The sequence below is a fragment of the Periplaneta americana genome, chromosome 6 (assembly GCF_040183065.1).
Source record: "Periplaneta americana isolate PAMFEO1 chromosome 6, P.americana_PAMFEO1_priV1, whole genome shotgun sequence".
Lineage (NCBI taxonomy): Eukaryota > Metazoa > Arthropoda > Insecta > Blattodea > Blattidae > Periplaneta > Periplaneta americana.
The window spans coordinates 52045659-52117747 of NC_091122.1; the positions used below are offsets into that span (position 1 = coordinate 52045659).

At 35.8% G+C, this 72089-nt stretch overlaps 2 protein-coding genes across 2 annotated transcripts; one reads left to right on the forward strand and one right to left on the reverse strand.

Annotated features, from left to right (window-relative positions):
• Positions 1-18362: 18362 nt before the first annotated feature.
• Positions 18363-40691, forward strand: LOC138701334 (serine/threonine-protein kinase mos-like). Its single transcript, XM_069828110.1, has 6 exons — positions 18363-18548; positions 20919-21220; positions 30000-30234; positions 34078-34255; positions 35933-36082; positions 40518-40691. The coding sequence occupies exons 1-6, from the start codon at positions 18394-18396 to the stop codon at positions 40689-40691; spliced, it is 1194 nt and encodes a 397-aa protein (XP_069684211.1). The 5' UTR covers positions 18363-18393.
• A 106-nt stretch (positions 40692-40797) lies between these two features.
• On the reverse strand, positions 40798-47834 carry LOC138701335 (U6 snRNA-associated Sm-like protein LSm5). Its single transcript, XM_069828111.1, has 3 exons — positions 47746-47834; positions 46667-46863; positions 40798-40928 (listed from the first exon to the last, which is right to left on the reverse strand). The coding sequence occupies exons 1-3, from the start codon at positions 47789-47791 to the stop codon at positions 40896-40898; spliced, it is 276 nt and encodes a 91-aa protein (XP_069684212.1). The 5' UTR covers positions 47792-47834; the 3' UTR covers positions 40798-40895.
• Between the last annotated feature and the right edge of the window lie 24255 nt (positions 47835-72089).

Here is a 72089-nt window from a genome sequence, read left to right on the forward strand (position 1 = left end):
CACGGAGAACAAAAATTACATACTACACGTTTTAAATGTCATGTTAAACCTTTGAGTTGGCAATGGATCCCGGCCCACTGCGGACTGAACGGTAACGAGAAAGCAGATATGTTAGCAAAGAAAGGAACTTATATCAAGTTAAAAACAAATTTCAAGTTCCATATGAATCGATAAAGTGAGACATAAAAAGAATAAGTTACAGCGAACAGGCAAAACATCAAAATTCAAAATGGAAAGAATCATTCAAAGATCCAAAACTAATTCCTGATCTACCTCGAAAATCTGCCGTGGCCATGTTTAGATTGATTACTGGTCATGATTGCCTCAGTAAACACCTCCATCGTATTGGAGTACTGAATTCACCTAAATGCTTACTGTGCACCAGAGAAGAGGACATGGAGATGGAGCACCTGGCTAATTGTGAAACTCTTAGGACATTTGTGGACCTTCCATCAAAATATTGGGAAGCAAGAAGGATGATGACTTCATTGTTAAATCCAGAGCATTAGATACACACACACACACACACCTTTGAGTTGGTTACCGTGTCTTTATGACTTTATGTACCAAAACTAAGTATTGCAATCTGGCCTTATATTCAAAAGCTGTTTATCTACAAAACATGAAGCTTCTGTCCGTATACACAGCGAGTTTCCAAAACCAATTCGAATGTGCGTTGGAATGTCATCTATTATCTATTGAGAAGCATGTGTGCTATGTACGAGCTGCTTGGGGAAGAGGGAGGGTACTGTACCGTTCTTTTGAACGACTCCTCAAAAGGAGCGAGAGTCAAAGAGATAGCTCGCATAAATGAATGATTCCGACTCATCTCTACTTGTAACTGTTATTTCGGAACTGTTGTTTGGAACATACTATTTTTCTGGAACCAGAACAATCGAAACTGGCCCATCACTAATTGTTAGTATAACTTATGAGAATTGAAAGAAAATTCATTGTATGACCTATACCAAACAATGACAAACATCAGTTTCTTTTAAGTGCTGAAACATAACGGAAACAGAATCACCAGAATGAACGATATTTCCAGGTATCTAGCAATATTACTCCAAGAATGGATTTGAAGAGTACAGGAGAAGAACAATCAAAGTCACAATTCTCTTAAGGGTGATGCCATCTTCTAATTCAGTATACATTACTGCAAAATTTATTGCTGTTCCTAATGAAAAAGTAGGAAAGTATGACTGTATCCATGGTGATAATTCTCCATTACCTGTTTTGATAAGAAGAAAAACACTAAAGTTTGCAATAATATACTGAAATAAATGATAACATCACCCATATGAGAATTGTGACTTCATTTGTTTTTCTCGTGTACTCTTCATTTATATTCTGCCTTTTTTTTACGACTAAAAATTCCTGTCAGATTTTCAATACAGGGCTCCCACTCTATCTCAAGACAGAACATGATATAAAAAGTATAAAAATTAATTATTCATTGTTTTAACAATTTGACATCAAGATTTTACTCCTGAAAAACGTGCATACAAGTTAAGAAAGAATTAAATGCAGGCCTATCTCAATGAGAGAAGGAATAAAGGTTATTAAAATATAAACAGATATTTAAAAATAATAAACATACAGTATGTTAAGTGATATCCGACGTAATGGTTTCAGAATTGTCTTGACTCTTGTACTTATCATCATCACCAGCAGCGCCACCACACTGCTATCATTATCTTTGTTTTCTAGTGATATGACAACTCGATCAAAGATATTAATAATTAATTTACTAATTATTAACTTAAATTTAAATCTATCATCGCAATTCAATGTTAAATACCTTATGATATTAAATGCTAAACAAACGAGATGGAGATAGTATTATTTATAATGAACATGTAATAAAGACTGCTAAACCATTAAATTCTTGGCAGACACTTTCCCTGTAAGTATGATATAGAAAAACAATGGAAAAATTAAATCTTAATGCATGGTTGTAAAACTTAACTTCTTCATCACAGTTCAGCCATAAGGAAAACCTGAAATGTCATACAATACGGATGTTGTTTGTGAAATAAATAATATGCGATTATTCAGGTTATGGTTTCCATATACCAGTACTGTCAATTCATAAATCAGTAGATGAAAGACTATAGTCCTGGCACAAAACTTAAAGAATATAGGTAATAGTACTTCTGCGTCTTCACCCTATAGACCCTTCTTTAACTTACGACTGTGAATACATTTCTATTAATAATAACATTAATCAAATTCCATTTCCTCCAGTTGCAAATATGAGACCAATTGAATGAACTATTTAAAATAAAAACTGGAGGAATCGAAAACAAAAGACGTTGTGGACACTTAAAATATTCATGAACCAATAAAAGAGAAAACATAAGTTGTCTTTCCATTTACCATCTAGAGCAAAGAGAGTGGTTAGTCGAAGAGTGGTAAGATGAAGGGAATTGATCTCATTCTACTGTGAGATCAGATCGAAGCAGATGTAAACAAATTGGTCTCTGACGTCAGTTACAATAACGTGAAATATAAAAGATTGGGGAACTATGAATGGTGACATACGGTACCAGATTAAACATGTACTTATTCAAGCAATTACCATAACTAGTATATAAAATTGGTTTACTATTTACATTCCAAATACATGTTAAACATGTTCTTAGGAACTCAATTGCTATAGTTTACATATAAGGTGAGGGAATATATAAACAGTGCAAATACAGCCTTAAACACGTCAGTACTTAGCAAATTAATTAGGTACCGGTACCCTAATTTAAATATTATTTATAAAGAGAATGAATATTGTAAGACAAGTTTATACATTCTTTTAACAGCGCAGTAATAATAATAATAATAATAATAATAATAATAATACATGACTTCACAAAAAATACCGCATCTTTGTAAACTTGATAAAACTCAAGTCACAATGACCAGTTCATCATAATATCAGTAACAGACATACTATTAAATTAAAGATGCTGCACACATATCCCCAAAGATAGAATAAGAACAAGAGGTTATTTACAAAGATACAAATTAGCAATACTTAATATGTATAACAGTGTATGAAAATTTCTTAATGTAGTGGAATGCCATATCAAGTGCCACAACTTGATTTGTTATCCGCCATAGACAGTACATCCGCAGAAAATTTGACACAATCAAGACATAATACTATAATTAAGATCATGCTTTTGTTTTATACCGTATGTCGGATGCCAGGCTAACAAAATTTGTTCACTATCAATATTGGAATTTTTTAATTTACTTTACAAATATATTTTAACATCCTATATCCTGGTTATACCACAGTCTAGTACATTCACGAAGCTTGAGTTGTTGAGGGTACTAGGAACAATAGACTGTGCCGGTACTATTTTGCATTGTCTGTGATGAGGTGATAGTAGCGATCCTAGTGGTTAGCAACTATCTATAGATGCATATTTCCTACGTATTGAGCTTCGTAACTGTATATACTAGACTCTGGTTATACTGTCACATTTACGTTTCTCAAAGGAAAGACTGTGAACAGATTATACATTTTCCAGGTCATTCATAAAACGAAAGAATACAGAGACCAAATAGAAATTTGTTTACGTTTGCTTTGATTTATTTTGCACAAAGTGTAAATGTTGTGTATGTTTGGAAGTTCTAGCCATTGTACATAAGATGAACATAAATATAATTTTTTTATCAAAACATTACAAAATGAACAGAAAATACTACCTGTTTTCCTCAGTATATAATGTCCCTGTTAAAGGTACTGGCAGTTATTTATCCCTATCTTCTAAGCTGTGATTGAGTATACATATTTATTGTGGAACAATAAGTAATATTTGTCAGAGACAAGAATTTATTAAATATAATGTTGGATTTTCAAAGTTGTTGACAGTTTTGAGTTACGTGGAAGAAATGCAGTTGAGGAGGAATTACTCCTGCACTCTGTTAATGATGTATTGTTGCTTTTGAACTGCAATTGATAAACTGTATCTAGAATAATTTGATATTTTGCTAATTAGATACTTTATGTAGTACTACTTACGTTGAGCCCAGAAATCTTCCTAATTATCTTCCTATAATCGTATTAAAATAATTGCCTGTTATTGTGAAAGCTGCTTGAAAAAAATGGAATTCTTTTTATGAATATCTTTTACCATAGCTAATAGATGAGTCACTCCTTTGTGATATCTTGTAGATACACTTTCCAATGTCACAGCTGAAAATATTAATTCTCCGGCTTTCTATCCATCTAGGGATATTGTGTCTAACTATTTATAAAAGTGTGAAGAGAGATGTTTAATATGAATAATAGTGGTTCTATTGTAGCTGTAAGTACGGTAGAGTATAACAGAAAAATCATAGCACAACTTCTGCATCCATTAAAGTTTCCTTATTTCCTTTCTTGTTAAAAATGTGGTTGAATTAAAGGGGAAAACGTGGATCTTCTTTCACTGTTCTTCGTGAGATAAACCCTGTTGGATTGATGCATTTGTTGAGCATTAACATTTACTGTGATGTTCCATATGACATAACACAGAGGCCATTCCATGTTTTTCATCTTATATTATTGTATATAAATAGTGATTCTATACTATTCGTCTCAACGGTCCTATAAATGTACTCAAAGAATTTACCATAGACAGTATGTTAGTTAAGATAAACTAGAGCTTGTCAAGATGTGTTTTTTGTTTCATGTGTGGGCCTACATGACCGAAATTTATAATTATAATTTATCTTGTCGGAAATTAATGAACAAACTATTGCAATTCAGTATTTTATTTATTACAAAACTGAAAAATCTCTGCTGGTAAAGTATAATTCAGAATTTAATTAAAAGAGGTTAAGTGATTACATTTATTGGAAGTGAAATTACTTAACTGAAAGTATGAACTATTTTACACGGATGTTGTTCTCTTGTTACTGTTCGCAGATGCAAGAAATATATTACTGACGTGATCAGTGATGTAATGTTTCCCCCCAGAAATAAATGCAATGAAATGAATCAGAAAAGTTTCAGTATGACTTCAGAAAAGAAACGGTATATACAATGACATTAAGAAGTTGACACAAACATATTCAACTTAAGAATATCTTTCAAACCAGTTTGTTATAGTTAGTCTACTCAGGAATACGTTAAAAAAATTGAATATAGGCCCATGTGCAACTGCCTATACTTGGTAAGAGGTTTTGTCCTCAACCTATGATTTCCTAATGTTGAATATAATAGAGAACATAATTTTAAATTTGTTTTCCGTAGGTACTGGTGAGAGAGATTATTGTTAATTTTATAAAATATAATTGAACTTGAGAAAGTCCAATATCTCAGACATAAAATCACAGATAAAAATTTAACAAAAATCGAAATTTTTCATCGCATTTCAAAAGCAAACAAATGCTTTTTTTCTTTGGAATCATTAATGATTTCCAAAATTTTTACCACAGCTACAAAAATAAGATGCTACAAAACAATAATTTTCCCCATTTTAATATACGGAGCAGATTTAACAAAGGAAATAGAGGGGGCACTAATAATTTTTGAAAACAAAATATTGACAAAGATTTTTGGCCCATTCAAGAAAATGAACAGTGGTGAATCAGGAAGAATAGGGAATTAAGAAGCTTGTACCTGGAACCAGATGTTGTAGCTGTAGTTAAAAGCAGAAGACTGGGCTGGTTAGGACGTGTAATAAGAAGAGAAGAACAATCCCTGATAAAAGTTACTTGGGAAGAACTACCAGATGGAAGGAGACCTTTGGGAAGATCCAGATTCTGCTGGTTGACCGGGTGCAAAGGGATTTGGAACGAATAGGAAGAAATAGGACCAAGGCGGAAGATAGAGAAGCTTGGAGGAAAATGTTATTGAGGCCAAAAACCTTCTGAGGTTTGATGCGCCACATGACTGATTGATAGTTGAACTATAGCAAGTTGGTTATTGTCCCAGAATCGCCTTTATCTACCACAACTCAGCAGGATTCTCTGAGATGAAAAGTCGAAACTTAACTGTTTAGTTAAAAGTAAGCCTACAAAAAACTACCTAGTCTGTAGAACATTTCCATGTGACTCATTTCTTACATAATTTATAGTAGGTACTATATTATTTTGACTTAACTTTTGAGGCCTTTCATGCTATAAATTATTACATTAAAAACTAATTTTCTAAACCCATGTTCATAGCATATATTTTTATTATTAATTATTATCAACAACGATTTTAATTGTATTATTTGTTGTCCTTAGATGTTCAAATAGTTATTGCTAACGCAGAAACTGAGTTGCAGATCACTACACATAAATTATAATCGTAGCATCAAAGCCAGTAAAACTATGGCTGCAGCATTCCATGAAACCTTTCAGAAATTAATGAAAATAGTTACTGAATATATATACAATAATTCTACAGGTCAGCACTTGTACATAATTGGGTTGTAGCATTTACTATTCAGACATCCAATAATGGAATAAAAAAAAATAGTACCGTAAACTGGAGTAACTTTGAACAGAGAGGAAACTTTCAACATTTTCTCAGAAAATCATATTTAGGTTTCTACATGTTGCACTTGTTATAGATGAAGGTAAATTATCATAAATATCATTCTCATACCAAATTTACCTCCATCTATAACAAGTGCAGCAAGTAGAAACCTAAATATGATTTTCTGAAAAAATGTTCAAAGTTTCCTCTGTGTTCAAAGTAACCCCAGTTTACGTTACTGTAGTATATGCATGGAACAATAAAATGATGTTTGAAAATCAGACTAATAAAAGAACCTAAATACAGTGTTATTTATATTATTAACAACTTCTCTACGTATGTTAATGTACAATGCAGAAACTGTAAACTGATACAAGTCAGCAAAATTGTAATTAAATTTATTGGCGTTTATGTCTTTAAGTCTGTAGTTACAATTATCTCATTCCCAAGTACTGATGATATAGTGATGATGATATGAATAAGAGTTCTGAGGTTTTTGAACGGAAAATTATGTTAAACCATATGAAAAGTAATTGTGAAATTGGTGGTGATGGTGCTGATGATGATGATGGTGACGACGATGATGATGATGATGATGATTGCGACTATCTATGAAATTAAACTTCATTACACTTATTTCTGGGATGTGCTATGTGAACATCCACCCCAAATTCCTAGTGTGACTGTTTTAAAAACATCTTGCACTCAGAATACAATAATTTCAGTGGTATTCTGAGACTTTTAATTTAACTATATAATACTGTCACTTAAGAAAATGTTAACTTAATTTGTACTTTGAATGATACCGTCCATTTAGATGTAAGATATTGCTAGACTGTGTTTAAATTTGTAGCTAATGATTATTATTTTAGGATAGGAACATCTTTTAAACTGTACAGTATTTTCCCAAACGCTTAATACCCATGCCATATTTACTGTTTTTGTTGCATGATTTTTAAGTGACAGTATGTAAAGAATAATTTTGCACGCTCATAATTGTAATAATGCCTCATTATTATAGATAAGTTAGAAAAATGTCACTGCCAGAGAGAATTATAAATACGTAAGGAACTGAGATATATTGTGTGTTTCCAGTATGATAATCTCATGTGCTTTCATTAACCTATTTGTCTCTTCATATATGTTGAATTTCACTTCTTATCTTGGGTAGGGTAACCATACATTGTACTTAGTAGCAATCCCATGCTGTGTAAGTTTAAGTGGGTTGCGATTCATTCATTCTATTTTGATTTACTTTTAGTTGAATTTAATATTAATTTTGATTAATACAAAATTGAATCTCCTTCTTTTTTTTTGCAGTGGCAGGGCTCTTAACTTGCCGTTCTATAATGTAATATACGTAATAGAGTCAATAATTATGTGGACTAAAGACCAGATGACAACTTAACATTGTATTTGAGAAAGCATTGTACTACAAGTAGGCCTACTACCATCTACATACTGATTACATATATACATAAGCGTTCTGCCCATGGGCAGGTCTTTCATTGCAAACCCAGCATTCTCCAATCTTTCCTATTTTCTGCCTTCTTCTTAGTCCGCATATGATCCACATATCTCAATGTCGTCTGTCATCTGATATCTTCTTGTGCTCCAAACTCTTCTCCCGTTCACCATTCCTTCCAGTGCATTCTTCAGTAGGCAGTTTCTTCTCAGCCAGTGACCAGCCAATTCCTTTTTCTCTTTCTGATCAGTTTCAGCATCATTCTTTCTTCACCCAATCTTTTTTTCCAACACAACTTCATGGTTGCATGAACTAATGTGAAATATATTACAATGGTAGTGACGAAGTACATCATTTTGAAATTTGGAGTATGGAAATAACTATAAAATACTGTTAAAAGTTAGGCAAAATGATAACCAAAATTCTGAGAATACTCTATTAAGTGCATAGTTAATAATTCGTGGATCGCAGGGTCATGCACAGAATTTTTAAGGGGGGAAAACATTTTTTTTTTTTTCTTTTCCATAAAGTAGTTTATAATGAACGTTTAAACTGTTTATATACTGGCAATTACAATATCACGATTTCGATGTGTATACCTCCGATATTGTATGTCTAGAGTTGCTAGGTATCCCATATTGTATATAATGTCCCATATTTACGGACATTGGTACCGTAAACACAGTGGAAATCAGGCTATAGTCAGTTCCAAAAAATGTTTTTTTGAGGACTTGTCAACAATAGTACTAACACTGAGACACAGAGAAGTTCATCATAACTGTGGGAGATTACTTTCAAGTCCACGTTATTATCGACTCTAACACATATTTGAGACACAAGTTGTATACGTACCGGTATAAGTTAAGGAAAATCTGTCATCATTTTCACCTCTTTAGGTTATGGTCACCCTAATCTTGACATTTATGCCTATAATATACTCTTTGCCATTGTTATTATTTTATATGTGATAGAATTTCAAATTTGGTGAAGTCCTTAGCGCCAGTATCAACTTGTAAGTATTATTGACGTGTACTTTGATGTTTACAAGTCTGTCTCTTACATTTAACTAGACTTTATAACCTTCGAAAACTTTTATATAAAGTAAGTTATTTTACTGTCATCTTTGTAAGTTACTAATTTTAAGATGCAAGACTCAGATACTTATCCCTCTTCAGCGTCATTCTGTTGGCTGTATGTTAGTATCACTATAATTTTATTACATCTTAATCATTTCTATGTATGTATTTCCCTAGATGGACTAGATATTGATATTTCTGGCTCTGTAGTTGGAAAGTGTTGATTTTTATACCCATTTACACCCTGAAGGATTTACTATGTTCAACTTGTGCTATAGAATAGAAGTTAATAGGTAATGTAAACGCGTTTTTGCAGAGGAGTTTGCTAATTTTATAATTAAAATTAGTTAATACTTGGACATACTTGCAAATTGACTTAAATATTTCTTTCAGTTAATAATTGAATTGCTGATAACATTAACTTTATTTTATTATATTTAATTAGAGTTTCAATTCGATAGGTTTCTGCTATGTCAGTTGCATAGTTAAATGCTGAATCAATATTGTTAGTTACATGATGAGTTTCAAGTAAGATTTCAGATCATTTCACAGGGTGCGAATGGGTTTATGTGGACGATAGTGTGAAATATAAGGAATTACCGGTATGTAAGACTTGAATTTATGCTTCCTCAAAGTGTAATGAGGTTAGGTTATGTTTGTGGTATTACCATGGGTACCTATCTGTACCTATTGAGAGGAATAGGGACCTTTGTTATAGCTAGGGTCATGGAGTTACTACTTCTAAAACTTTTAACCCTGTTACTATGAAAACTATTTCCATATTTTTTATACAGCATAAATATTGTACTCATGTATATAAGAATAATAGACTACATTTCTTCTACCATTTCAAAACTGGTAAGTTAGATTTAAGTAGGTATATTGTAAAAAGGCAGTTTTTAAGGCCCCTCAAATATGTTTAATGAGAGGTACATTTTTGAGGAGGGACTTTACTGCTGTTACTGAGATTTTGTCTTGGAATGTATAAGAGATACTAACAATAATAATGTTTCTGAAAAAACGTAAATAAAAATTAATATTAATGATCTTGTTATCTCCTTTTTTCCCCCCAAGCTGCAGTTGCAGTTCCTCTTTAAGAAGGCAGAGTAATGCTATATCTGTAACTTAAGGAACTTCATACAGTAGCGGAGCAATGGAAAGTTCACAATTCAGAAAATGACGCGGAACTTAAGTATAGTTTCATGAAATTTTTGGCTCATCAGTAACTATCACTATAAAAAAAAAGTGACAGGGAATTCACAGATTATTGATGATTACGTGAATATATTTAAAATAGTGGCTAGTTTGGTAAAGAAGTGAATTTAGGAAATTATGTAGGGAAGTTCTGAAAGATGATATTAGTTACATTCTTTTTTTTTTTTTTAATGAGTAAGGCCTGGGAAGTCCACCGCTGTGGTCTCGTGGTAGCATCTTCACTCCCAAACCCAGCGGCCGGGGTTCAATTCCCTGGATGAGGTTTATTCAGGGTTTTTCCCTCACTCCTATGGATGAATATCTGGTAACTTTATCAGACGTACGGAACCCCACTCATTCTCGCCACTTCCTTTCCCCCCCCCCATATCATCCTGGTTGTCTTCCTTGGTTTTCAGATCGCACCTGCGGTGGCCCTCTGAAGCTGCTCACACTCTCGGCCGGCCTCCATGGATGTCAAGCATGGTAGTTGAGGACTCAGCAGCGGAAACCACTTCCCTCTCGATGGGAGAGGAGGCTTACACCTCAGGAAGAGTGGCATACACCTCAGACCATAATAGGCCAGACGGGAGGGTGGCATACATCTCAGACTGTTTGAGGGGGGGATGTGGGGGGGCTGTTGGGGTGGAGTGGTACACGGAGTAGAAGGATGGCGGGACTGGTCGTTAGGGTGTTAGCAGTTGGGTCGGTTCGGTGTGGGTACAGTCGGTGGGTTTGCAACTCAACCCAGGGGTGCACAATAGACCTCAGGTCGCGGTACACAGGGATGTCCCCCTTCTGGTCTCACAGAAGTCCCGGTGGTTTAGTTACAAAAACATTACAACAGGTTAGTGGTGATGGGGTTATACGCCACCTGTATCTCGTAAACGAGAGGTAAGGGGTTGACTCCCTGTCAGTCGCTCAAACATGTTTAAGATGGTTATATGGTTTACTCTTTCTAGTAATTCTAATATTAATAAAAATCTTTCCCCCGGATGGTTTTCACTCAGTGTACCAACAATTACATGCGCTACACACCTTCCAACACAATCTGTCGTTTCGTCTACGGAAACGTACACTTTACCGTCTGATACGGTTTTTCTAATATACTGTAGCACAGCTTCACGTATTCCTTATGTAACTTCTAACTGGTGACCAGTGATATGTTCGGTCTTTTCTTTCATATATTCCATAACATTCGATTATTTGAAATTTTATATAAATCAGTAATGAGTGTTAAATTGATAAGTTCTAAATTAATTGTCTTTAACAATATGGGCCATATAAATTAACACTATATATTTTTATCAAAACATTTCAATGTTTCTCATATCGAGCCTACAGTTGTTTATGTTCAACTCTCTTCTGCTAATTGAATTGAGCGAATGACCTTGCCAGTGACCTTGACGGTGCCAGTTGACGAGCTATTTGTTGTCATTCTTGAATGCGTTGGCGATAACGTTTTCTTCCGCCATTATCATTGTTATGAAACATACAAATAGACCACAGTACAGTCCGAGTGGATAATCTGTAGCGTGTCGCAAGCGACTTTTCGTTCGCAATGATTTTACAGTACTTCTCACAGTACGTGTAATATTAGTTTAGTTTTAGGAGGTGACTGTCCAGACTTCAATAGAATACTCGGGCGTGCATGTTTACTCTTATGTCCTACCCATTCCAGCTGTTACAGAGATAACAACCGATCTTGCAGCGGTGAGTAACTCGCTCTCGAGTTCACATTAACAAAATCCATCTGCCAAAATCGCTGGCGCCCACTATACTTATTTCTGATAGAGACTGAGTAAACCCAGGACGGCCAGAAGGATTACAATGGAGAAGTTCATGACCCCATTGGTAATCGAACCCTTTTTGCAGGATTACGTCTTCCGTAATGCTACAGCGCGCGCCCCAAAGGGTATTGCACAATTGGTTATTGCAGTGGCGGTTCTAGATGCTTAAAACTGGGGGTAGGGGCCGGATTGGAACAGAAAGCAAAGGATGCCAAAGTGCAAGAAAAATTTAAAGGCTGGCCAAAGTGCAAGAAAAATTTTAAGGCTGGCCAAAGTGCATGCAAAATAATAAAAAAAAATTATAATAATGAAATTATAATTTCGCATTTATCAGCAGAAACTCCTATATTTCGCATTTTATCGCGGATTAGAAAACCACCGTAAGGTATGAAATTCTCTCTCTAAGGCATAATTACGTGATTACGTAGCATTTGGAAACTAATCTTAGAATGTCGGCTTTCACGGCCCGGCTTTGATAGAAAGCCACTAGTGCGGACCGCGACCACAACGACAAGCAACAACAGTCCCACACCTTAAATAACGACGGGCTACCAGTCTCAATGCACTTCCCCAGACATTGGTGTCGGCTCAAAATTATTCACATAGAACTCGGGCTCTAACAGAATTTAATCGTCCCCTTGTACAGATCAATGGAGTCATCAAAGAGCCAATCGGCTGGTCTCCTGATCTGAAAAAAATCATCAAAGAGCTAATTGGCTATTACCACAGTCTAGTATATACAGTCGCGAAGCTTAATACGTAGTAAATATGCAAACATTAGATAGTTGCTCACCACTAGGATCGCTAATATCGCCTCATTACAGGCAATGCAAAATAGTACCGTCACAGTCTATTGTTTCTAGCACTCTCAAAACTCAAGCTTCGTGACTGTATATAGTAAACTGTGCTAGCCTATTACCTTTAAGATGATTAACCCCTACGCGTTCGAATCTTCAAACAGCCAAATTGGCTATTGCCTTTTCGTGCATAGACTACTATCACTTCTCCTCCTAGTTGGTACCATCGCGTTTCTAACACCGGATCAGGTCGCTGTACTCTTCCCCCCCATCCCGTATGTTGTAGCTAATAAGTTACGTACATTTTCGGCTTTCCCCCTCAAAATTTCTAGCGCTCCTTCACTGGGGCGCCGAAACCCGAAGTGAGAAAAGTGGCCAAGAGGCTTGGAGCTCACATATCCAGTTTTTTCACAGCCCCAACTCCCCCCTTGCAAGGACGTGTTTTCACGTCCCTTTAAAGTTTCTCCTCCCACTTCCCCTCTCATTCATTCAGTCAGTCTCAATGTCAAGTCCTGATACACACAGCAGATCTCTTCGCACACGTGTACCATGACACTGAAGATGTCTACCGGAGTAGTGGACGAAACGTTTGGTTGTAACACCGACAGACCACGGTCCTCTAGCCCGGAAAATACGCATCCTGCCATTTGGAAACTTTTCGCATTTATCGCGACTGCGAAAATCTACCACAATTATTAAATATTCTTGGGGCCGAAAAGACCCCAGATAAATAGCATGAAATTCTAGAGCAGCAAAGTTGTGAGGGTTAATAAGAGTTGTAAAATTCCAACAAAATTCGCTTTATTATTATCGTCATCCAAAACAGTTTGGCGATGACCTAAGGCCAATGTCTTGCCGAGCACAAAGTAACGCGACCCGGGCCATTGTTGCCACAGCTGAGCGGTTACGCAATATGTCATCTTTGTGTTTCTCGCTTAGCTTTGAAATCATTGTGCCGCTACTTTCACTTTCCAGAAAACTGTTCCATTCTGCTATTGAAGATTTATGACATTCAATATCAACACGCTTTGCAAGTTTTTCTCCTATTGTTTCCAATTGCAAAATTCAGATTTAGTGAAAACATGTTCAGCATTTCTTGAATCAGATTGAACGAAATGGCAGCAAGGTAAACAGAAAACTGCGTGTTTCTGCTCAGAGTGTTCAAAGAATTTATAGCTATCAAATAGTTTACTGTTAAAAATTCTGTTCTTATTATACAATAATGTTTGTAAACTGACTTAGTACGTGGTTTGCATAATATCAAATGATTCGTCTATATTATAAACATTTGCATTCACCTTTACGTCACGGAGTTGGGGAGATATCGATGCATTTATACCACAAGGAGATTTGTCTACATTAGGAACATTTGAACTTGCATTTAAGTCACAAAGTTGGGGGAGAGTTTAAGACATTTCGGTTCACTGGGTTCACATACACTTTCATCGCATTTGCGCATATCACAATCACGAGAAAAATCTTCAAAAATATGACATTGTTTAGACAAAATCCAACTAATCATTGCTACTGAAAACTGTTACGAAACGACTAATTGTTTTTGTCATTGTTAGAATAACCGACAGTCGACACTGTCAGATATACCATATTTTGAATGTAGACAACATTGTTGGTTGTATAGAACTATCTAAAAATGATGCTTGTGGTGTGCATGTACTGGATGTACACTTGGTCAAAATGAAAGTGGCCGATCTTTTGAGCACCGAAAATTTTCCAAGTCCCTTCGGGTGAGCGCCCAGTTCACAACCGTAAACCTCCGTGCGCCGCTTTAGTTAACTCCATAATACAAGGCGCTGATTTGGGCTACCTCTACAGCATGCTTCGAATCTCCGTAGAGAATGTTTTGTTTTGTCCTTTCTTTTATTTTTACAACCCCTTTTAGTGTAATATAGTCAAATAATTTTGCTTATGTTAATTCATGTTACTTACAGATAATTAAAAAATTGATGAAAATTTGTGGTTATAATTCCAGGAAATCAGGATATATTTTGTCATCAGAATTATGGTTTTTCTTCTTGTTTACAATTACTACGTTTAGGCTTGATGATCACGGATTTAGATTAGTATAATAATCATATTCCCTGTAGCACAACTTGCAAATTAATTATTGCCAATTATTTAATTGTCAACATATTTACTGAATGTTCGTTAGGCAATAGAGTGCAAAGCAGCAGGGATTAATAAAATAATTAACACAGCATTTTAATATGAAAGCCCATAATTGTCGTCTTTAGTGTTACTTCCATCTAGCGTCAAAAGTTTCTATTAACACGAAAAAAATAATAAAGCAAAAAGTATTCTAAGGATAAAAAAATGACGAAAATTTGTTATATTGTCACTGATGCATTTAAAAGGCAACATTAAAAAGTTTGGTAACTCCACGAAGATATGAACTTACAACCTCAGGAACTCTAAGCTATCGCTCTACAAACTACGCAAAAAGTTTTACTGCAGTCAGAATGGCATTGTAACAAGCAATGATCATGCTCCACTTGAGAACCTGTTATACAGTATATAGTGTTTGTGTTACAATATTCACTGTTTAAACACTCTGAACTATCTGTCTGTTTTAAATCTCGTATATGAATTATTTTCTCGGAAGATTTCAGTGATTAATAGTTGTGTTCCCCATTATAACTACTAGAAGAATATACGCAATCTTTTGAACAAAGCCTGGCTGTCCCGAGCGCTGACGAAAATACCCGATTCGAACTTAGTCTCTCAGACGTCGGCCACTTTCATTTTGACCAAGTGTACTATGCTTGTTAAAAATATTAGACCTACGTTTAAACTTAATTTCATTTGTTATACTTTTTAAACAGAATAAATATAGTGTATATTAAAAACAGCATATCGTTATCTTAATTCCAAAACCTCGTAACTCGCTCGGGTGTTGATTTTCAATTTTTGAGCATTTTTGATAGTACTATATATTCACAGATCCATCTACTGACAAAGCAGTAAAGCTTAATTTAAAATACTAGCGCTAATATTGAGCTACTACGAAACCACTTAATTTCTTTCTCTGTGAATACACTTTCAAAACGCGCAAAAAGTGAAAATCAACATCCGAGGGAGTTACGAGGTTTTGGAGTTAAGGATTCTTGGAGAAGGAGATAAGTCAGCCATCCAACAGAAGATAATAAATTCTTTTTCAAACATATCAAAATCTTCAAGTTAGGGAGGGATTGCCCTTTAAATAATTTGAAATTTATTGGTGAGAATATGCCGAAAAAAACTTTCATCGTGGTATTTCAAGTACGTAGTCCTAAACCCCACCAAAGTGAAGGATGTAAATGTTAAGAATTTGATAGAAAAGAATTTTGGTATAAATTGGTAAGGGAAGGAGTTTCTGTCTTTTATAAGAACTTGTGGTGAAGAGACAGTATGACATATAAAAGTGTAATTCAGATTAAGGGCGTAACAATTGTATAGGACAGTGATCGTCAGCACTCGCTGAAATGGGTAGAGTGCATGGGTCGTCCACAAGGGATAGAGAGATAGCATACCCGCCGCAGCGACGATTGCACGCTAGGGCTGTGTCTTGTCCGCGGGTAAGGGACGCTAGCCCGAGCGTGCAGTGTTTTGATGACCGCTGGTATAAGGAGTTGGTGATAATTTGCGTATAACATGACCATTTTTACTTGGATGCTTGTAACTTTCACTAATTATCTTTCATAACATGATTATTTTATTTTATAGGTTTGGGGAATTTGAGAATATTATGTTTTGTGCTGTGTTATCATAGCTTACTGGCTTTTCCGAATTTATGTTCTTTCTAGTGTTCTGAAACAAATAAAATCACATAAAATAAATTGTGGTCCGCAAGCCGCAATACAATGTTGATGCGTTCTCACTAAAATTATGAAAAATAATATGATTATACATTGTGATTTTCAAGGCGGAATACTTGTAGGGCTAAACAAAAGCCAACATGTCTTAATTTTTATCTTCTTTGTGGGATTTTTAATAAAGTTACGTAAATTAATACGACCTATTTTCGTTATGGCAGGCCACCTGTGTGGCTCAATCGGTTAAGGCGCTTGCCTGCCGATCTGAAGTTTCGCTCGGGCGCGGGTTCGATCCCCGCTTAGGCTGATTACCTAGTTGGGTTTTTTCCGAGGTTTTCCCCAACCGTAAGGCGAATGCCAGGTAATCTAGGGCAAATCCTCGGCCTCATCTCGCCAAAATACCATCTCGCTATCACAAATTCATCGACGCTAAATAACCTAGTAGTTGATAAAGCGTCGTTAAATAACCAACTAAAAAAATTCGTTGTGGCTGAGGGGTTAGCGAGTCTAATTCCGAACCCAGCTGGCCCGGGTTCGTTTCGCGGTCGGGACGAGTTGCCTGGGTGAGGTTTTTTTTCGGGGTTTTTCCATCATTCCTATGGATGAATATCAGGTAACTTTATCAGGCGATTGGAACCCCACTCATCTTCTCCACTTCCTTTCCTCCCCTATCATCCTTTCATTCATCATCCCGTTACTTCTTCTGGTTTTCAGATCGCTCTATAGGCGGCACTCCGAAGCTGCTGGCTCTCTCGACCGGCCTCCGTGGATTGTATTCATGTGATAGTGGATAGCTTCTACAACGGAACCCGGGGCAGACCTTCTCGGGGGAGAACTTTCGCCTCGGACCGTTAAGGAGCTTTAGGGGAGTTGTCGAAGCAGGAGTGGTTGCCTGTAGGGACCAGTCGTTAAGGGGGTCAAGTGGTTAGGTCGGTGCGGGTAGAGGATCGGTGGGGGTGTACAATAGACCTCAGGTCATAGTGCGTGTAATGTTCCCTCCCTCACTCCTTAAAAAAAATACATATTTTTTCTTATGTTGCTTCAAAACCAGTGTTATCCAAAATAAAAAGTTGAATAACTAGGCTTGTATTGATAATATTTATATTTCTCTGCTTGGCACACCTCTTGAACTTGGTGTGAATTGTTGGTAAAAAAAATGCAGAAAGTCTGACTCAAAAGTATAGGAACTATGTGTTTTTCGCTTTTCCCGAAAAAATAACTTATAGTGAGTAAGGCAAGTTCTGGAAAGAACCGCCTCAAATTTAGTTACTGTATGTAATATTACTTCGTGAATTGCGAGAGAACATTAAAGGCATTATTTATTTCAACTTCAGTACTTTCATGTGGAGTAAGGGTCAGCGCGTCTGGCCGCGAAACCAGGTGGCCCGGGTTCGATTCCCGGTCGGGGCAAGTTACCTGGTTGAGGTTTTTTCCGGGGTTTTCCCTCAACCCAAAATGAGCAAATGCTGGGTAACTTTCGGTGCTGGACCCCGGAATCATTTCGCCGGCATTATCACCTTCATCTCATTCAGACGCTAAATAACCTAAGCTGTTGATAAAGCGTCGTAAAATAACCTACTAAAATAAAAAAATGAAATAAAATAAAAAAGTACTTTCATGTCGTCATCTGTGCCAGCTCTCTCTTGCAGTCAGGTATATTACGCTTTGTGCAGATATAAAGTGGGATATTTGATAATCTAACTATTGCAAACAATTTTACTAAGTTGGTAAACCTAATTCGATGTCAAAACCTTTATCATATGCAAGTGAAGAGCGAGTAGGCCAGTATCTAAGAGGGTAAAGGCAACATGGCTCACAGTTTGAAACATTTTACGAAGTTGGCTAGTCCAAAAGCCTTATCGTCTTTTTATTTGTCAAGTAATGAAGTTATATCGCCCGTGTCTAGAAGTATTACCAGGGCTCAACACACTCCGGAAAAACTGACAGATGAATATGCGTTGAGGTTTGTATCGCCATTAATTTACGTTAGAATAGAGTAGTGTCACTGTAACATAATGTCAACTAATAACATGTTAGTAAATTGATTATCTTCCACTGTGACGTTCTCGTATATTGATGGCATTTTCACATAAGCTATCATGTCTGATAACATTTTATGAATATGATATTTGAGGAGCATCGTTTTAAAATGAGTTTTCTTGATCTCAGTCTACTCCGACCAACACTTCCTTCGTAACATTATAATTATTACGACAGGAGAAAATTCGTTGTTTCGTTATCGTTGCAGAGTTGAATTGTGCGTTCATATAGGCCTACTACTTTTTCATGGAATATTCGAATCTATTTGAATACGGTTACCATACTGAATACGAATCTCCCTCCCCATCCCTGTTACCATGCAATTTTCGATATGTACAGACGTGGACAAATTATTAACAAAATTAACGATTTTTATGATAAATCTGATTCCAAAATTTGACTTTTCAATTTAGACTACAGTTGACAGTTTTGCATATTTCTATCATTATAGTAGATAGAAATATGTAAAAATGTCAACTGTAGTCTAAATTGAAGAGTCAGATTTTGTAAAAATACATAATAAAAATCTTCAGTTTTGCTAATAACTCTCTGAATTCGAAAGCAGTGTAAACCGGGCACCACCTTATTATATTCTTAGGCACAACTAATGATACATACTCACTGTCATTTTTAATTTTTAGGTTATCAAAATTCTAGCCTGCTAATAAGTGTTAGGCCTCCAACAAGCTTTGTTCAATGTCATGGTGGTCAGTATGGAATTAGGGTGGTCGGCAAAGATTACGTAGTATTATAAAATGCAGCCCGCACAACACAGGAAAGGGGAATGTAAGAGGGAGTGGTATAAGAGGAGAAGACGGGGAACACCATCATTATTGCACGTTTTCACTGCGCAGAGGCGGACAGAGAACTTACCCAAATTGCGTAACTTCGATTGAACAAGGGATGACTAAAGGGGGGAAGAGATCATATCTCATCCCTCCACCCTGCTTGTGTATTAAGAGGTTGACTGGCGAGTCAAGAAAGGCCAAAGGGTTTTTAAGGCTTCTTGGAAGCATTGAAACCGTTGGTTTTTCTGAACCGATGCATGCGACGTGCGAGGCTCGTCTCACACAAATCCGGACTATACAAGAGATAGAGAGTGGTTTCTATAGTTGCGACACAGTCTACTATATACAGTCGCGAAGCTTGAGGTGATTTTTTTTGCAAATCTCGTGATAAAGCGCTCCAAGCGGTTAGCAACTAGAAACAATAGACTGTCCACGGTCGACTTTGGACTGTGTCGTATTTCCATCGAGTGCTATCTCGTTGCATATTTCACATTGATGCTTGTGAAATGTTGAGACGTAGAAAAATTAAGTTTGTTTTAATGAAATTTATTGATCATGTTTTATTTTCAATTCTGGTGGGATTATTATTGCTTAGGCCTACTTTTTTTTTTTTTCAAAGGATATGTTTTTAATTATAGCTGTTAATTTTGTTGTTATTTTTAATTGTTACTTTACTACAGACATAGAAAAAGTCTGTTACAATAAAATTTATTGACCACGGTTTATTTCCAATTCTGGTGCGATTATTATTGCTTAACCTCATCCCACTTTGCTAACTACGTAAGCCTACACTACAAGTACCGGTACACTTAAGTTACTCCAATAATTCGTATTTCCATTATTATTGCTGTAAAGGGAAATGCAAATTAATATTTATTGGTTTCATAGTTAATTATCGCTATAATCTTGAATGAGTGAAGCGATTATAGTAAATTTCAGTTCGTTTTGCACAAACAAAAATAATATTAACCTATTTCTTGCAGGTATCTTCGAGTTTATGGTGGAATTTAATATACTTCATTAAAATAATAAATTAACTTTATGCATTTAATATTTTAATAATGGAAGGAAGGTGTTAATTTTTCCAAAAGAATACAACGAAAGTGTAACATATTTTGTCGTCTACTAGCGTACTAGGAGAGAGATCTGCGATGATGAGTGCGATAGTAGCGATCCTAGTGGTGGGCAACTACCCGTGTTTGAATTTTTACTACATATTGAGCTTCGCGACTGTATATAGTAGACTGTGGTTGCGAGGTGTGCAGACCTCTCATCTCGCAGCTATAGAAACCACTCACTATCTCTCGTGTAGTCCGGATTTGTGCGAGGAGGGCCTCGCACGTCGAATGTGTCGGTTCAGAAAAACCAAGGTTTTGAGGTATGTCCTCTACTATAATTATCAGTCGTGAAGTACGGTAGTTCTTTAAACTGTATTGTTGGAATTTTTAAGTGTTCGACCCGTTCAGTTATTTACAAATCGAATACGCCTTTTTTTCAATTTACAGACTTGCGAACGCCTGCAGGAGTGCAACAAAGGCTTCATTTGGTGAAAAACATAGATCGTCAACGAGAAGTGCTGTAGTTAGAAAATTGGATTGGGGTTCCGAATTTACAACATCTCCGAAAAAGAATTCCCATAATTTCTGCTACGGGTTAAGTAATCACGATAAGGACAGTGAAGATAAGTTGGTACTACTGGACACGCCAGTGAAAATTGCTCTTTCATCAAAAGGATTGAATTCCAGAAAGCAATGGATGAAGTTGGGCAAAGGAAGTTTCGGTACTGTCGTCCGAGGGAAGTACAAAGGTTGGTTGATATTATTCACTAACGAAAAATCTTTTTATTATACAACTTTTAATAAGATGGGTCAGGATAAAATCACACCACTATATTCATAAGCATTCCCTGAACGTTAACCGGCGATGCACGGAGCCGGCTGGACTAGGGACGAGTATGATTGCCTGCTCTAAACCAGAGCACGCAGCGAACCTTAGTGTAGTCAGCTGGTGTAGGTTGGGAAAGTTAGCGCATTAGAATTTCTAAGTCGCAGTGCTTGGTCGTTGTGCCCTCCTCCTGAAATTGATTTCAATTCAAACCAAAAGTCAGCATCTAATGTTACTCTGTACAGAATGTTTCATAGTTCATATTACAAACATCTAGGGATTATAGAGGGGACTCACAAGGAGAGGACACGCTCTGTATATCACCGAATTAAATCAGATTTTGTGACATGAAAGTACAAGACTTACTGTTTAAAGTCATACCTGGTATGGGTGGCCAATGACCCCTCCTAATAGGAAAGGATTAGACTGTGTAACGGCGTAGCTCATGTGGTTGGATGCTAAGTTGTCATCCAGGCAACCCGAGTTCGAATCCTAATGCCTTCTCATTTTTTAAAGCTTGATATTATTATTATTATTATTATTATTATTATTATTATTATTATTATTATTCACATTTTGTTTCTCAGATGCCTTTTATTAGATATGTAAGCTATAATGCTTTATAATGACAGCTGGGTAGCTCAGTTGGTAGAGCAGCTGGCTACGGACTGGAAGGTCCGGGGTTCGATCCCAGGGTGACAGGATTTTTTTCTCGTTGCCAAACTTTCAGAACGGCCCCGAGGTTCACTTAGACTCCTATAAAATTGAGTACCGGGTCTTTCCCGGGGGTAAAAGGCGGTCAGAGCGTGGTGCCGACCACACCACCTCATTCTAGTGCCGAGGTCATGGAAAGCATGGGGCTCTACCTCCATGCCCCCCAAGTGCCTTCATGGCATGTTACGGGGATACCTTTTTTTTTTATTATTCACTTTCAGTTGTTAGTTCCTATATTCAAAGCCAAGTTGAAATATGCGTGGTATGCATTAAAATTAATAAACGAACGAGAAATGTTTGTGAATGTGAAGGATGTCTGTTTTGCAGCAGAAGTGCGCAAAAATGTGTGTGACTGTGGACAACCTCCTTTCATTTGCTGTGCATGGTGCAGGAAATATGTATATTTGTGTGTTTTTATGACATCATAATGAATCGGGTACAAAATGGAATGGAATAGCTGCTACACAAATAGAACAGACACCAGTGACACATCTTACCTTCCTACGTGAGCAGTATTTCATTGTTTATCCTTTACAATACAATGTTAGTTAATTAGTAATTTGTTTAAAACATGATGAAGCATTCAATAAATTGAGAAATGTGATATAGGTATGTAAATAGGTAACTGTGATCACAATATTAATCATTATTAAAATAAAAAAATATATGACCAATTAAGATTCGAACTCAGGTTGCCTGGATAACAACTCAGCATCCATCCATATGGGCTACGCCGTCACACAGTCTAATGCTTCCCTATTGAGCACCTAACGGGAGTATATCACAAACAATAGCCAATATCTGCAAAACGAGGGGTCATTGGCCACCCATACCAGGTATGACTTTAAACAGTACCTCTTGTACTTTCATGTCACAAAATCTGATTTAATTCGATGATATACAGAGCGTGTCCCCTCCTTGTAAGTAGATAAAGTTTTGATTAGGAACCCATGTCCGGAAATGTATCGTTTCGATGTAAAATAAGTTTGAAGATCGAATCGATTTCACATCTCCCAATTCACTAGAGACAATGAGCTCTTGCCAGTGTGCACTACAAGAGTGGTTCCAAGTACCGCCTAACGAGTCCCAGATACTTGACCTTCCTGCAAGAGGTACTGGTTGAGTTATGTGAAGATTTGCCACTGGCACTACGTGGGCAAATGTGGTTCCAACATGATGTCGCACCCACACACTTTTCACTTGCCATCTGCGAACATCTCCACTAAACATTCGGGGAAAGGTGGATAGGTCGAGGTGGTCCAACTCCTTGGCCACCACGGTCGTCAGATTTAACTCTCTCGACTTTTTACTTTGGGACACATGAATAACCTTGTTTATGAGACTCCTGTAGAGTCGGAGGAAGATCTTCATTGTCTCTAGTGAAGTGGGAGATGTGAAATCGATTTGATCTTGAAACTTATTTTGCATCGAAACGATACATTTCTGGACATGGGTTCCTAACCAAAACTTTATCTACTTAGTCTCCTCTACAACCTCTAGAAGTTTGTAATAGGAATTATGAAACACGTTGTATACTAGAGCGTTCGAAAAGTAATAGTAACAGTTACTGTTTCACAATAAATTTATTTAGGTTACTTTTGACGTTACATACTTCAAATATAGTCTCCTACTCTGTCAACAATACGCTACCAAATTCTTGGAAGAGGCGGACTCCATCTACAGCAGCATTTTTTTATATTCTCTCACTGAGCAATCTAAAGCTTTTCGGATATCAACTCTTGATTGAAAGCGAATGCCTCGCTTCCACTCAACTTCCAATAGTTCAGTATGGTAGGACTTCTCTCTCACAGGCTTCTTGTAAAGCTCTGAAGTACTGAGTTGCATGTTTTTCTCTTGCAACTTGGATTTCTATGAAGCACCTTCGTTCGTACCTTTAGGACTGTACTGTCTACTACAAATCAGAAACGGCACTGTATTTACAAAATATGGAGGCTACTTCGAAACTTTCAATAGCCTATTGCAAATTTATGCAACAATCGCTGCTCTATTACATATTACAAGATTTCAATGGTTACCGCTAGGAGCACTGATTTACAGCATTGTTTCCATTCTCCAAGTACATGTTCAAATCGATGTTCATATAGTGTAGGTTTTTTTTTTTGTCAGATCTGTTCATTCTGTTTCAAAGAACGCTTTGTGATTTCCTCAGTAAGTTTTGATTATTCTAAAATAAAATTGCTTGTGTGTTTGTGACGTGTGTGTACGTTAACGAAATACACGAGGTGCGAGGGGGAGGGAGAGAGAGACACACACATACACTCATCTTTAAGCTGTATTCATCTTCTTGACATCAAACAAGTTTATAGGCCTACAGTAGGGCTTGCCAAACTTTTCATAGCAAGGGCCACATTAACCATCCGGGAAAGAATTGCGGGCCAAGTCACGTGAGTTTAAATTACGTCTAATAAACAAAGCTCATAAATAACATTGTGTGTTATTGAGCTAAAACTTACACTTTCAAACTGTTTTCTTTTTTCATTCAACTGGTATGTTATGTTTTTGGCAATATCTTCAACTCTACGAGCAACTGTATGTACTGAAAGACTAATATTCTTAAATAAATGTACTTTCTCAGGACAAATCTGCTTTGCCGCCATTATCATTCACGATTTAATAAGTTCACCATCACTAAAATATTTTGCCCTTTTCGTCGTTGCTTTATTGTCTGATCTCTGTTTCTTGAAAATATTCTGTTGAGATGCTAGTCCACTTGCTTCAAATTTATCACCCCGTAACTTCCCCGTAAATTGTGAAAATTTTGAAAAATGTTTGATTTCATAATGCTTGCGGATATTACATTCTTTAAAGACAGAAACTGATTCGTTACAAATCAGGCATAATTACTTTATTTCCAGTTTTAGTCATACAATAGTCCAAACTGCATTGTTGTTTAAACACATAACATTCACTGTCCATTTTCTCTTTTTTTTTTCTTTCCCTGCCATAATTGACGTTAAGTTACGCTGTAAGAACTACTATACTAAAAGCCAGGTTATGAACCAACGAAACAGGAAGTAGTTGGAATGGCGAGAGGAAAGTGCGGGTTAAGGTGCGTACACACTTAGCGAACGAACAACGAACGAACGACAAGCGATTGCATTCGTTGATTGAAATCGGTACGTGTGTACGTCGCAGCAAAGGCAAACCGATCGTTTGGTTTGCCTTCGGAAGTGATCCGTCGCTTGTCGGTACATCAAAGGAAGTTGGTATTCGTTGTGGACGGGATTTGCCACTAGCTTGTAGTTCGTAGCAGAACGCAGCGCTTAGTTCAATTTCACTAACAGGATGTCGAAACTGGAGTGGACGGAAGACGCTGTTATAAATCTTATTAATGCATATAGGGAGCAGGAAACTTCATGGAATCCCAAGTATCCTACTTACCACAATAAAATAAGAAAACATGATGTTTGGGAACCTATTGGAAAGATGTTTAGCTGCAAGATAGGCGAGTCAAACACGTGCAAAATTTGAAAATTATTTTTATTTATTTTCAGTGGATATATGTTTTTGTTTATTGTAGGGAGCAGAAGTCAAAAAGAAAATTGAATCCCTACTGACATCATTCTGGAGTGAAAGACAGAATTCCATAAAAAGTTCTGGAATGGGGAGTGATGAATGTACGAGTCAACTTGGTTCGCGTATAAACATATGTCGTTCCTTTTGGACAAATTCACGCCCAGAAAAAAACAAAGTTCCAACCTTGTGCACACAAAATAAATTATTGGCATTGAAAAGTGCCTTTTCGTAAGCATGATGCGCATACGACAAACACAGACAAATCTCTCTTTTTAATATTTTAAGATAATTATTGTCAGTGAGGTATCCGTGTACTGAAACTTTCCCCTGGGGCCTATTTCATAAAAGTAATATTACTAAAAAGGTAATAACATTAAGTAATATTATTACTGTTCTGTTTCATAAAAGTAATATTTAATAATATTATTTATTACTGTAAACGCTCATATTATTACTAAAATAAATAATAATATTACTAAAGTGTTTCATAAAGCAGCAAAGATAATTAAATTTATTAATAATATTAACGTTAGTTCCATGACTGTATTTTAAGTAATAGTTTAATAATTTGTAAAAAGTAAATGCCAATGTAGGGTTAGATTTTGAAGATAAAACCATGAAACCATTTGAAATGGATAATTCTGACTCAAATAGTGATGAAGAGGGAGTGTTTGTCCGACGTCCAAGAAATTTTAGACAACGAATATCCTACAACCATATGCAAGAAAGTTACGAATATAATGAAATAGTTGACCTTTCAATTCGAGAACTTTTCGCAAAAAACTCTGTTCCTTCAAGTTATTTTCACGTCTTTTCCCCATTTTAAAAAGCATAAGAGACAAAATGAATGACTAACAAAGTCCCTCTCCATACTTACAAATACTTACAAACTGTCATAGGCGCCAATGTAGGTGGACCAGGCTGAAATTGAAAACTATCTTATCTAATTGTAAAAGAGGAACAATTGGAAAGGATGAAACCTAAATTAAATTCAATTACAGTATAGAACTGTTAGAAAGTAATTACTGTATATTTTACATTATTTTATGTTATTTGAATGATTGAACTTAACGTTTTTCCCTCCTTTCTCGTCATTTTTTAAATTATAATAATTGTTCAGAAATATATGCCTATGGGACATCTACATAACAAAATACAGTAATATTAATATTTTCTGTACCTATTGAAATGTTTGTTCAGTGTATACTTGTGACAACCTGAATCTATATACTCTTCACTAATTAACATTGTGAAGATCTTGGTGAGCCAAAATCTTTTGCAGACATATATCAACAAGTAGATCTATTACAAAATATGTGGACTACTTTAAACCACCCCTATTGAGGGCATAAACTAAAATTAACTTACGAGATTTATAGGTACCGTATCCACAATTCCAAATCACAATCTCTAATTAGAACATATGTATTTGCATTTTGTATAGTCAGGTAACTTCTTGAAAATACTACTTACAACATAATCAGCAATAAAAACCCATTAAGACAATTTCAGTATTTTTATTAATTTCGTCATAACATTAATCTTCTACAACATCCACACCTTCATATTTTCTAGGAACGACTTCACCGCGTAAGTACTTATGTCGTTATTGCATTACTTATTTATTTTTGGTAAATGAGTAATTTTTATGTGTATTTATTTACGCTTGCACCAATAATTTTTAAGCCTTTTTATATAAGTACTTGCGCAGTATTCCAAATTATAACGGAACTTGAAATATCTTACATAAGACGCTTTGCAGGGTCCACTAACCCTGTCGTTAACACTGTCCTTAAGGCTGGTACAATATTGTCATCAAAAGTTTTCACTGCTTAACATTTTCATATGGTACTTCTTTAGATAACGAGGTCCAAGTTTTACACACGCGCGCGCGCACACACGCTTCTGTCACTGATACACTGTTTTTGGAATTGCAAACTTTACAACAGCAGAGACGTGAACAATTAGGAATGATAAATATCTGTTCACAATATTTTAGATTTATCATATTGTTTCTTTTACTCGTAAATCAACTGAATCAAATAACAGAAACAATAACTTCGAGTTGCAGTGATTTACAATCTTATCTGAAATAAATTGTCTCCCAAACCTTCACACATATTACGATTTACTCTGTTGTTGCTATTAAAGATAGTACTTCAAAACTTATTTCATTCAACAACTGTTAACAGAGAGAATAATATAAATAGCTGTAGAGTGCAGACCAACTTGGTTATGTTTGTCAGCCTTAACCTCAAATCATCTGGCTACTGTACGTATTTTATGACTTGTGCAAAACGTTTATGAAACAGAATTTAGTCGGTTAATAAAATTGTTTTCATGACTGCAATACTATTACTTAATATTATTACTGTGTTTATGAAACAGGCCTGCACTTGCTATAATTATATTTTCGTCTGCCTTTATAGCGGATAATCAGCGAATGTGAATGTTTTCTGACAATTTGCTGATGATTTGTACGTCGCTTCAAACAGCGAACGAACAACGAAGTTTTGCTTCATCATTCGTTCGTTGTTCGTTCGCTAAGTGTGTACAGGGGTAGCCTGTGCAGTGATGACACGTTGAGTGTGGGGGGGGTGGAGGGGAGAACGAGAGCGGAGCTTTTCATTGGACCTCGCGTGAAAATGTTGTCTGCTAACGAAAATCTGGCAACGGAATCACGGAGACAGTGTAGCCAGTTCATTTGCAGTACCACGTGCATTACGAGTCGCATTTCGTACCAGCGTCATTAGCTCGTGCTTTCTTAAAAACAGTAATTTTAATTACTAATATTGTGGATAGTGTTATCGAGAACTATATACAGTAGTTATTTTAAACATATCGGTGACAAACGCTGAACACGCTTTGAATCTCGCCCCACTATGTGGCAACAGAGCTCAGAAAGAGACCAACAGAACGTTGCTTCCGGTTTAATCGGTTAGTATAGTAAATGCTTGTAGATTAACTCAGGCCCAATTGTATAAAACTCCCTGACTAAAGATCAACTTTGATCGAAGATCGAAAAGTGAACCGAGTTCAGACACTTCTTCTATTGTATAAAACTTTCCTGCGATCAAATTACCTTGGTTCAAATGCAATCTAAGTTCACGTGAAAAGGATTTGGCAACATCGCATAAACAGGTGAAATACGTGATGCGCGGACCATGTTATACAGGTTTGTTCAGTGTTGCCAATCTAGCGACTTTAACTCTTTTTCAACAACAATTTCTTTTAACTTTTATATTGCTTAAATAGGGATTTAGTGACCTTTTTTGCACCCCATAGTGACAAAATTTAATCTTTCTTTGTTGATAATGAGAAATCTAGCGACTTTACAACTACTTTTTGGCGACTTTCCGTATTACACTCTGTTGGAGACACTGGGTTTTTTGTACAATGTAAATAATGGCGGACAAAAAGAAGAAGGTTGACTCTTCTTCAAGTTGTTATCATGTTATGGTGTTTGATACTGCTAAACATAATAAAGCTTTATAAAACGACAATTTTTGTTTACTAATGCAGTTAATTGGACATTTATGAATGTACCTATCATATCCATTAATAATTAATGGTTGTTATAAACATAATATAATTATAGGTTATGTTATTTGATACTGCTGAACACGATAGAGCCTTATAAAATATAAGAATGTTTGTGTATTAAGGCAAGAAATTGAAAGAAATATATATAAATGTACCTAACATATCTATTAATATTAATAATAATGGATATTTTATTTGCACAATCTGTCACTCGTATATTTCAAACAGAAAAGAAATAACTGAACTTGGATCATCTAACTTAATCGGAGAAATTTCTTCAGTCAAAGTTGACTTTAGTTTGAGACAAATTAATCTCAGATTAGACTTTATACAACACAAAATTCCAAGTTCAGCTGAAATAAGGATCAATTTAACCTCTGATCTAAGATTAAATGGTTTATACAATCGGGCCTCAGAGTGCTAATACTATTCTGAACTGGACAATATTTACCACTTCACATTTCCACTGCTCTATTATGTGTGAGCGTGTACCGAAAGAAGTCGCTGTTGTGCAATCTCTGGTTACTCTGTTGTCACACTTCGCGCTTGGGCTGGACAACCCACGGTCGTTTGGCGGCTGAACTCTTGCGACCAGTAGCCTATATTGTAGCAACATAATTGTTACCACAGTATATGAGCAGTTTGTTTAAGAATCTGGGCCTCTAATTTCATTTTATCGATCGAAATTTGTGAATAAATTAATCTTCTTTTATTGACTTGTGTTTTTTTTTCAAGTTAGTAAATGGGCCGAACAAAAGTAGCTCGCGGGCCGTAGTTTGGCAAGCCCTGGCCTACAGTATAAGATGAAGAATGCTTTCAATTTTGTGCTACAACTTTGAACAGAAAACTTATGTTTATGGAATATAGGCTATACATGATTGGATAATTAACTTCCCTTCCTGTTACAGGTGAAGATGTTGCTGTAAAAGTGGTGCCAAAGAAGAGGTTTTCAAAAGCATTGGCCTCTTTGAAAAATGAGAGTAATGCGATGAAGTTGTCCCATAAAAACGTAGTGAGAATCCTGCAGGTGACGGCCACAGAAGGAGATTACGGTCTGGTCTTCATGGAAATGTGTCACGGTTTCAATCTGCAGTCTCTTCTCTCTGACCCAAAACATATAATCAATGGAGTTAGAAGAACGAGGTATGTATCGGTATGTATAACGTAGATAAATAACTAATAATAAGACAACGGATTTTCTGTCCCTATACAGCGACAAAACGTCATGTCTCTTGGCTTACGAAGCGTAGCAATGACTTCAATGACCTCCCTGGATCTGACGTACAGTCTTACTAATAAACCATGTATAGTTTTTATATGAGACTTATGCAGATTTGAGACAGAAAACGTTACTAATAAACCGTGAATAAGCTATAGACGTATAAACAGGCTGTAACTATACAATGGGAATTGCTTTGCAGTAGTTATATACACGAAACCCCTTGTTTAAGCGTTGTATATAGCGAAAAAATGGCCGCTCCTCTAACAGCTGTTCGTATCGACTGTCATTTTATGATGATGATTACCTGTAACCACAGAAGAACAAACCAAAGATCATAGAATTATTAGAATAATATTGCTGTAGCTTGTACTCTTTGACCAAAATGTAGTGTGGTAATCGATTAGAGCCAGTTGAACTATCGATATTTAACACGCCACACTAGAGCGCTCTACCGGATGCACTAGAGAACCTCAGATATTCTATTACCTTTCGTAACAAAGTAATGACGAAACTATGACGTAGCTGTGTAACAGTTATACTGTTATACACGACATATGTAGTGATTATTAGTAAGGAATTTACACACGACATATAAACGAGCTACTCATTGTATAAGTATAAGACAGTTAAACGTCTGTATATAAGGTTTTTATTAGTAAGACCGCTAACGTTTAGTAACGGGACCTAAAATCCGCTGTCTGCTAATAATATTAGAAATAAAAATTAATATCAGTGGGTGACTGTACCTACTACAGAAATTTCAGAGTTAGTCTTCGGGCAAGAAACTGACGAAGCTATTACAATGCGTACACATGTAGCAAATGAACAACGGTAGGAATGCATCCGCTCACTGAATTCGGAACATGTGTACGGTCCAGCGAAGGCGAACCGATCGTTTGGTGTGCCTTTGTAAGTGATCGTCGCTTCTCGGTACATGCGCGTACACACTTAGCAAACGAACGACAAACAAAAGCATTCGCTGATTGGAATCGGAACGTGTGTACGTCGCAGCAAAGGCAAACCGATCGTTTAGTATTCGTTGTGGACGGGATTTGCCACTAGTTTGTAGTTCGTAGCAGAACGCAGCGCTTAGTTCAATTTCACCAACAGGATGTCAAAACGGAGTGGACGGAAGACACTGTTATAAATCTTATTAATGCATATAGAGAGCAGAAAACTTTATGGAATCCCAAGCATCCTACTTACCACAATAAAGTAAGAAAACATGATGTTTGGGAAGCTATTGGAAAGATGTTTAGCTGCAAGGTAGGCGAGTCAAACACGTGCAAAATTTGAAAATTATTTTTATTTATTTATTTTCAGTGGATGCATATTTGTTGTTTATTGTGGGAGCAGAAGTCAAAAAGAAAATTGAGTCCCTACTGACATCATTCCGGAGGGAAAGACAGAAGTCCACAAAAAGATCTGGAATGAGGATGATGAAGTAGAACTTAGTTCGCATATGTCGTTCCTTTTGGACAAATTCACGCAAAAAAAAAAAAAAAACAAAGTTGCAACCTTGTGCAAACAAAATAAATTATTGCCACTGAAAAGTGCCTTTTCGTAAGCATTATGCGCATTCGACAAACACAGACAAATCTCTCTTTTTAGTATTTTACGATAATTATTGTCAATGATGTATCCGTATATTGAAACTTTCCCCTGCCTTGCAGTCGTACCTTAATAAAATCTCACAATTCCTCAATTATAGCTGTACATACTTCTGGAACAATCCTGGTAATTAGCTATTTCGACACTTTGAATAAATACATTAAACTTGTATACAAATCTCCTGTAGCGAGATATCGAAGTGTTAATGCTAGCCTTTCCTGAATAGGTATTGCTTCTCGCCAGCCTGTGTCTTTCTTGGAAATTTTTGGCCCTATTTTGCATAGTAGGCCTAATATTTCGAAGTATACGATGAAAGAGTAATGGAACGGAGAAAAATTCTCTCCGGCGCCGGGATTTGAACCCGGGTTTTCAGCTCTACGTGCTGATGCTTTATCCACTAAGCCACACCGGATACAACCCCGGCGTCGAATAGAATCGTCTCTTTCTCCGTTCCATTACTCTTTCATCGTATGATGACGCAGAATATCTGCATGGAAATATCATATGTACTTCGGTACATTAAAATAATATATATGATATGCGTAAATCACTTCGTGATTTAAGACGGCGCTTATTCCGTCGGATCCCGGCCAACTAGTCACTCATGACGAGTGCACCTCAGCACATGTGTGGACTTCGGTCCTACGTTCATAGACATCTATGACGTAGTGCAGAGGGCGGCCACTAGAGGGAACCCAAGAGTTGGAGCTTAATCTGAGACGATTCTATTCGACGCCGGGGTTGTATCCGGTGTGGCTTAGTGGATAAAGCATCAGCACGTAGAGCTGAAAACCTGGGTTCAAATCCCGGCGCCGGAGAGAATTTTTCTCCGTTCCATTACTCTTTCATCGTATGATGACGCAGAATATCTGCATGGAAATATCATATGTACTTCGGTACATTAAAAAAATATATATTTCGAAGTATGTTTCTGAAATGCGACAGAAGTTGTGAAACAGTCCCGATTCCATTCGACGTAAATCATGAAGCAAGTCAGTGCCTCTATATTGATTGCGACGTTCGTAGAGTGGCGTCTGCCACCATCGCCTTTTGGTTTTTAACTTTCTTTTCGTTAAACTGCCTATTATAACAACTGCTGCACATGCTATAATTATATTTTCGTCTGCCATTATTGCGGATAATCAGCGAACGTGAATGTTTTCTGGCCATTTGCTGTTGATTTATACGTTGCTCCAAACAGCTAACGAACAACGAAGTTTCGCTTCATCATTCATTCGTTGTTCGTTCGCTAAGTGTGTACGCACATAATTCACATTCGCTGACGACAGGATTTGTCACTTGTAAGTAGTTTAATGTAGCAGCAGAGCACAGCGGTTAATATAATTTCACCAACCGGCACTGGTATGTCAAAACTAGACTGCAAATTTATAGGACTACACTAGACTCTCGCTAATCCGTCCCTCAGTAATCCGGCCTTCTACTTGTATACTTCCTATCGCTTCTACTGTAATAGTTTTCTGAGAAATGTACTTTGTTGTCATGTGTTATACTGTATTAATAATACAGGTCTCCTACAAAAGACCTTTCCAGTTAACACATGTAATTTACGTTCTATGAATCTGAGGTACATGCAAATAGCACCAATGGAAAGAGAAACTAAAAAGTTTAGTTCCTTACCTTTAAGATGTTCAATTTGTCCCCCCCCCCCTTGGTAACACAGCACACATCAAGCCTATACTCAAGTTCCACGTAGGTGTGCGACCCCCCAGATTCTGAGGTTATGTCTGTTCACCTTACCAGAAAGATGAAAAGTGGCTTCGCCAGAAAACACCACGGAACTAATAAATTCATCATCGTTTTCAATTAAAGTCTGCGTACTTATGTAGAAATTTCTTCACAGCACTTTGTCCTCTGGTTTAGGGCTTGCAGCAACTGTAGTTGATAAGGATGAAATCGCAACCATTTACAGAGTGTAGGCCCACTGGGTGGATCTGCACCAAACTTTGTTCGGTAATGCCGTTGCACATTAATAACTGACTGGTTCACATGAAAATCAAGAACACAAAAAAACTGTTCTGTCCTCTATAGCAGCTATTTTACCTCAATAATGAACAGATTTGTTTATATGCGCTATTATGAGGGAGTACTATCACAGAATACTGATCCAAGAATGCATTATGTTTGTGTTTTAGATACGCAATGGATATTGCATCAGCACTGCGACATTGCCACAGTAGAAAGATTTTGCATCTGGATGTGAAACCTAGTAATATAATAGTTTGTTCGCCTGGAGATTATTGCAAGTTGTGTGACTTCGGAAGTTCTCACATCTATGAAAATGATAAATACGACACCTCGTCACCTAGCATGGTAAGTTTCTGAAGTTACTTTTCATTTTATTTTAATTCTGGTTTAGACATATTTTGTTTTAGTTCAGTATGGGTAAGAATATTCTTGCTTACAAATTAATCTGAACTTTCTTAACTGTACAAAAATGGCGTGCAAGTATCCACCTCTAGTATTAATGTACCTAATTCAGCTGTAGGTACACAGATTACTTTGCCGGAATTGTACAATGCAGAATAATTGATTTACGTCATACTGATGATGATGATGATGATAATTATTATTATTATTACAACTACCACAACTACTACTACTGCTGCAACCACTGCAGCCACCACAAAACTACTACTACTACTACTACTACTACTACTACTACTACTACTACTACTACTACTACTACTACTTTTTTATTTATTTATTTTATTGCTAGTAAATTTGAAATTAATACAAGTTAATACAATGTAAGACAAACTAGCCCACTCCTGAATGAGTAAGACTCGTGCTCAGGAGCGGATTCCAATACAGACAAAAATAAAATTAAAATTGAGAGTGAATACAGATTAAATAGTGTTTAATATATTATGTTTAAACCCAAACTATAAGTCCAATACCAATTTTTTAATTTTTTTATTAATTGGCAGAGGATTCGTAGTTGAAATATTATTGGAATAAAATTTGTTTAATAATCTGGGACTTGACTCATGCTATGATAAAAAGCTGCATTGGTTTTACATTTTGGTTCAGACAAACTCAGAGAATTCATATTTTTAGTTCTATATTTATGTATATACTTTTCAAAGTTATTCAGATTTTTGTGAAAATATTTTAATAAAATAAAATAATAAATTTGTTTAATGCCGAAAACTTTGAAATGTTTAAACAACAATTCAGTTCAGTACAGTAATGTTTCTGCTTTTTTAAACAAATTTTTAATACTATTTTCTATAGTAAAATTAACGGATAAAGATTGGATTTATAAGTTCCACCCCAACCTATAATACCATACATAAATCTAGATTGAAATAATGCTAAATAAATTATACGTAAACAGTTAATTGACAAAATATTTCTTATAACAACAAAGTAATATAATGTTTACGTAATTTATTACAATGAATATGATTATTCCATTTTAAGTGATTATCAATAATTATACCTAAGTATTTAACCTAATTAACTTCATTAATAACTGAACAATTGCAATTTATACCAGAACAGTCAAAATTATGCATTTTAATTTTTAGTGTAGATTAAATTGGTTTATTACCTTTATTATTTAAAGAAAATGGGATAGCTATTGTTTTATCTTTATTAATTACAACTGACTTTAAATCGAACCATTTTTTTATTAATTTTAATTTTGTTATTATTATTATTAATGCAGGAAGAGTGGAAGAGTGAAGTGATGGCAGAGGAACGGAAATACTACGAGAAATTTTTCGACCAAAAGTTGTACTTGACATGTTGAGATTTGAATTTATCTTCTCATTTTGATAAATGGATGCTCAAATTGTTTGACTAATAGTAGGCCTACACCTTGTTCTGAATTGTAAGCCTGTGAAATAGGATACTGAAGATTAATTTCAAATGCTTCATAGGATTCTTACAAGAAAAGTTTATAATTAGGAAGAACTCTTTGGGAATAGTTTTTGAACCATTTGTGTTATTGCAATTTTAGTAAGCAATCCTATTATTTTTCAGACTACTGTGATATATAGCGCTCCGAGTCTTCTCCAAGGAAAACTACCATCTGAAAAATCTGACATTTACTCCTTTGGAATTACATGTTGGCAGATGATGTCACGTGAGAATCCATACGAAGGCAACACACTGCACTCCATCATCTACATGGTATTAGAGGCTTTGCATAAGTCAAGAGGGCTTTATCATAAGTATACTAGTTTTTCTTTATCATTCTGCACATTGAAAATAAGTGAATAGCTAGTACAGTGGATACCATGCAACCATTAGATGAAAGATTTGTGGGTTCCAGTTGACTGAGATGATGATGGTTTTCTTCTAAGTGGAATTGAAGGGTTCAGAGCCATAGTGGGCCAAGCACCATTTATTAAAAACGGAGAAAGCAAGGGTTAAAGTTAAGTGAATACCACAGTTTAATGAAGATTGACATATCATTTAGTTTGAATGTGTATACTTTATATTACATGCTATATGTTTCCATTGAATTATGGTCATAACTTCATTTTAACCCTTGTTTTCAACGGTTTCAGTAAATGGCGCTTGGCCCACTATGGTTCTGAACCCTTTAATTAAAGCCATAGCCTAGATTATATTTTGTTGTAGATTTACTACATGTAAAAAAGTGTATTCATGTACAAAGACTCTTTCATGCAGAACTACCAGCAGTTATTTCTTACACATTTCCTCCTTTACATAGGTATCTCTGCATGCTTATGATATACTCGAGTCAGGAAAACAGACTTCAGATCCTAGCAATATTTGAAGATTCTAAAGATTTTTGCAATATTCATGAAACGTAAAAGATATGTAGTTATGTTAAAAGCTTCAGGTATATAGAGACGTAAAAAAAAATATGGTTTATTTAACAACACTCGCAACTGCAGAGGTTATATCAGTGTTACCGGTGTGCCGGAATTTTGTCCCGCAGGAGTTCTTTTACATGCCAGTAAATTTACTAACATAAGCCTGTCGCATTTAAGCACACTTAAATGCCATCAACCTGGGCCGGGATCGAATCCTCAACCTCGAGCACAGAAGGCCAGTGATATACCGACTACACTACAAGGCCAACTATAGAGACATATGGTATTGGTATAAAGAAACCAATAAGCTGGCATTTGTAGAGCCTAACCTTCAGCCTGAATCTACTCCAAATCTAACAGACAGTTCATTATTAGTTCGGTTTTCCATTAACAGTTTAATTTGCAGGAATGTGTGTGTAAGTCTCACCATTTATATGCCTTGGAGATATATGTAGCCTAAATGGCAGTGAAGGACTCTATGACTTTCGTAAGTTCTACTATACTAACAAGCCCATGTAGCAGTAGTGCACCGCTGTGGAATAATGGTTAGTGTGTGTGACCATGGAATGAGTGGGCCTAGGTTTAAATTCTGGTTGAGAAATTTTACTTGGTTGGGATTTTTTCCTGAGATTTTCCCCTCACTCAACTGAAGTAGAATTGCTGGATAACTTTTCAGAGTTGGACATCATTTCGCCTCCATTAATTTCAACATCATCGATCATAATTTAATAGTTTGAAGTCGATCGAGGATGCAGCAGGATTTAGTACTGTGATTTGCATACAGATGCTATCTATCTGAGGAAGTTGCCGCAGTTCCAAGGAGACAGAAAGGTTTTATTGGATCTGGGTCATGTGCAGCTGAATTGATAGATGGTACCCATTAGTGAATCATGATCCTAGGTCAATGCAAGATACAGCAGGATGTAGTACCGTGAATCACATATAGTTGGCATCAATTTGAGAAGGCTGCAGAAGTCTCAAGAGAACTAGGAGAGATCTTGGAAAATGGGTGTCATTGTGTACTCTGTCAGATCTGGGTGTTATGTAGCTGAATTGATAGATGGTACTAAACAGTGAATCATGATACTTAAAGTATTGCAGTCGTATGGACTTCAATCATCATATCTAAAAGAAAATCAGCACAATAAGCATGAGGCTGCGGAGCAAGCCTTCATGCTCTCCTCAGATGAGAGGAAAAAAAAGCTTATGTCGAAACCTCCCCACAAACTCCGCACACAAATAAATCTTCAGAGCAGATAGACAGATATATAAAAAAAACTGCTGCTCATACTAACTGCAAGGATGTGAAAACATACTTGGAATATTATATTTAGAAACAACAACAACCCATATTTGAAGAGAGTATTTGAAATAATATACTCTGTGAATCCTTACCTTGTCACGTGACATGTGAGGTGAAGTCATATACTCAATGTACTGTGTCAGCTGAATAGGCACTATCTACTCAAGGCCGAGGACTACCGGTACTCAATTTTTCGATAATCTGTTACTCAAGCTTCAATTTCTCAACATTACTGTTAGGATGAGCAGTTAGTTTCTTTACATTTGTTTACATAGTTCTTTGTATGAGATGAGTAGTTAGTAACCCAACTTCCTCTTAAAAGAAAATTGTACTTGTGTGATTGAGTCTCATGACTGTGCTGGTTAGTAAGACCACACTTTTAACAAAAATAGTTTTTTTTGTGCGAGTTCATTTGTTACTAATAAAATATCATAATCACTGATTAACTTTCACTGTGTTTATATGAGGAAATTACCTGGCTGACTAGTTTCGAGGTGATATTCTTCATTTTCCAAAGCCTACTGAAGGTCCCGCGCTATCTTCTGGTTTCCTGTTGTGGTGGGGCATGTTCATGATTGTGTCGAAAAGGATGCGTATTTTGAAATTGAGTTGAGCAGAGTTTTTTTTAGTGTGCAGTCATACACAATTTGTGCAGTAATAAAACAAATTTTGTGTAGTAGTAAAAGTTAAAAGACAACAACAGATACCAAGTGAAAGCAATAGCCTTGTATTCATGGAAATAGGATGAAAGTACACCTTCATGGATAAAAAGTAAATTTTGTTCAATTTATTCTCTCTCTCTCTATTGTATTGGAAGAATTTGACATCTCTAATAGCATCAGAGATATTCCCTTCAATTTTCACACATGTCACTTCGCTGTTCATTTAAATTTGCTCCTGGTCCCTTATTTTCCAAAACTTCAAAATTTACATTTGTTTTCTCTGATTATAATTAAAAAAATTGAGATATTTTAATTAAATTTTGTATGCTTGTGTGTTTGAACATCTTAACAACATAACCACAATCTTAGCTGTAGCATTTACTTATATTTTAAAAGTTGTTGTTTTCTAATGCCAGGCGTTTGACAATAAAGTCATTTGACCTCTTGCACTCCAATATTTTTCAAAGATATTATCATGGCCAGCCACTGAAGCACAGATTTTGAGGTGTTCCGAATCCATATCTTGGTTTGAGTTGGACAATGGGCAGTTAGGAGACTGATATATTCCAATTCTATGCAGATGTTTGGCAAACAGTCATGGCCTGTTGCCAATCTAAATGCAGCTACAGACGATTTTCGTGGTAAATCGGGAATTAACTGTGAATTATGATGCAGAGAGTTCCATTTTTTCCCTTGAGATTGTGTTATCAAATTTTGTTTGTTGAAGTCTAAGTTTGTAGATTTAATAAATCTTTTCACAGAGTGATACATAGATTTAGTAACAGGTCTGTAAGTAGCAGTGCTGCCTTTCTTTGCTAAAGCATCCGCATTCTCGTTTCCCAGGATTCCACAATGGGATGGTATCCATTGGAATACAATTCTTTTATTGAGTGATATTAATTGAGAGAGCATTTTAGTTATTTCTGCTGTTTGAGATGAAGGTGTGTGTTTAGAGACTATTGATAGAATAATTTCTTTGGAGTCTAACAATATAACTGCATCCTTAAATTTATTGATGTGGCATAGAAGATTCCTGAGACTTTCACTTATTGCAATGATTTCTCCATCAAAACTTGTTGTTCCATATCCAAGAGATCTATAAAGTGAGAAGAGACAGCAAGTAACACCTGCACCGGCACCTTGTTCTCTGGAGATCAAGGAACCGTCGGTGTATAAATGAAGATATTTTAAAAGCAATATGTGTCATAATAATAATGCATTCTATAAAAATTGAAGAAAAAAAAAATTTTCTTTTTCCAAGAGATACATAGTTAGTCTATGTTGTTCATGCATTATTAAAAATATTATGAAGTAGAATAATTGAAAAATTCATAGATTTGTAGAAAATATCACAAATACAGTATGGTAACCGCACAATTTTCATCCAAAATTTTGGAAATGAGTTACTGTTGATAATAAAAAGAATAGGTTCAAAGTATTGTTAAAAATGTAGAAGGTATGCATTGCAAGTTCGCCAATTTTATTTCACCAGGACTGAAATATATTGAGATGAAAGTTTTAAATAGATTTAATTTATACAATTTACTGAAAAGCTGTACCTCCACCTTAAGATATCATCCTCAGCTGATTTAGATCTCAGACCTAATGGTGAGCATGATATAACTAACTTACCACCACAACAGCTTTTTGGTTATTTTATTTCATATTAAAACCACATATAATTCTGTATACAAGGTATGTATTTTTCATATTCAAAATGCACTTTTATTTTCAAGTAAATGCCTCAGAAATGAGCAACTATTTATTTTGTGTAAAATTATCTCTATTATTCTAAGCAATTGAACATATTTTTACAGGTAGGATCTGGAAAACTACGCCCAAGAAAAGTAGAAAGCATTAAAACAGAAGATCGTGATTACGTCAGTTTGTATACACAATGTTGGCATCAGAACCCTAACAAAAGGCCATCGACTCGTATCATTCTTCAGGAACTGCAGAGAATTCTGACAGCCATTAATGCATTCAGCTGATGAACATGAATACATTTCACTACTTTACTGCACGTCATGAAAGCGATAAGGCAAGGATTAAGCCAGAAGTAATACGGTATGAAGATGAAATAACAACTATGCAATATTTCAATTAATTATTTTTTAATAGTACAAATGTGTTAAGACACTTTAAGTATGTTTGTACAAAAAAGTATACAGTATTTATATATATAAAAATCTTCTTTAGGAGTCGGGCATGTCTCCACCTGGTACAAGCTGGAAAAGAAAGTAAACAAATTAGAGTTCATATGGCAAAATATCTGAAAATGTCTCATGTTGGTTAATAAGAAAAGAGTAAATTAAGTGGAATCAAATCTAAACCTCTGAATACTGAAAAACAACTTGTTGTATTTTCCCAAAAATTTTTTTTTTTATAAAACTGATGTAATTCAGTGTTAAAAAAAAAAAGGCAAGGAATGAATTTATGTGTCATTCTTAGTGGGGAACATTTTTATTTTAATAGATACTTGTAATGTGTAATTGTTACTTAGTGTCTACAGATGAATTTTATTTGTTAAAAATTCAGGAAAGTTTTCGCATCTGGTCTATAAATTTAGTAATGAATAGAGAAAATGGAAAGATGTACAGGAATTCCAGTTAATAACTGTCATCATTAGAAAGCATAGTTTTTCCACTTTTCTTATAGCTAGAGAGTTTATAACATAAGTGTAAATTCTATGTAACCTAAAGTTATTTTTAAATTATATCGCTTCACACTTAATCTGCTGTTGTAAATATTAATTTTTAATAAAATTGTTGTTCATCGTTTTTATTACTTAATTACTAAAAGTACATATCTGAGTATTAAAAAGATTGAATGTTACTCACATTAGGGAATGATACATCTATTAACACAAACTACATTGTTGCGAAATAATTCTTTTACACAGATTTGCTACTATATGAACTCGTGTGATACTGTGACATGCATCTATGCTCGTCACTGACAGAGGAACATCAGTTTTGTATTATGTTACACATTACATCAGCTTCTTGTCTATGCGGATGATGTGAATATGTTAGGAAAAAATGCACAAACATGGAAATTTTACTTGAAGCAAGTAAAGTGATAGGTTTGGAAGTAAATCCCAAAAAGACAAAGTATATGATTATGTCTCGTGACCAGAATATTGTATGATATGAAAACATAAAAATTGAAGATTTATCCTTTGAAGAGATGGAAAAATTCAAATATCTTGGAGCAACAGTAACAAATATAAATAACATTCAGGAGAAAATTAAATGCAGAATAAATATGGGAAATGCCTGTTATTATTCGGTTGAGAAGCTTTTGTCATCTAGTCTGCTGTCAAAAAATCTGAAAGTTAGAATTATAAAAGTTATATTACTGGTTGTTCTGTATGGTTGTGAAACTTGGACTCTGACTTTGAGAGAGAGGAACAGAGATTAAGGGTGTTTGAGAATAAGGTTCTTAGGAAAATATTTGGGGCTAAGAGGGATGAAGTTACAGGAGAATGGAGAAACTTACACAACACAGAACTGCATGCATTGTATTCTTCACCTGACATAATTAGGAACATTAAATTCAGACGTTTGAGATGGGCAGGGCATGTAGCATGTATGGACGAATCCAGAAATGCATATAGAGTGTTAGTTGGGAGACGGAGGGAAAAAAACCTTTGGGGAGGCCGAGACGTAGATGAGAGGATAATATTAAAATGGATTTGAGGGAGGTGGGATATGATAGACTGGATTAATCTTGCACAGGATAGGGACCGATGGTGGACTTATGTGAGGGCGGAAATGAACCTGCGGGTTCTTTAAAAGCCATTTGTAAGTAAGTTATGGTAAATGTGAATTATATTATTTTTTTTTATTTTATTTTATTGGATTATTTTACGACGCTGTATCAACATCTAGGTTATTTAGTGTCTGAATGAAATGAAGGCGATAATGCCAGTGAAATGAGTCCGGGGTCCAGCACCGAAAGTTACCCAGCATTTGCTCGTATAGGGTTGAGGGAAAACCCCGGAAAAAAAACCTCAACCAGGTAACTTGCCCCGACCGGGATTCGAACCCGAGCCACCTGGTTTCGCGGCCAGACGCGCTGACTGTTACTCCACAGGTGTGGACTTGTGTGAATGATATTGGAGAATATGAAAATTTTTCATTCAGATCATAAAGAAGCCGGGTCTAACACTTTACGTCAACATCAACATATCTTATATCAGAAAAGAAAGAGCTCTGTCATCATCTGTTAGGTATTGATAAGTTCAGTGTAGTTAATACGAAAACATGAGTAGCCTACATGAATTTAGGAAAAAGTGGATCAAAATGAAATAATTTAAATCTTGTATAATTCGTCAGTAAGAAACATAAGCCTTGAAGTTCTCAAACTCGCTTTGCTCATGATGCGGTAATCTAGACTGTAAGAAATTACAAATAATATTTCTTAATGTTTTTCATTAATTACTAAAACCTTCTGATTACAACGCCATTTTTAAGCTATGCAACAGCCTGCAAGGAGGAGATCCTCACTCCACATGGAAATATTACATACTCTTTACTAATAAAACTTATCTCAACCATACTTCTCAAGAAAACTGGCATTTTTAAGTCATGCTGTGCTTCAAGCTGAAACAATATCTTGTCCATTTTAGTGCGAAAAACAAATGGGTGAGTGTGATAATATTGAAAATAGTATATGCATTAAAATAATGATTCATTTACAATTTACATTATAACACCGAGAATATTTCACAAGATATTCTCTGATATTGCCAGGAACTGCTATCAAATGAGTAGTACTGTTGCTCATGCATTAAAAAATTCCAATATTGTCAGTTTTTCTATTCAGTTACTGGTATATTGCCATATTTACAGGTGGAGTGACGACTGCTGGCAGTAATCAGCCTTTATGCAAGCTGTAGAGTTGCTTAAAAATAGCACAATATATACTTTTTTTTTTCACATTCCTTGACAATGACAACACAAACCAGATGATGTTAGGCCTGGGCGCTATTAACTCGATCAAGTTATTACAGACCACCCCTTAACTCCTCACTCTGCCTCCCCTGGCTGAGACAGTTATTTTGCAATTCATTTTTGATTGATTTTCAGAAAAGTCTGTAATATATATTAGGAATATTTATTTATCAGTCACTGACTTTACTGCAATATATGTAGGTACAAAACCTTTACATTACATGTTTTAAAAATCGTATTAACGTTTTCGTTGGACTATGATAACATCATCAGATAAGACATTCACTCTAGCAATATCATTAGTCTCTACAAATACAATACATATTAAATAGCTAGAGTGAATATCATATCTGATGATGTTGGCATAGTCCAACAAAAACGTTCATATGATTTTTAAAACATGTAACGTAAAGGTTTTGTACCTACATATATTGCAGTAAAGTCAGTGACTGATAAATAAATATTCCTAATATATGAGACAGTTATGTTTTGGTGCCGTACCAGCGGACAGGAAGGTCAGTGGTGGATTGTATCAGATTTTTACGAACTTTCAGCTCTCACTGGTCACCTAAAATTCACTACTGATACACAGTTCCTTACTCTACGTCTGTTTAAAAGGTGATGTAAGCGAAAAGGACATGGATGGGGGTTTCTGCGTCCCTTCCACTTCCCCTCTTATGTCCAGAGCCGATTTATAGAGTACCACACAGGAAGTGAACAAATGTTTTTGTTATTGGAGAAATTCAATTCCATCATCAAAGGCTTTTGTCAGGAGCTAGTTTTTGTGTATAGATAACCATTCATAAAATTAATGTTATTTTCTGTATACATGCACATACACAGTGCCCCAGAATTGAAACCTCACTACTAAATCAAATTTCCACTATCAGCAGCTTCCTTCATGCAGCTTGCAAGAGAGTCACAAAAAAATTGCTTGGATAGTCACTCATAAAAATTGCTATTACATAAAAATAAAATACAGAGCTTCATTAAAAAAAAAAAATCACCAACTTAAAATATAACGATGAAAGTGTTGACCCTTTCAGTATCCTGAGTTTCTAAACCTGCAATTTCTGTCCTGTTGCAGAGTGAATTTCTTAGCATATATTTTACATACAGATGTTCTAGAGTATGGAGATTTTGTTTTGTACATTTAGTCTTTAATATTTCCACAAAAACAAATGACATGGGTTTAGTTCTAAGGAACAGCACTGAATAATAAGGAATTTGCTTCAGAAATAAAAAAGTGTGGATGTCTGGAGAAATATTTTCAACATTTTTGAGGCTGTGAGTTGTTATTTTTAATGTAGGCTAATAACTAAAGCCAGGATTTATATGCACTGTAAGCTAAAAATGACAACTATATTTGGGTAGGTGTAATGTGCATTACGGTTGAGAAAGCATGGTTTACAACATAACGAATTTTAAACCTTCCTGTCTTTCATCTAATAGTACCTAAAGGGGTGAAAGTAGTTACTGTTACAACAGTTATTAAGGGACGCTGTGCTTAAATTTTTGTGTTGTTTAAAGGCTTCTGTGATTGGACATAATATGTGTTGCTTCCCACACCACTGCTAAGTATCGAGAAATACAGAGAGATCAGATGAGGTCTGGACAGCAGCGACGGAGTTTTCACTGTGCGCTGGTGATGCACTCGCAACGGGGAACGGACAGTGTAGGGTTGTGGTGATACAAGTTTCCGTAATGATAACGTAAGTATGCACGTGTTCGTCCTGGCTCCTGTCAAGGTTAGGAATTGGTCTCCAAGTGACTGGCAAGCGACATGGTACCTACAACGTACACGAAGGCGGTTTGTAACACAATTTCCAGGTGTAAAAATTCCATCACGTACAACAATCCATAATCTTTATAATAAATTTCAGGCAACAGGAAGTGTTCAGCCTAAGAAACAAAATAGACGGAAACAATGCACTATATCTGCTAATACATAGAACAATGTTATATGAAAGTATAGGGTACAGTTAACATCAATGCAGCACTATCATAACATACCATGTGACAATAGACTATTGTGACACAATCACCGAAACTAATGGCATATTGCGTCAGCACACTGATTTAGACAACTGGCACAACTAATGAAATTCACAAAACACTTCAGAATCCCTCTCTGCACACTACTCTGAAAATTAGTGGTCTAGATCATCCTATTAGGCAAATAGCGCGCATATTATCTATTACTTCATTGTTTTCATGTTGTTTTTCTGAAGTTAAAGTTTAACTATCTGACAGAAGAAAAGGCCAGTGGGAGATTAAGCACGACTTAAAATATATACTATTATGGAATTAATATGAAGAATGATGCTGAAACTGATCAGGAAGAGGAAAACGAATTGGTTGGGTCACTGGCTGAGAAGAAACTGCCTACTGAAGGATGCAATGGAAGGAATGGTAAATGGGAGAAGAGTTCGGGGCAGAAGAAGATATCAGATGGACGACATTAAGGTATATGGATCATACGAGACAAAGAGGAAGGCAGAAAATAGGAAAGATGGGAGAAAGCTGGGTTTGCAGTGAAAGACCTGCCCTGGAGCAGAACAATGAATGAATGAATGAATGAATGAAAGAAATTAATTCCAATTATACCAAAAACAGTTTCTGGGTCAAGTTAGCTTTTAGTACAAGTAATCACGGTGCTTTTCTCTTGGACCAATAATCTAACATGAAAACAGTGGTCATAATTATTTATATTAAAGGCGAATCTTACACAGACCCTGAAATTTATAAACATAATATTATCCCTGCTCTCGGCAAGTATAATCTACAAGTTATCAGTTTCAATTTTTAATCTGGCTGGTCCAAAATTAAATTCCTCCCTTACATCTAATAAGTTACTTGAACTGAATGCAACAAACAAAAATTGACGAGTCTACTAGATTGTTTCCTTATTTATCCTTGGTCTTCCTTTCCACATTATGTTAAAAATATTACTATTTGACTCATAACTTGTTCAAATGTACTCGAACTATTTTCACTTTCAATAATACCATCGTAATGTTATTGCCATTGAGAAGAATTTGATCCAGTTTAGTGATTCGTCTGCCTTCTGGGGTAGATTCATACTCAGTCACATCTTCCAACAGCATATTCACAAAGTCATCGAATCCCAATAACGTTCCAACGATTTCTTTATCATTTTTCATAATTATATGAATTCTTGAACCAATGCATTTGTCCACCAATTCTGCAAAACACAAAGCACAATTACTTAAAAAACCACACTTTACATCAAACACTTTTCCCAGTTCCCTGATATACTTTAGGCCTACACCTACTAGGTTTCTTTTTTAGACAATTACAGCCATGATTTTGTATACTAAGACTGAAAAAAGTCAATCTTAATAAAACACTGAAGGTACCAATAATAATTACGGAAAAGATTCATAGGCAGCTTATTCGTTTCTTTTGTAAATAATGTAAGTTAATCAAGAAGCTGCACTTCAATTGATGAAAGAAAGTCGTGCAATTAATGGTATTTAATTTCAATATATTCTTACCTACATCCTTCATCTAAATATACACTTATTTTGCTAGACTGGTGAACAGATGGGCTAATAGGCCTGTAGGCCTACATATTTTTAACTTATTAATAACTTACCACTTCTTATAAATAATAATCAACTGTTTTATGTTGGTATTACATTCGTTAATATATAGAACTATTAAATTTATAAATAATTTGCATAATTATAAGCACATTTAAAGCACAAACATTTGTCAATGTTTAAGGGTACGAAGGAGTAAGTATGTTCTTGCCCACTGCAATAAACACAAATGTTTGCAAATGCACTCTGCTTTTTTCATTTTGCTTTTATTTGTGTTCAATGTCATCAGTAATAACCGATATTCTAATTAGTGTAATCTCAGTGTAATGATATTGTGCCGGTATATTTACATTCGACACAAAAGCTGTTGTTGAAAAGGTTAGGATAGTTGGATGACACTGCTAAATGTTACACAGTTCACGTAATGAAAGAGTCTATTACTGTTTAGTTATTGGTTAACAAAGTAATTCGATACATATGGTAAATATTCCAAGAATGTTACAAAACAAAGGATATTTTACCTAAAGGAAGCAAAGTAGACGGATTCGTAGTCACTGATGTCGCCATTTTTACACACTATACATGCGGGATTTTCTGACCAATAGGAGAGCTTTACTGTGTTTTGTGTTCTACCCAATAGCAGTACTACTTGTATGATGCATAGTACATCTAATATGGCGGTGGTTGTGTAGTTCAGTGGTGGAAGTGCGGTAATGTTTTTGCTCAAAACGCTGGATTCTGAAATAACTACCACTCGATTTACGGAAAAAGCCAATGGATAAACGTCAAGAAGTTCATGCGTAACGCCGTTTCAGGAATTGAGTAAGTAATTAATAATATACCAGCGATTACTTTTTTATGATTTTGACAGGCACGCCAAATTCACTATTATGACTCCCTATTGGAGCTGTAGAATAAATCGTAAGCAAACGTCAAACATTGATTGAGCAGTTAAAATTCGCATTGTGTTCTGAGTTGGATTCGCTGCAGGCCATTCAAGTAAAAAAAAAAAAATAAAAGAATAAATAAAATAAAAATAAAGTCCAGTGCACAATGTCATTATGATGTAAATTATTTTCAATGTGGTATAAATTATGTTAGAATAATTATATTTTCGTAAATGAACTTGTTTGGATGCTCCTCTAACGATTGTAAGTTAGAACCAATACATCGTATTATAATTTTTTGTTCCCATGGCCTTGTATCAACTATGGAATAGGCCTTTTGATAAAATGACGAGGGAAAGGGGAGTGAGTGATCTTTGTAATACCAGGCAGATATTTAGTTCTTGAGCCCATTAAGGTCTTATATTTTATCACATACAATTTATTGTGGTGACATCGTCGGGAGGAATTTAATTTTTGTATTTGACATTCTATAGGCCTAATCGTGTTTTGAAAATTTCTACGTATTGTAAAACAACTAGACCAGACCTGGGATTTGAAGGCAGATATTCCGGATAATATGAAGCGAGTATGGTGCCCACTATATTGTGGGGATTCATGATTAATTATTTAAATAATATTGTATGATTTAACACAGAGACTTGTTGAAAGGTATCGATGTTGATAATCACCCCATGCCTATAGGATGCTTACGTACAATTTATCTCGTAGAGTAAAATGGAATTCGACGTGTTTATTTCATGTACCGTCGAGATTTCTTGTATCATTTCTTATTCAGCGTGTTGTGTTTTTTATTGTACCGATATCATATTTTTCGAATATTAAGATCATTTCATTGTTAACGCGTGCGGAATTTTCGAGAAATACGAAATTGGAAGTTACATGGTCGGAGGTGTTTTGTTTACAGTTAATCGGATGACTATGCCTTGTTTATTGTGATAAGTAAATAATAAGGCCATTATTTCCTCCGTCATGCGTATCACTACCGTTCTAAAAAAAAAAAAAGAATAGAAAAGTTTGTGGAGTCAAATGTAAACATTCAGCCTTACGCAAAACGCGATAGCGATGGTGACGTATATGAATTACAAAACTGACATTCAATTCGCAGACACAGGAAATATTGCTGATTCGACCGAATGTTTGCAACCTTCGGCTCAAGTTGTCTGATACATTTGTATGGCAGTACTAACGCTTGAAGAATGGAACGCGTAAATTATGAAGAAAAACGTTGAAGACAGAAGAGAAGTGTTGTAAAAACTTGAATCGTGGAATTAAACGGAATGTTTTGCTTCGTCGAATGTCATGGTTTGTTGTTAAGATAATTAAAAAGACGGTTGTTGCAAATCGTACTACAATAATAAATTACGTATGATAGAACATTTAATTTTAAATTTCTTACGAAAAATAATTGGTACAGGTACCACGAATCTTATTAAGAAAGCGAAATTGTAAACATCTAGACTTTCTTCTTTACGCTATCTGTAAATTAGTTACTGTAGGCCTAGATTGACTTCAGACGTAGATACGAAAAGTGAATGAATATATTAAACGTTGCATGAGCGTCGGTAGGATTAATATACAACTTTAAGGGCCGTATTCATAGACATTTTTAGCGCGGGCTTTCGGTGGATGATCAGCGTTTTCCGTATTCATAAATCAGTGTTAGCGATAGGATATGATTTGAATTCTGTACAAGTAACCAGTGGATAGCGGGGGCTAGCTTAGTACGCTCGTAGCGCGTGCTGCGAAATGTCTGTGAATAGCACCCTAAAAGATTATTCTACGAGCCATAAATATATTAAGAGAAAGTACTATAGGCCTATCGACTTGCTATGCTGATAATATCTAACATTTCAAGTATTTAGATATAGGTTACTTTCTATTTCTATGTAAGTTTTAATTTTAGTTAAATATTTAATTACGTATGTTAGAAGGGTATTGTAACTTAGTCTTTACCAAGAAGAACATGGGAACTGTAATTACAGTTAGGCCTTTTTTTTTTGTGAAAGTTTTCATACTCTTTCGGAGAGTTACTAAGTAGCCGGAACGAATGATTTGATGTATTTTCTTGGGAGAAATTCCAGGGTGAATGTTTTGATATCGACTCTGCGGAGATATGTTTTTTATTTATCCATAAAGTAGTTTAGAAACGTTTCATGATATTATCTTAAACGTGCTCAACCATTTTATATGAAACTCGTAATATATTTAACAAATTATGTCATGCTGAATAAATCTGAAATTGAGAACATTTCTAGTAAAACGGAACTTAATATACGAGTAAATTGCCAAAATTGTGCACACGCACATGTGAACAGATTATCTCGAGAGCAAGCTAGAATTTTTAAGCTCGAATAAGTACAAACCTTTTCCAAGTAGAATTGCCAGTTTTCAGAATGAAAATAAGGGTCAGTTGCAACCAATAACTCGTTGGTTGCAACGCAACATCTAACTCGAGAAAAATAAGAACTGTGTGAGAAAGATATTTTATATGCATCATCTCAGTGCATATACACCTTAGCCTTACATCATTAAAATTGCATTACTAACAGTTCACCTGTAATATTAATAAAATTTAGAAGGCACATTAATGATGTCTGGGATAGAGATTGGGAAGATCTAATTGACAAGGTTGTGTTCATATAAATTATTAAACAAATGCATGAATATGCGGAGGAGAAACACTAATTTTGGTTTGAAATCCTTTTCGTGTCTTCACTCATACTACACACACTATCCAGCAACGGTTTTATAGGTTGTAATACTGTACCAATGTCCCGCGCCGTGGCGTCGCGGTCTAAGGCATCCTGCCTAGGACTCGCGTTAAGGAATGCGCGCTGGTTCGAGTCCTCATGGGGGAAGAAATTTTCTCATGAAATTTCGGCCAGTGTATGGGACCGGTGCCCACCCAGCATCGGGATGCACTTGGGGAGGTACGATAGGTAGCGAAATCTGGTTATGCATACCAGCTATAACGGCTGGGGGGCACATCGTGCTAACCACACGATACCTCCATTCTGGTTGGATGATCGTCCACCTCTGCTTCGGCATGTGGCCGTGAGGCCAGCAGCCGGCTGGTAGGTCTTGGCCCTTCATGGGCTGTAGCGCCACGGATTATTATTATTAATACTATACCAATAATCATGAATAGTTATTACTTGGAATAAAATTACTCGTAGCCTACTATTAGCTGTTGCTAGGGAATAATATTACTCTTTGGTTTTCTGTAGCACGCGACACTGAAGTTTTTTTTTTTACGAAAAAAGTGGAAAAATTGTCTAATTTCCGGTGGGAATGTGAATAAATCATATAGAACGTCTGTTGACTTGAAAACATATTAGAAAACGGATACAAATAGGAAATAATTGATCGGTGTAGATAACCTAAAAGTGATTATTTAACATGTGAAATAAAGAGGTAGAACACTTCAAAATGAATGCGAAATGCTATATGCAAGGCATACCAAAAGCCTAAATTAACCTGACCTATCCTGTCACAGATTCGTATATGCAAGACACATCAAAAGCCTAAACCAACCTAACCTGTCACAGATTTGTATATGTAAGGCATACGAAAGAACCTTAACTAACCCAATCTAACCTAACCTGTCACAGATTTCCGCACCGTAGAACTTAGAAAAATGCAAGTTTGAAGTTTCAACGTCGCGTGCTATAGAAAAGCCTTACTCATACAGAGTAGCTAGAGATTTACGTTTATTTGCTTCGTTCTGAAGTTTCTAAAGGCATTGAATGTTAATACAAAAAATTAGTTTCTTGTAATTCTACGGCACGATATCCGTATAAACAGTAGGCCTAAAAGAAAGAATAAAATAAAAATAAAAAAACCGTTGGCCGTCTGTGACATAATGTCCGTAAATGCGGCATTTTTGGTACAGAACATCTGGAAATCCTATTTTTCCAAGTGGAGTCAGTTTAACGGGTAAACCAAGTGGTCTTAGAAAGGAGTAGTTATTTAGAAATACCAGCGGATAATGAATTGTTGAGAATCCATATTGTGAAATCGAAATGTCATGTAGGCCTATATAGTTTTTTTTCTCTGCCTAACTTTTTCCTTTCTACGTCTTCTTTCATTTTTATTTTTCTTTGCGAATCTTAGTTTCTTCACTCTCATTACTGGTACTTTTTTTTTCTTCAGATATTCATTCGTATTATCTTCTTTCCATCATTTCTTCTGTTCTGTTCAAGGAACTTAGTTGGTTGTTTGACGTTAGTGAGATGAAAGAATGACGAAGCAACTAGATAGGAGGAAACCGTCATACAGTAGCTTCTTGTAAGGCACTACACGGCATACTTGCCTTTGAACCACAACATTTTTTTTAGCGTGAAGCCGGCATGCTACTGTATGTCTAGTCCGTTGCTAGAGTAACAACCAATTTTTGAAATACAGTTGTACAGTGTGTAGGCCTAATCACTACGTAATTTGGACGCATACGCTGTTTTTAAGGGGAAATTAATGTGATGTTTTTTATGTCTTATCACCAGGCTTCGGTCCTGGGCACAGAAACGCATGAAGTTCAGAACGCACGGACGATAGTGTTGTGTTGGTCGAGTGGAGTGGGAGATGGAGCGCGTCGTTACTTCGTGTCTCAACATGTAAATAGTCCGTCATAGTATGGCACAAAATATATTTCACCCTGTACAGATGCAGTATATACAGTACATTCCCAGTGTAGACAATAAATGCCTACCATTAAAGTATTAACGTGAGTTGTAACCTTCAATCAGGTGTCCCTACACCGAAGCCTGTTACACGTACCGCAGCCAAGCAGCAATACACACAACGGTAATGCACATTACGGACCCACCTATGCTGTTGCAGTCACCCCACACGAGTCATGACGTCATTTATACTCCTGTACTCTAAACCTGATACTGGTTACTCTGTGTCCCTAGGCCGATCACATCTGCGATCACATGTCAAATTAACGATACCTAGCGAAAGGCGAAACAAGAGTTGCTGAGTTCGATCCTGTCTACTGTAATCAGCTGCTTTTTATGTACATTTATTTTATTGTACAAGTTCTCATAAAATTAATTATAAATCGCTTTAAGTAGTTCTGAGTTTTCGTTTATTGATTTCTACAGAATTCATAAGTAATAGGGTAGTGTAAAATGAAATACTTATTGTACAATCATGGAAGGTTAAATTGGACCGCATTCTGCAGAAAGGAACCAAACCACAATAGTAATATGCGTTACAAGAGGGTATGTTGAAGTTTTCATGTTCGAGGAAAAGTTTGAAAAAGCGAAACGTAGTTGAGCTTTTTTAATTTCCGAGAATTGAAAGAAAACATACCGCTCGTGTATCGTACATTATTTTGTGCGAAGATCGTTTATTACATACCTGAAAGAGGAATTTCTAATTAGTTGCAATGAAATCTCCAGCTTGGTTTCTGTTCAATGACGGCAAATTTGGAAAACAAAAATATCTATCTTCAACATTGTTGCTTTAAAATGTTTTCTGTGTTTACTATACTCCAGCAGGCCGTGATATACGTCTGTCTTTTTTTTCCCCCAGTCTATAAATGCGAACTTAAAACAAACGGCCTCCTTAATGTTATATGCATCACGAAATGCAGTAACTTTAGTGGAGTTGTAGAGTTTACTTAATTTTTGCAAATATTTAAAAACAATAATTAACAGTGCAATTTAGGGGAAATTGCAGTGGTAAGTTTCCAATTTATAATTTTTACTATATTGAACGTCTCTAAAAATAATATGTTAAAAGCCTAAAGCAGTAAAATGAATATGTCACTTAAGCGGTAAGAAGAGGGAAATTGTTGTGTGTTCGGTTGGGAATACTGAATGTGGAATTTTAGACTTACCGCGGGTTGGTTTTGTGCGGAAACCAAGCAAATACGCACGATCTCGCACAAAAGAATGTACGTAATACCTCAATAATTAAATAATTTCAAGGATCCGTATTTTGATCTAAGATAGTCCGATAATATGCTTTTGGTTAAAGTACCTGTGTAGTTATATTTGTGAAATTAATGTTAAAGTTTTAAGTGCACTTTTTTAGTTTACGTATCAGGTGGATTGATTCTTTTCTGCAAAATGTGATCAAATTGGCCGTCTGATTTCTTCGGAATCAAAGGTCAACCGTAGTCTACAGTTGTGGTCAAATTTTCAATCCGTAAATAATAATAATAATAATAATAATAATAATAATAATAATAATAATAATAATAGGTCAATGTTACTTATGTCCCGCCCACTATAGAGACATAGGCCAATTTTACACATATTTAGTATAACTTGTTGCTTCTTTGACAGGTTAGGTTTGGTTAGTTTAGGTTTTTGTTATAGCCTGCCTTGCATATACGATTATAGCGCAACATTGGCAGTGATAAAAGTGAAATATTCGTTCAGTGGGCGTTGGTTACTCTACATTCACCTAATAATAATAATAATAATAATAATAATAATAATAATAATAATAATAATAATAATAATGAAACTGTTTGGTTGTCTTGTTTAATTAACTTTGCTGTGTATACCGTGCCAGCACAAATCTTGACATGTTCCATTGTGAACACGTCCTGTTATCCTGTTAGAAAGCAGCATGGAACACGGAGAATATTATTTTCGAGGTTGCGGATGGTGCTTTCATTAAATTATTTAGAGGTGTAATTTCAGTGCCAATTAGGTTTCGACTTTTAGTGTGCGCTCATTAAAAATAATTAGTGAAATTATAATTCAATTAGCAATGTAAAGTGTTTTAAAAATTATGACAAAACGAAATGAACTGGCCACGTTCGGTCAATCGGTAAATCAAAAGAAGAGATTGTACAACGGCATTTGTTTAAAATGTGGATTTATTTCATAGGATGGTACCTCAATTATAAAGTGTTGTCTGCCCCCTTGCTCCTCATATCACATTCTTTCATCCTTGAATTTAGTGCTCGAAATGGGAATTCAGGAGTTCCGGTAGCTATATTTAAAAACTAAATTTGAATTATATTGACGAAGAAGGTAAAACTATAGTCGAAAACATGTAATGACCAATGCGATACTGGAACAGTTTTTTGAGTGTAAATCCACACAGAATGGTCTATTATTTCACTGTTTAAAATCACATGTCTTGTTATCGTGATTTCAGGTTTTAAGATTGTATTTCAATTGGAAACATTGACATTTTATTTCTTGAACTTGAGCATTCCAAGAAGTTAAATTACCTATGTAATAAAATGGAATGTGCTAGCCGCCAGGAATTCTATCTGAATGGTATTGTTCAGCGTGATTAATGAAAGTGCAATGCATGAAAGATTGATCCTTTCCGCTAATCTCGTTTAATATTACTTTTCTGAAACATTATTTGCAAATATGCTGGCATATTTCACACGGAACGAGATAGGGCTGCAACTCTATCATAAAAAAAATCTTAAATAAGACCTAGTGATTCGTAAGCAGTGTGTGCAGTAGCAGTGTTCTGCTGAAGAAATATACAGTATTCATAAATAAGTACCAGAATAGATAAGACATTCGGAAAAACGTCTACACTATAGGCCTATATTTATGTATACATTCTGTTTTGAGTACTAGACACGCTGTTACTTGAGAAAAAAATTGAGATAACCACTTGACCTCGTGATGCAGATCTCGTCCGAACTGAAAGGTAGACAAAGTAACAGAGGAATTAGCTTTAAGATGAGATAAATAGAGAAGGGGAAAATGTGAGCGGTCTAGCAGACGGTCCATAGTACCACAGCCTAGTATATACAGTCACGAAGCTTGAGTTGTGAGGGTACTAGGAACAATAGACTGTGCAGGTACTATTTCGCATTGTCTGGAATGAGGCGATAGTAGCGATGCTAGTGGTTAGCAACTATCTATGGATGCATATTTACTATGTATTGACCTTCGTGACTGTGTATACTAGATTGTGATAGTAGTCTACTTTGATAGTACTTAAGGATTAATAATCCTTCACTGTAAATTTATTCCACGCTTTAGTCCTAAATTGTGGTATACGCTGAACCGCTGCGTCTCATCAGACAAAAAAGTGTTAATATAATAATATACAGTATAATACCTGAAGGACGATGTTAAGATATTCAGGGTGATTCACGAGGATTTACCGTTGCTTACGGAGCTTATTTCCGAAGACATTCTAAGCAAAGAATTTCATATAAACATATTGTCCTAATCCCAATATTTGCAAAGTTACACTAGGCCTAATTTGAAGTTGTTTGTAAAATACCTTTTTTCTTTAGTTTTAAGGATAAAAGAATATTACAAGTAGAGAATGAACTATCCAGAAGTGTCATCTCTTTAATTAGCTAGTGTTCTGAAGCTCAAAATGTGTTGTCAGTTGCTTTTTGTACAGATTTTGTTTTTAAATTTTTAACTAAAAATTACATAATTTTTAAGCACTTGTCACAAAAATTTTTACAAATCATACGACTATAGGAACTCGATTATTTACAGTTTAATTATGCATCCTAATGTACAATCTTGAAGAATTTACAAGAGTGGCGTGATTTGTAACAATTGTTGTGATAAATGCATAACAAAATGTAATTTTATAGTGACAAATCGAAAAAAAAATCTGTATGAAGCAAATATGGAATTCACAACACATTTTTAGCTTCAGAATACTAGCTAATTAAAGAAATGATACTCCTGAAAAGTTTATTCTTTATCTGTAATATTCTTTTACCCTTAAAACTCAAGAATAATGATATTTTACAAACAATTTCAAATTACTGTAACTCTAAAAATATTTAGATTAGGACAAAATGTGTATATGACATTTTTTGCTCAGAATGTCTTCGGAAATAAGCTCCGTAAGGGACGGTAAATTCTCGTGAAGCAACCTGTATATGGGTCATTGTATCGTGGTTGATTTTATGAAACAAGAATATTAAGTAATTGGGTAGAAAACGTTGGTTGACATCAATGACATCATCGAGGATCAGTGTAGGTCTATTGATACGCAGATACTGAAAGGAAGGCAGAAAATAGGAAAGATTGGAGAATGGTGGGTTTGCAGTGAATATATATATTCCTAAAGACAAGGGAAGTCTGGCGTAATACACAACGTTGAGCCTTTCATCTCTCTCGCAGTTTGAGCGGTGAACGCAACACAAATTAAGTGAACCTTGAAACAGGCTGATCACTTCCATCACTCTCTCTTTCTACTCACGAGTTTCCAGAGATGGATTGCGTCACATACAGCTAGCTTGAAAAGTATACAGTTTATATTTACATTCTACCATTATAACCTATTTACGTATATACTTATATTATACTTTATACTGTATAACATACGAGTGCAACAGAATTCAGTGTAACAATGAAGCTATGTATATAATAACTAGACTTCGTTGAATTGCCACACGCAGCATGCAATCAGATTGCCGATGTATGTAGTATAGAAGAGGTGAGCGACCGCCCGGTCTCGTAGTATAAACAGTTCATGTTAAGAGTTGTGACCGGTCCAAATAGATAGAGCAGCTACAGCTAATGTATACCTATGTAAGCACTTGTTTTTGCATTAGGTACTGTGGTTGAAATAGTCAAAGCTTAACATTTGTTCAGTGCAGACAAGAATTCAATCAAACATGAGTGTGTTGCTGTTCCAAATAATTGCCCCTGGAATACCCTTACCCCCGCAGCCAGTCTTGACCCGTTGGGGAACGTGGTTGGATGCTGGTAATAATATTACGTCAATATAATGGAGGTCATTGATGCATTGGATAGGACAGACAGTTCCGCTGTTGCAGCTGTAAAATCCTTGCCTTCTGAACAGCTATTGGAAGATATTCTGTTCATTGATTCTAATTTTAAAATCGTGTCCAAAAGCATCATCCTGTTAGAATCGTCTAAACTACAACTCTCAGAAGTCCTTAATATAGTGGATAAAGTAACACAAACCGTTATCCAAAATAACAATTCACTAATCTCAGAAAAAGTGAAATGTAAGTTGAGAAACATTATTGCTAAAAATTCTGGCTATTCACAACTTCGTATTATAAATGATGTACTATCAGGTCACGACAAGACATCTGAAGTTTGTGTACTAAAAAGTAGTGACTTTCCGTTCTTCAAATATGTACGTATTACATCGTGTGATGTCGAACGTACATTTTCACAAAATAAAAACTGTTTAAGTGACCATCGGGGGAGGTTACTTTGCAGTCGCTCAAAATGTACGTAACTCTTCACCGCAATGCACATATTCAAGGATGATGTGAGCATCTTACATTAAATTTTAAGAGTTAATATATCTCACTGTAAAATAATTGTGTATTTACATGTTTAGACATTTCCTACTTCAATGATCATTCATTATATTTCTTGAATGCAGCATACAGGTTTTATTGTAACCGCAGTATACTGCTCAGTGTTTACATTAGAGGCATAATCTATCCTTTGCACGCCCCCTTTTCATACAGTCTATACCGCGTGCGCAGTAAACCTTGTGATTCTCGTGGCAATTCCACGAAGTCTAATAATAACTATTATTAATTGGAAGAATTCACAAATATGTGTTTTAATATGCCCTCAGCCGTGACTAAAATGTCAACTTTTCAAACGAAGTTGACATTGGTTACCGCGTTACCGATAGGAAAGTATAGACTATAGACTGAATATCGGTTTGACTTGGCTCTTCGAGGTCTGGACCCGGGCCGGTACGCACTAGGCATGCTTTGGCTGATTGCGTTCTCTTTTATGTGCGATGATTGTCCAATTTCGACAGGTGGCCTGGGTGGCATTCGTGAATCCGACACTGGCATGTGGGCCATCCTGCCTCAGTCCCTGCTAAAGCCAGGACCTATTCTGAGACGAGTAGTCTGATAGGCCCCAGGGGCTCGGAGCCGCAAGGCCTTCCAGAATCAACATCGTGAAACCGACGTTGACAGGTGGGCCATCCTGCATAAGCTTTAATAGTCGGATTACATGCACATACGAGTAGCCTCATAAGCCCGGAGCCTCAAGCCCTTCACATATTAGGGTCGGAAACTCTTACTACCCTCCCCCCCCCCCAAGACTTCACCCAAGCCTTAATTTTACTATTGCAAATGTTAAATGAAATGAATATGTTGGTGTATGATAGAGAGAAACGGGAGCACCACGAAAAAAACTCTCTGCAGTGTGTGCTTTGTCCACCACACAGTCGGTCAGGGTAGCGGAGTTAGTACAGCGTTGGCCTTCTATGCTCGAGGTTGCGGGTTAGATCCCGGCCCAGGTCGATGACATTTAAGTGTGTTTAAATGCAACAGGCTCATATCAGTAGACTTAATGGCATGTAAAAGAACTCTTGGGATTCAAAATTCCGGCACCGGGGACACTGATACAACCTCTGCAGTTGCGAGCGTCGTTAAATAAACTATAATTAAAAACAATTCCACCACACATTCCATTACGATTTGGCTGGTGATCGAACCCGAGGCGTCTGGATGGAAGACCAGCGCGCTAACACTTGAGCCACAGACGCGGTTAGATGAATATCATTATCCACGTAGTTAGAGAATCATTGTGTGAAATATCTAAATTAATGAGGATGATCACGACGATGTTAATTGTGGTGATTTTGTATTTAGGGAAAATTTTTACAGCCTAGTCGGTGTTTCCTCTTAACCAACTTTTGACATTAAATTGAATGTGCTACGGGATTACAACGACGTGGGGGGAGCGTAACACCAGGCTTCACTTAGGCAGCGGTTCCCAAGGCGCGACCTACTTTTGGGCGAGACTTTTGTTTGCGAACGTACCGATACTTCACCCCTTTCGAAAAATACACTATTCGAAAAATACACTATCTACCAAAAAGTAATTGGGCACTGTTTTTGCCCTTTTAGAACCTCGTGGTACCATCTCTTGTTGCTGTAACAGCAGCCACCCTGTCAGGCATGCTCTATAGTTTGTGTAGAACAGCGGTGACCAAAACTCGAGCTGCAGTGATTACTATGAAGTAAGGAGACGGAGGAAAGGTACTTGGCATGAAAACTACAACCAGTGGTGGTTCCTGTACTAACATCTTGATCAATCCCGCGGATAAAAATCTCAAGCTTTGCTGTATCAGTAATGTCACTGCTGTCATCAAGAGCCAGTGAATAATATATGTTCTTGCTTCTTTTTTTAACCTTCCTCTTGAACATAATCAGGAATTTTCTAAATTCTTCTCTCGATACTTGGTCGAGAAATTCGTAGTTTTTCCAAATTAAAAACTTCTTATGGACAAATTATATAAGCTATTTTAATCATTACTCTTTTAAAAAATTCTGTTCTATTAAGGGCTTTAGAGCACGAGATATTTCAAACCCCATTAGGTAGCTGACTTCCTTATATTTAATTATCTCATCTTTCTCTTCCTGGCTATGATTTAAGACATGCCAATCCCTGGTGTTTAACAGTTCGTTGGCATATAATACTGAATCAGTTGTTCTACAATATTATTATTAAATGAATAACTAATAAATAGTTATCCTCAACTAAAGATTAAGATGATTAAAATTGAGATAAAACCTAATAATTTTATCCTTCTAGGAAGAAGATCTAAAAATATCAATATTCATGCACATACAGAAGAATTATAGAAACACATACTTAGTGGTCAGTAATAGTAAGACTTAGGCCTAGTAATAATAATACTTACTTACTTACTTACAAATGGCTTTTAAGGAACCCGAAGGTTCATTGCCGCCCTCACATAAGCCCGCCAGCGGTCCCTATCCTGTGCAAGATTAATCCAGTCTCTATCATCATACCCCACCTCCCTCAAATCCATTTTAATATTATCCTCCCATCTACGTCTCGGCCTCCCTAAAGGTCTTTTTCCCTCCGGTCTCCCAACTAACACTCTATATGCATTTCTGGATTCGCCCATACGTGCTACATGCCCTGCCCATCTCAAACGTCTGGATTTCAAGTTCCTAATTATGTCAGGTGAAGAATACAATGCGTGCAGTTCTGTGTTGTGTAACTTTCTCCATTCTCCTGTAACTTCATCCCGCTTAGCCCCAAATATTTTCCTAAGCACCTTATTCTCAAACACCCTTAACCTATGTTCCTCTCTCAGAGTGAGAGTCCAAGTTTCACAGCCATATAGAACAACCGGTAATATAGTCAATCCATCTGGAGAAGTCCAAGTATATTTATGTATATCCTTATGGGGGAATGTTGTACTTTTGACAATTAAATTTTTCGATGTGGCAAAGTTGACTAATCTAACTCCATTGTCACTACTAATTGCGTGTAGGCTCTCTTTTCCAATAGTTGGTCTAAAAATATCCTCCCGTCCTACTTTAGCGTTGAAATCCCCCAATAAAATTTTCATATGATATCTAGGGAACTGATCAAAAGTATGTTCCAATTCCTCATAGAAGCTATCCTTTATATAGTCGTCTTTCTCTTCTGTAGGGGCGTGAGCATTTATAACTATGATGTCGCACCATCTACCCTTAAGTACTAAATATGATAACCTGTCACTGATAAATTCGACCTTTTTTACTGCTGATTTTATTCTTTTATGTACAAAGAATCCTGTTCCTAATTGGTGATTATTGTTTCCTTCCCCATAATACAACAAGTAATCTCCTATTTGTGATATGCCATTCCCATCTAACCTAACCTCTTGTACTCCCACAAAGTCTATTCTATATCTAGCTAGTTCTTTTGCTACTAATGTTACCCCTCCTGTTCTATAAAGACTAGTTACGTTCCAAGTGCCAAATCTCAAAACCTTATTCCTTTGCTGTGGTCGTGCCAGAGAATCAGTCCTATTCCGAGGCTTACTGTAGGAATTCGTAACAAGCTGTTTTTTACGGTGATGGGTTGTTAGCCCTTCGCCCAACCCCCAAGCTGGAGGACCACCCCTTATCGGCTGTCCACGACTGCTTATTCAATATATTCGCAGCTACCCTCCATATCTGGGGGCCGTCTCCTCTATCCGCAACCTGAGGACGCGCCATGCCGTGGTGATAATAATAATAATAATAATAATAATAATAATACATTATTCAGCGTGGCATTAATGTTTCTATATGCTCCTAATTGAACCGTTAGCAAAGTAAACATATTACATTTTATCCGACAGAACAACAAAAAGGTTCTCTTTCTCATTCTTTACAAAACCACCTCTTACTGCTTGTAGAGACAGAGTTTGTAGAGAGACATGATACCGCCACTGCTTGCCTTCAGTACGTGAATGAAACAGCAATGGACAGGAAACTCCTCGTACCCGTTTGAATTTCTGTGATTACACGATGTAATGACGACACTCGCTTTGGTCACCGCTGGTGTAGGATATCCACTGGAAATAAATCACAATTCCTCTTGCAACATGGCAGTCAGTTGGACAATGGAAGTTGGACGCATCTCCCGAGACCTCAATCGCCGGTCCAATTGGCCCCAAAGGTGCTCAATGGGATTGAGATCAGGACTCTGTGCAGGCCAATCTAACCGGTGAACATTATTGTCTGCATACCACTGCATAGTAGCCGCCGAAACATGGGGCCAACTTCCATTGTCCAACTGAGTGCCATGTTGCAAGAGGAATGGCGACGCATTCCAGTGGATATCCTACACAAACTAGTGGAGAGCATGCCTGACAGGGTGGCTGCTGTTATAGCAACAAGAGGTGGTACCACGAGGTTTTAAAGGGGCAAAAAGAGTGTCCAATCCAATTACTTTTTGGTTGATAGTGTACAAATCCCTGAAAAACAGAAAACAATGATAGTTTTAATCAACAGTGGATACCACTCAAAGAATGACAAAAATGAAAGTATATAGTGTGACAATGTAACGAAAGTAGCAGCCCAAGCCGGCTGAGCTACGCCGGTGGCTGCAATATATTTTTTCGCATCACATATACTTCGCCCTGCTTCTCTGATTCAATATAAAAGGAAAAAGACCTACCAGGTTGAATAATTGACCTTATCGAAGTATCACTGAACGTGTATTAATTAGGGTTCGGATTTTTAGGTGCTAAAATTCGGGAAAATATATATTTTTTATGTGATAAAAATCGGGAAAATACAGACGTGGTCAAATTATTAGCAAAATTGAAGATTTTTATTACATACTTTTACAAAATATGATTCTTCAGTTTAGACTACAGATGACAGTTTTGGTTATTTCGAAATTATTAGCAAAATTGAAGATTTGTATTGTATATTTCTTACAAAATTTGACTCTTAAATTTAGACTACATTTGATATTTTTGCATATTTACAAATTATTAGCAAAACTGAAGATTTTTATCATATATTTTTACAAAATTTGACTCTTCAATTTGGACTAAAGTTTACATTTTGGATATTTCCAAATTATTAGCAAAACTGAAGATTTTTATTTTATATTTTTACAAAATTTGACTCTTCAATTTAAACTGCAGTTGACATTTTTGCATATTTACAAATTATTAGCAAAATATGAAGATTTTTATTATATATTTTTACAAAATTTGACTCTTCAATTCAAACTACAGTTGACATTTTTGCCTATTTCTATCTATTGTAATGATAGAAATATGCAAAATTGTCAACTGTAGTCTAAATTGAAAAGTCAAATTTTGTAAACAGAATTATCATAAAAATCGTCAATTTTGTTAATAATATGTCCACGTCTGTATGTGACAAAAAAAGGAGAAATATTTAATTATTTATACGTTTCAATTATTTTATGTGAATATAAGTAAATATGCAGTACTCACCTGTATAAATTATGGTGTCTAACCAGCTGCTGAATACAGTACATAATGAGATTCATCCTCAAGTTGTCCATCACAATGACTGACTATTATCGCGGAACACTGCCTTGTACTGGGAAAAAGAGCGCCCTGGCCATTCCTTAGAGACATGTTTATGATAAGAAACGAAAACAGAGGTACCGTAGCTCATGTTTATGAAATTATAATTGCTTCCTGAATCAGCGTTATGATAACTTACAAGGCACTCCTAAATGACACATCAATGTATATGTGTGTTAGGTCACAGTACAATTAGTGGTGACAGCTCTTATCGCTTGTGGTGAGAGAGCAGACTGCAGTTTCACAGGCCACAGATAGGAAATTCCGAGAAACATTTGCCAGCTGTCACGTCTAAGCAACTGCACTGAATGTTCGGGTGCTGATTAATCTGAAAAAGGGGATTTTGTCGAAAATTATTTGACGAAAACTTAATTTTTATGTTTTTTTATGTGAATATTTCAAAACATGTATTACATTTTAAAAATTCAAAATAGGGCCTATGTTTTTATGTGAAATAAAATTAAAAATATATTATCAGGTGACCTTGTTCGAAAATTAAAACACAATTACTAGTTTCTATTACAGGGCAAATAAAATATTTATTTACCTGAGAGTTCTAGTAATAATAAGAGTTTGTGCGTAAATTTTGTATGTCTAACAAGTGTCATTTACAGGACACCGTGTATTTTGTTTATGTTCGCACGTTCGCAGTCAAATGTCTAGGGCCTAGACTCTACTCCAGTGGTATGCAAAATTGGTACTACAGATAGTATGTTTTATAGCGAAATTTTAATCTAGACAGCTTTCACGAAACTTTCGGCGCCTTTGCATCAAGAGGAATGTTGTTGGAAGCTCAAACATGATGTTGACCTTTCACCTCGTGGTCTGTAGGGACACCCAACGAAGCAATCTTGTGTCATGGGTCATCTGAAAACACATTAATATTTCCAGTCACTTGGGAGTGAACGACATTTGTCTACAAAAAGTGTGTGCGTGCGAGTATGTTGAGAGGGAGGGAAGTGAAATGACGGAATGGATGGATGGATGTGTGGGTGGTTGGTTTCTTGGTCCCCTTGTTAATAGTCGATCGTTGTTTTCGCCGTGTGACAAAACTGGATACGCGGCTTTATAGGTCTAGGTCAGGGCCTCTGCTAGCAAACCAGTCAATTCCCCTTACACACACGCCGACTAGTATAATTGCCGCGAGAAGAGGAAGGAATGTTGTCAAGAGAAAGGCAAACACAATCCTGATGTAGCAGCTGTGTGCACGATGAGAAAAGAAGTTTTGTCTCTTTCATGCAGCTAACGGAATGTTACTGACGTAATAAGTGCAATACTGCATAACAGGATTCCATCTTATTCGTGCATGAGGTGTAGGTCTAACAACATCTGTGTTCAAGTAGGGTGAAACAACTTTCTATTATGTAATTTCAGTTTATTAAAAATTTAATATAATTAATAATAATAATAATAATAATAATAATAATAATAATAATAATAGACCGTACTTTGTCCCAAGAGACTACAGGGTTAAGTATATTACTAGAGGTTTTACTGTAACGGCAGTATGTGCATGTAATAAGCGAAGCACTTCTGTCTGCTCACACGAATCCCGTTTTGTCAAGCTGGGCAGAACAAAATGTAGACCATTTTAAGAATTACACTAATATTTGTAATTTATATTATTTATATTTATACTATGATAAAGAATCTAGGCCTACATTGATAAAACATTATTTATACTATTATGTACTGTACTCCAACCACGAGAAAGTCTCTGGGGACTGAGACGAAGCGGGGTAATGCTGTGAATGAATGTTGATGTCATAAGATGTCATAAGGCCACAAACGTGAGTACTCGTATCTGTATTGGCTAGTTCTCACAGCACAAACAATAACATTGATACACACATATTGATACTACCCTAGTTACAAAATTAGATCACTGTTACATATGCAGGAGAGCGCATGGTTTTTAAACTGACGTTATAACGATAATATTATCTATCTACTTCGCTCCAATAGATGACGCAATAGTAAGCACATTCCTTTCACGGTTGATCTCCTGGTTGGAGAACAGTACTATTGTAATGAAAGGTATTTTATATCTTAATACTATAGTCTACTTATTTGTAAATAGTGTATAATAGTATAAAGGGGCTTCAGACATTGGTTACTTTCAAAAGCCAATTGTTAAAAAGACTGTTTTTCGTCTCTAGAATATGATCTTTCTTCAAATATAACTTTTGAGGAATGTGATTTTTATTTTTAATATATCAGTTGTCCTTCATTATGAAATATAATTTCTTTGATACATATTGTCTTATTTAACACTAAATTGTACCTATTTCATTCTTGAAAGTACATGTACAGCTCGATTCAACGTTATTGGCCCCTGTCCTTGGTTGTTTGGCTAGTGAGCGAGTTGTGTGTTGCGTCATAAGAAAGAAATTTAATCACAAATGTGCATAGGAGAAGTAGAGGGAAGATAAAGAATAAAAATAATACCTATGCATGTAGCTGAGGGACACTCACGTCAAGAAAATGTAAGTCATCATGACTTTGTTTAGTCAACAGACGTTGTGGTTAGTAACGGGACGTGTGGAAGAATATTGTGTTTTAAGACGGAGTGTACCGCGACATGATAAGAAGGAAGTGTTTGGTGTTATGATTTTATTTTATATTCTCTTATAGGTCTATTAATATTATATCTGAACTGCGACCGAACACGAGCGCTGCTCATTCGGTCTCAGATTTTGTTAATACTACTGTATCTCCTGTTTTATATTGTTTGTATTATTTTATTTCTATTTGTCTTGTTTGTTTGTAATTATATTCTTTATTCTGTATATTTAAATTTAAGTAAATAAATAAATGACTGGGCGGCCTGACCTGTGTGACACAGCCCGCCAATTGTGATGAGTAAAGGCCCATTCACAATGAAAATTAAACATAACCGTAACATAAACACAGAAGTTTGCGCCCAGGCTACCAAATGGGATCATTCACAATGATTCGCATAAGCGTTGACATAAACATTACCGTAAGACGTTAACATGAAAGTTTGCAAACTCCAAACTTTTATGCTTATGCTTACGTGATTTGCAAACAGAACACAATCATGGAGTGCTGAAGTATATGACAGGATATGAGGAAATGGCGTCGTTGTTATATTTCCATGGTTACCAAGTATGTTTCCTGTTATGTTTATGTTCCCATCGTGAATGATGGTATGACTTCTTGATTTTACCGTAACGTTTATATTCTTAAGTTAACGCTTACGTTATGTTTAATTTTCATTGTGAATGAGTCTTAACTCGTTCTTAGTCTATCTACTTACTTTTTGCAGGGGCCAAAATCCCTGAATCAGGCTGTACCTAACTGAACAGAGGCAGTGCGCCACTGGTTCAAAACATTCTCTTATGATAAATAATAGCCTGAACGTTTTGTGCTGCCTCTTAGTTTACATTCACACTGTATTATTCACATACAGGATGAGAGACTTATGCAAATTTCTCTACACAACATGTAACTGCCGATGCCGATAGAAAACTGTATTGTTAAACGTTAAGCTTCCTTGACGATAAACACCTAGTCATTATAGGGATATAAATGAATGTATCTTATACTACAAGAGTAAAAAAGTGGTATTTTTTAATGTGAAATAACACTGAATTATTTTTGTGTGTATGAAATAACACCGACATTAAGCAATTTTTTTTTACCGAAATTTAAGATTTGTGTTCACCGTAAAATGAGATCCCTAATAATAATAATAATAATAATAATAATAAAGGTATCCCCGTAACGTGCCATGAAGGTACTTGGGGGGGCCATGGAGGTAGAGCCCCATGCTTTCCATGACCTCGGCACTAGAATGAGGTGATGTGGTCGGCACCACGCTCTGACAGCCTTTTACCCCCAGGAAAGACCCAGTACTCAATTTTATAGGAGCCTGAGTGAACCTCGGGGCCGTTCTGAAAGTTTGGCAACGAGAAAAAATCCTGTCACCACCTGGGATCGAACCCCGGACCTTCTAGTCCGTAGCCAGCTGCTCTACCAACTGAGCTACCTGGCCACCCCTCTGGAAACTTGTGTCATCTAAAATCACTTTTAAGATAAAACCGGCATATATATATATATATGAAAGAATAATAATAATAATATTAATAATGCTGTATAGAATTATCATTACCGAGTCGACGAAATGGATTGAGTACGCTACTGTAAGGTCCATAGTGCCGCAAGTTGAATTCAACAGATACGGATTTCTGTTCACATGTTCTGCTTAGGCTGTTGAAATTTTTTTTACGAAATCTTTTGAATCATCCTGTGTAAACTGACGTTTGAACGACGCAATGTAAATTTCACTGACTTTCACTTACCGGTACGTTAAATATGTGACAGCGAGACCCGCACTCGCATAGCCAGAGGAAGAGTCTGAGAAAGCCATGTGTCAGTCAGATTTTACATTGTTTCTAATCTCAATAGGAAATGAGGCTTCCTCCTCTCTCACATCTACGCTATAAAATATTTTCCCACATAGTTATGAGAAATTATTTTGTTATCGTTGTTCCTTGTATTTCTTATAGGTATGCCATATATTCGTTTTACTTCTACATTCATTCATTGATTGATTGATTCATTCATTCATAGTGTTCTGCCCAAGGGCAGATCTTTCACTGCAAATCCAGCTTTCTCCAATCTTTCCTATTTTCTGCCTTCCTCTTTGTCTCCTCATATGATCCATGTATCTTAATGTCGTGTATCATCTGATATCTTCTTCTGTCCCGAACTCTTCTCCCTTCACCATTCCTTCAATTGCATCCTTCAGTACGCAGTTTCTTCTCAGCCAGTGACACAACCAATTCCTTTTCCTCTTCCTGATCAGTTTCAGCATCATTCTTTCTTCATCCTACACAGCTTCATTTCTTATTCTGTGTGTCCACTTCACACGTTCCATTCTTCTCCATGCTTCCACATACACTATTTACCAAAAAGTAATTGGGCACTGCTTTGCCCCTTTAGAACCTCGTGGTACCACCTCTTGTTGCTATAACAGCCGCCACTCTGTCAGCCATGCTCTCCACTAGTTTGTGTAGGATATCCACTGGAATGCGTCGCCATTCCTCTTGCAACATGGCACTCAATGGACAATGGAAGTTGGCCGCATCTCCCTAGACCTCAACCGCCGGCCCAATTCGTTCCAAAGGTGCTCAATGGGATTGAGATCAGGACTCTGTGCAGGCCAGTCCAACCGGTGAACATTATTGTCTGCATACCACTGCATAGTAGCCGCCGAAACATTGGGCTTCTGTATCACTGGCTTCTGTCTGGTTGTCAATTTATAATAAATGCGTATTTTTCTCTTTTTCTTTTTCTCTTTCTTCTTCTTCTTCTTTTTTTGCTCTTGTGTGTTATTTATTGGTTTGAATTACGTTACTGTATTTAGTAAACTGTGCTTGTAAATTTTATATTATATTATTGACTAAGACCACACAGTACACGAGCTGGCTCTTACGGTAGTGGCTAGAAACATTTTTGTTTTGTTAATTTAATTTGTTAGCACTAGGTAGCTAGTTAAATAAATAAATAAATAAATAAATAAATAAACAAATAACTAAATAAATAAATACGTACGTACATACATACATAATACGTACATCAATAAATAAAGAAATAAAAAATAAATAAATACATAAATAAATAAATAAATAAATAAACAAATAAAGAAATAAATAATTAAACAAATAAACAATTAAACAAATAAATAAATAATAAATAAACAAACAAATATATAAATAAATTAAATAAATAAACAAATAAATAAATAAAGAAATAAATACATAAATAAACAAACAAATAAACAAAGAAAGAAAGAAACAAATAAATAAATAAACAAATAAATAAATACATAAATAAATAAAGAAACAAATAAATAAATAAACAATAAACAAACAAATACATAAATAAACATAAATAAATAAACAAAGAAAGAAAGAAACAAATAAATAAATAAACAAACAAACAAATACATAAATAAATACACACATAAATAAATAAACAAATAAGTAAACAAAGAAACAAAGAAAGAAACAAACAAATACATAAATAAATAAATAGACAAATAAATAAATACATAAATAAATAAATAAATATGCCAACCTTGCATGCAATATTTCGGTAAGACGAACCCTTGATTCACCATGGAACGAGAGTGAGAAAAACCTCTAATTGAAATTCAAGAGGTAATCAGTCCAACCGAGATTCGAACTCACATCCGAATGCAGACTCTAAGCACGATGTCCACTTGTTGATCGCAGGACCACGCTGGTGACCAGTGCCATGTAGTAAAGCATTGTGACAAGGGACGAGCTCACTTCTATCTCCGCTATTAGCCGTAATATATACAGTAGCTAATTTTGTGGTTGCTTATAGAGACGGACTGGCGATTATAGAAAATTATTTAAAGTGGACGAAGGCAGAGCGATGTTGGGTCAGTAGGCCAGATGCGGCCTTCGACGAGTCTATGTTGCCTGCAGGAGTACAAGATGAATTATCCATTTTAATCGATTCCTTATGGATTTCATGAATGGCTAAATGACGCGCCACTTTGTGGCTGACGTGCACCGGATACCAGTTCTGCAGCTCAACGGTCCATTGAGTTGCAAGTGGTCAGTTCAGTTGGCTGTTTTTGTGACGCTGTTTAGTACACTTAATATCAGCATTCAGTAACGAACTGCCGCGGTTTTGGGTTAATTTATAACACAGTCAGCAGACACTGTGATGTCGGATCCTCGGAAAATCGTTTGTCCGAAAGGTTGAATTCCGCATTCTTTTGTTAGCCGAAGAATACACCGTCATCCGTCAAAAATGCGTGACGGCGCCAGACTAAGCGATTTGGAGTACTTTAGCAATGTTTCTCTACCCTACAACGCACTAAAATATGTGAAGGAGAGCGTATATATTCTGTCACCACACTTCCGAAATTTTTGCATTCGTAAACTCTTCATTTTGTCCGTTTAATATCTCATTCTTGCAGGATTAGCATTCCTAACCCATTTGTTACGCGTGAGTGAACTAACCAGAGACTAATATACAGGGTGATTCAGGAAGAATAGTAAATATTGTAGGGGGCGGTAGTATGGACTATTTTGAGTAAAAGTGCCCATATAAATATGTCACTGGTTTTCAGTGGTTGTGGAGATTGTAAGATTCATGTCAAATTTAAATGTCCTTTTCTTAAGGGGAGAGGACGGTATTTTTTTAAATTTTTTTATATTTGGTGTAAAATATTTTTTTAATATATAAAGAGCTCATTTCTATAGCAACTCAGCCAAATATAAATATTTTGAAAAAAAAAAAAAATATTTGGGGGCCAGAGTTAAAAAAAAAATGTTCCCAATGCAAAATTTTACTAAAACTGATATATCTAAGCCATTTTTAAAGATAAATTCAAACACTTTGTTACAATTTATTTGTAAAAGCATGCTCTACAAACTGTCTGTAACAGAATTTTGCTATTAGTCCCTACATTTGTAAAATAAACAATTAAAATTTAATAACACTTTTTTATTTTCTTTCTTGCAAACGGACATTTTTATGAAATCAATTAGAAAATTCTGTTACAGAGAAAAGTTTCCTTATAGTCTAGAGAATGTGTGTTCTAAATTTCATGCATGTATCTTTAATAGTTCAGAAATAATATCGATTTTTGTCTGGCAACATAGCAAAAAAAAATGAAGTTCCCGAAACAACAATCAAAAAGCGGTGTAATTAAAAAACCCAGAGCACAGAAAGTTTAAAAATGGCGTCTCAGCATCCGATAAGGGCACAAATACCCACAAAATGTTATACAATGTGTTCCACACATATCACAGAGTATTTTAAACATTTTTTTTTAAATTCATTTTTCATCAAAAATTACCGCCCTCTCCCACATATAGAACTTACAATAATACCGTTTTGAAAATATTCAATTTTTTTTTCTCTATTTGTACACACTTTTTTTTTTTCAGAATTCAAAATGGAGATTGTTTATCATGCAGAGTTTTTCTGGTAACTGAGCTGTTTTTTTTTTTTTTTTTTTTTCACTTTTTATGTATTCTTTTTCTTATTAGCCTATATTTCTGGATCTCATTTTTACATCTTTAAATTCCAGTCCTTAGTAAATAATACTTTAATATAGTGGTAAAACAATCTACATAGATTTTTTTAGGATTAAAAAAAATGTTTTTTTTTAT

What these genes read in the sequence shown, in the direction of transcription:
- LOC138701334 (XM_069828110.1), top strand. Translation starts at nt 18,394, where the DNA reads ATGGCTCACAGTTTGAAACATTTTACGAAGTTGGCTAGTCCAAAAGCC. An exon ending in CGTCCGAGGGAAGTACAAAG is followed by an intron (nt 21,221 to 29,999) that starts GTTGGTTGATAT and finishes TTCCTGTTACAG; the next exon opens with GTGAAGATGTTGCTGTAAAA. An exon ending in TGCACTCCATCATCTACATG is followed by an intron (nt 36,083 to 40,517) that starts GTATTAGAGGCT and finishes ATATTTTTACAG; the next exon opens with GTAGGATCTGGAAAACTACG.
- LOC138701335 (XM_069828111.1), bottom strand. Translation starts at nt 47,791, where the DNA reads ATGGCGACATCAGTGACTACGAATCCGTCTACTTTGCTTCCTTTAG. An exon ending in GTCTACTTTGCTTCCTTTAG is followed by an intron (nt 46,864 to 47,745) that starts GTAAAATATCCT and finishes TGTGTTTTGCAG; the next exon opens with AATTGGTGGACAAATGCATT. An exon ending in ATGGCAATAACATTACGATG is followed by an intron (nt 40,929 to 46,666) that starts GTATTATTGAAA and finishes TTTCTTTTCCAG; the next exon opens with CTTGTACCAGGTGGAGACAT.